This window comes from Salvelinus namaycush, chromosome 9, assembly GCF_016432855.1.
Source record: "Salvelinus namaycush isolate Seneca chromosome 9, SaNama_1.0, whole genome shotgun sequence".
NCBI lineage: Eukaryota > Metazoa > Chordata > Actinopteri > Salmoniformes > Salmonidae > Salvelinus > Salvelinus namaycush.
In genome coordinates, this window is record NC_052315.1 from 38,994,872 (window position 1) to 39,066,257 (window position 71,386).

Consider the following 71,386-nt stretch of genomic DNA (forward strand, 5'->3'; position numbering starts at 1 on the left):
AGTCCCCAATTGGTCACTATCTGAGATGTCTTTTACATTTATTACCTATACCAGATTGTAGAGTTCAGGTGATGGCGTGGGACTTGGTCTTGAAGTGGTGGAGGAGGCCGGCTGAACCTGGTCTGTTGGAACTGGTGGTGGTTCTGGCAGCACTGCGATGGTAACATCCCCATCGTATCCTAAACAGACAACTCAGGACCACAAACAGTCCTGTAAAGCCCCCTCTTCTCCCAGAGAACACATCATCAGCCAGAGATCAAGCAACACTTTCACTTCTATGAACAAACACAGTGAGGAAAGGTCGGGGGCAGGGAATTCTTCATTAAGGAGTTGATCCCCGAACTCTATTAGCAACGGTTCTTCTCCTTAACTCTGTGATCATTCGACAGTGTCAGTGTGTCTCACCCTCCAAGTGCGATATGCCCCCAGGTCTAGTGAATCACCTTCTCCTTTAATTCACCTGCAATGCATAAAATCTTGGACATACAGGTTTGTTTAACAAACAGTTTCTCATTTGTTCTATCTGATTATATATTTAACTTCTATGCCTATTTTTTAGCTAGAATTTTTAATTTTAAATTAGTTTATTATCCAATAGGCCCCATCCTATCCTAGACCACAATGTACCCCTCCCCCGTTTGATACCTGGCTCTGCCCAGGTATCAACCTTACCTATTCTAAATAATGACTTAGTAAAATATTCTTATGTTCTACATTATTATGTAGGAGCGCCCCTTTCATTTTCCACATGTCCATTTCTCCCTTTTGTCTCCATTCAGTAACTGTTATCTACCCATTCTGTTATCTCTGTCCTGGCGCCCCCTTCCAAAACTCCCTTCTCTGCTCTCAAACCTTCAAGGTCTCAGCAGTGCGGGGAGGGCCACTCTGTCTGCCCTTTCCCTTATCTGTCTGTAGCTTGGTCCCAAACATTAACTAAGTGTCTCACTGTTTTGACTTTATCTAAAATCATGGATTTAAAATTAACAACATGTCTTATAGTGTCAATCTCTAAAGTCCTTACATAACCTTAATAAACCTATCTCTATCTTCTAATGGCCAAAACAAATGCTAACCATATAAATTCCTTTCTTTACTAATAAGCTCTCTATCACTTTTATTTCCATGCCCTATAGGCTTAAAATATCTCCTGTTCAAACCAATTCAATAACAGCCCATTCAAAACCGTCATAGCCAATGTTTAAAAACAGAATCCTGACTCCTCTGTGGTTAAAACTACAATTATGGTCAAGAGTTATAAACTCTATTATATCAATTTACCTCAAAACTAGTATTCCCAAATGACCACAATTTCATTATTCTCACTACATCCCCCCGTGATTGATCAAGTCACAGGAAAATGCAACGAAAAGAGGTCAAAAAGGTTACACCTACATTCGTGTTCCATACCATATCTAGACATACCAAAAGAACCCTTTATCTTAACAAAGTCCCTTGTCTAAATAAAACTCAGAAAGTAAAACACCTAATATTATCTTGTCTCTCGGAACACGGAAAACCCCTTAACCTAAAACGTTTACCACAAAAACAAAACCTAATAATTATGATAATACCCTTAAATCATTCGTTTTAAATTTCCCCGATGTTTCATGTACTAACCATACAACTGTGATAAACGTACACTGTCCCTTTAAAAACTCTCATGCCAGCCATACCAGGTTGCGAGTCGTTCTTTGTTCCCCATAATGAAAACAGATCACGTTTAGAATACGTTTACTTATTGTTCGAATTCTCTGGTGTTACCTAAACCAAAAACCAATAACTTTCAGCAACTTTTGAAAAGTATCTCAAAGCTATAATGTACACATTTTCCCTCTAAATGACACAACCAATTTTCTCTAGCATAATTTAATACGGCCACACCCGGTGGGGAAAGTACAAATTTTATCCCGTTCCTTTTATAATACTCAATGCTAAATTCAAAGTTGTGGTTAAATATATGGATTTGCCAATCATTATCAAATGTTAAATATACAGGTTTAGTACTTTTATCAAATAGATTAGTATAGTTCAAATAAAGATATGCGTTTACTAGCGCTCAACCTGTGTTCAGAACGCAGCAACTAGCCAATATAATACCAAAAATGACTGTCTTATTCATGCCTCTAGGCAAAACATCTAGTTACTCCAACTAAGTTTAGCAGCAAAACTATCGTATAAGTAAAATCAACTTCTCAACTCTTTCCATTCCAAAGTGTAAACTTACCATATACTTCGCTAAATTTATATCGCATGTCAGCCAATCCATAACAATAATATCATTAGTCTGTAAATTTAACCTAAATAAGTTATTAAATGTATTCTCTCTACTCCGAATTGGTTCTAAGTTTTTTCTGTCACCAGCATTCAAACAGGCTCCCGTTTGCTGGGAGACCGTTGAGTGCTGCAATACTGCCATCTTCTGTCCATTCTCTGTACAGCTCTCCACCCCCAACTATTCTAGTGTGAAGGAATATCACAAATAATGGGCCAGATATCCCTAATCTCGCCCAGGGAGGGAGATATCCCTCTAACTGGGAGAGGTTCCTTTTTCAGGGGAGGCGAAGTTTGATGCCGCATCACCTGAGTCAGGAGTGTCTTAATTTGGAATCGAATTTAGGCCGCTCAAATCGGCTCTGACTTCTGTAAGGAATTGGAGCTAGAGTGCAATGTGTGAGGTGGTGCCAAGGTGCGCCTGATTTACCTTTGACCTGAACTGAGTGTGAAGTAACCTCCTTCACTTCGTACAGTTCAGTCCACCTGGGTTCCAGCCACTTTCTCTTGTGGACTTTCACCCCCACCCAGTCACCATTTTACATTCAGTGGTGGCGTGCCTCCTGGCAGCTCCCCCTCTCGGACCTTGTGAATCTGTTTGGAGAGAGCTGCAGAAAGTTCCGTCAGTTTTTTCACATAATCAGTCATACCTATCTGGTGTACATCAAGAGCGGGCATATGACCTCCCTCTCTTGGTGGTCCTTTCCTTCTTAAACAAATGACTTTTATTCTTTTCTACCTCCCTGTCTCTAGCTTCCTGCACTGCCTCTCTCAGTCCGCCTTCCATCGTACTCAGTTGGACCCTGCTTGGCGGCCCCCCTCCTAGATAACCTGCCTGTGTCCATTTTAACTTCAACCCTTCCCAAACCTTCTTTATTGACTTCCACTGTTCTTTTCCCCCTGACCTGTCTTGTAGCTTTTGATCTAGAAAATCGTTAAATTTAAGCTTGGGAGTATTTGGGGTCGTCATATTGTCATGTATTTTATATTTTAACTTTTATCTCTACATTTTAAATCATCTGATTAAATTTCATCACTATATTTAGACTATCTGAATATACTTAGCCCGTCACTGGTAAATACCCGTGATGAATTCTTGGAGACACGTACTCTGTCTTATCTCAGAGTTCCTCCCTCGTACACTCGGAATTTCGTAAATGTGTGTAGTTTTTAACAGCGTTATGGAACGTGCAACCAACCAATGTCCGCTCTTTCTATTCTCTCAAATATGTTAAAACATTTCACTCTTTACTTAATATTCACACCTATCAACACATTTAAACATTAACCATGCAACTTTCACACAGACAGTCCTGTATTTTCCTCACAAAATATGATTCACACCCAAATAATAGATGACTCACATAACAACAGTCACATTTACGCATTACACATTACTGCTATTCCTACCCATCAAAGGGACCGATCGCTGGCGGACTATAGAATAGGACACTGTTTTTTTTCAAAATATGATTCACACACAAATAGTCCTGTATAACAACAGTCACATTTATGTTTTACACATTACTGCTATTCCTACCCATCAAAGGGACCGATCGCTGGCGGACTATAGAATAGGACACTGTTTTTTTTCAAAATATGATTCACACACAAATAGTCCTGTATAACAACAGTCACATTTATGTTTTACACATTACTGCTATTCCTACCCATCAAAGGGACCGATCGCTGGCGGACTATAGAATAGGACACTTTTCAACCCCTTACCGATTTCTAATCGGACCGGTCTCTGACGGACTTGGAGTGAAATAAAACTTCTCTACCCCTTACCGATTTCTAATCGGACCGGTCTCTGCCGGACTTGGAGTAGAGTTCACTTTTTTCTGTATCCCTTACCGATATCTGATCGGACCGGTCGCTGCCGGACTTGGAATATTCTATTAATTCTATCCCTTACCGATTTCTAATCGGACCGGTCACTGACGGACTTGGAATAGCTATCCCTACCGACCTTAGTCGGACCGGTCGCTGCCGGACTATAGAATAGATTTAAGTACACATATGTTTACTTCACTGTCATTCTCATGTCATCTATGCAAATAAATTTGAACAAAAATTCTTACCCATACTCGGATTACTGATCGAAATTTGGATAGACTATACGACAATATGCAAAGTTTGATTTAACAGGTCTTGCTTACCTTGTTTATGGTCGACCAGGAGATCAGTTTCCCGAGTTGAGCAGAACTGTCGTCCTCCCCCCCAAAAGATTTCACCTGTCCTCCGTGAACCGTCCTTTCACCAACTCGCCCTCTCCCACCCAAATCAACCACTCTGGACCGGGTCTCTAGACAACCATCCTCTGCTTACCAAGTTTCTGTTGATAATTGGATATGGAGAAGGGTGAGCCGGTCAAGGATCGATTCAGACAAGGTGATAAATTGTATGACAAGCGACAGTTTAATTATGAGTAAAGATATCTGGTACAAGCGTATACGGTCTCGTTCCTTCGGCTCATAGAGAACCTCCAGAAAAAGCCCAGATAACAGAATGCATAGACATTTTATACAACACAGAAAGTAGGTTGAGTCTGGAAGTTCTGGTCCTTTGGTTGGTTCTGGACAGGTTGTTGTCTTCTCAGATTGGTCCTGATGAGCTGGGCGTCATCCTTCTGAGTCTTATAGCAAAAGTTCTTTGTTACCAAATGTTCAGCTAAAACAGGAGATTTTGTGTGTGCGTAGTCAGCCCCCTGTCCTTGGGTATGCGTGTGTGTGTCTTATTATCTCGTGAAATGCAGACCCAAGCACTCTTTTGATCAAGGCCTTTCCTGCCTTATCAGTGTTTATGAAAGGTCTGTGCCAGCCATCTGTCTTTGGGTGTGTGTGTGGTTCTCTGTATCTGTTTATGAGTGTGTGAGAAACCCTGCTTAGAAAGAAGTTAGTTATAACAATGTAATAGCAATATGCTTGTGTTATTTAAATGGTATTTATTACACTAACCACACGCTTAATCTTAAATTAAGACCAAACACCAAATATTTGTTTCCATTCATTTTTACTACATAGCCCATTTATGCTGTGGTAACTGGAAACCCTGATCCGGGTACAAATTAACGTAAAGGCTGCGTAAACTTTGTTTTGCGGCATTGCGCGAACGTTTACAGGAGTCTTTTTTTTAATTATTATTTTTTAAACCTTTTCCTCCCCAATTTCGTGATATCCAATTGTTAGTAGTTACTATTTTGTCTCATCGCTACAACTCCCGTACGGGCTCGGGAGAGACGAAGGTCGGAAGCCATGCGTCCCCCGAAACACAACCCAACCAAGCCGCACTGCTTCTTAACACAGCGAGCATCCAACCCGGAAGCCAGCCGCACCAATGTGTCGGAGTCAGGCGATGCAACGATGATCCAATGACACCTTTGTAAGGTAACTGTAATATCCATATGTGTAAACATACTGAATTGTAATTGGATGCATTTTACCGCCGTATCATACTGCGCTATGATTGGGTAAGACCACCCAGGTGTTGAGGTCATCTTCGGTTGATCAATGTATGAGACATGCCAGTTATAGCTAGCTAATAAAGAGCTACGTTTAGAAATATCCTGTCGTACTGCATTTTATTATTTTGTACAAAGCGTGCAAGACAGTAACTATACCCTGCTAATGTATGTTAAGCTACTTTTATGTATTGCAGTTTGTTTTAACTTTACTGTAGGTTATTGTTTAGCTGTCTGCTGTGATCTACATAATATATTAGAGTAGAGTAAAGCATTGGCTAACTGTTAGCCACAACACCAGCAGCTGTGTCTAGCCAAAAAGTAAACTAAAAGCTAAGTTAGCCAACTAGCTAGCGTTTTATGAGTATGTGCACGTAAGGACAACCGCAGCATAGGATGGCAACCGTGTGACTAGGCTAATTAATGCCGTGATTAAGCACCTTCTGTTTACACTTTGTTTTGAGTTCACCTTCTAGGCAACTATGTTAACGTAGTTATGTGTTTCAGCACTGAAAGTCACCAGTGTGCTGTCCAATTGTCCCTAGCCTTTGGGACCATGGCTTATCCATTAAGGAGTGAAGTGGTCAGGCTGTATAAAAATGTAAGCATAACTTTGTCCCTTTCAATTTCTTCTTCGCGTGACCTTTTGTCTAAAGTATAACAGGACGTCCAGAAATCAAATGACCACTACTTTAAGATTAAGATAACTTTATTGGTAAATTGCACACAAGGTCCAATCATAATTTAACATCACCTTTTAACTGAACCCCTCCGAAAGAAACGCACACATACAGACTGGGCGCCAGGGGGAGCTGTGTTGTGGGAGGTGGGGGCAAGTGCCTTGCTCAAGGGTACATCGTCAGGCATTTGATACCAGCTCACTTCCTGCCAGATTTTCAGTCGGACCTGGGATTCGAACCGGCAACCTTCCGGTTGCTGGCTCACCTCTCTCACCGCTAGGCTACCTGCCCTAACGCACTTTTTTTTTGTTTTAAATATACGTTTCTACCACCTTCTCTGGCCATTCGTAAGTGCATGTAACTTTTGGTCAATGGGTAATTGTCACTGTTCTACTCCTCCAACAGCTCCTCTACCTTGGACGGGAGTATCCCAAAGGCGCTGGCTACTTTAGGGATAGACTGAAGTCTGCATTTTTGAATAACAAAGATGTGAAAGACCCAAAGATGATCAAACAAATGATAGCCCGAGGGGAGTTTGTCATCAAGGAGTTGGAAGCACTTTACTACCTGAGGAAGTACAGAGCCATGAAAAAGCGGTACTACGAACCTGAGGAATGACTGGCCACACTTGACACCACTGCCTTGAAATGTGACAATAACAAAGTTATGGTGCCCTCTATGAAGAGGTTTTATTAAGAAGGGTCTAAGAAGCCACCTGACCAGTCCATCAAACACCAGAATGATTGAAGGCCATATTAAGGTTGAATAGAAGCCATGACAGTGTATTCACTGTACAACAGTATATGCTGTTTAATATGCTTTCCTTGTACCAAGCATACTTGAAACAGTATACTGGCTTTTGTAGTCTTGTATTTTCCTTTTTATACAATATTTTTACACAGATCAACTTTGCCAAAACCACCATAAAACCACCTCTAAGAATATTTATTTGAAACTGCTGGAAAAATATTTTGGGGATCTGAAAAAACCTTCAATGTGGAATGAGAATACTAAAACATAGCAGCGATCCTGAGTTGCTTCATTCAAGTAGAATAACTTCATGTGGGTGGACAATTCTGAGGTTTTAATAAAAAAACTAAAAAAAACATTTTAACTCTTATCTGGTGAATGTTATTGTAGGATGTCAATCTTCAGAATATAAAATTAAACTTAACAGTCTTAAAGTCTTGTAAACACCTTAACACATGAGAGGTTGTCGCGTTGTACGTCCGGTGAGGTCCAGGTCATGTTCCGTGGTCACTTGGGCTCAGTCACCACTGCACTCGGACATGTCAATTCGGCAGATAGGGCATGTGGAGTTTTCCTGCCAACAGCAAACAACCAGGTGTATTTTTTCCTAATAGATTTCATGTTATCTTATAGTTTACCATTTACCTTGTACAAACTCAAGGTTCAATAGTTAATGACATTTTAAATGGTGAGAACACCAACTGTTGTGTAACTGCATTGTAACAGTGCTGTCTAAATATGTTGTGTGTGTGTGTTGGGGCCGGCTTATTTTGCACCACAGAAAAAGTGTACCTTTAACCAGCGGTCGATGCATTGCATATGGTAGTTATGGAGGCATGGGAGCATCCTCAGCAGTTCCCCCTCTGTATAGTCCGAGAAACAGATCTGACACCTGTACACAGAGGAAAACATTATCACTGGAGAACACTAAGAGAACACAGTAGTAGTAGTGTTGTCACTAAACCAGAATTTTGACTTCGATACTGTCTCTTTAAACCCATTAATGACATTTATGACAGCACAAGCTCCCACAGTCAGTTGAGTTAGGCGAGGAAGAGATGTGACAGACGAAGGGGGGCAGTATCTATAGACGTGACAGAGACGATTAAAGGTGCACTATGCAGATATTGTTCTGCCATTTCCTGGTTGCTAAAATTAAAATCATTCACCTAATTACAGTTTATATGACAAAGCAAGCATAGTGTAGACAGTGTACCATCTAAACCGCTGTGAAATATACTGTATGTAATATATAGTGCCTTCAGAAAATATTCAGACCCCTTAACTTTTTCCACATTTTGTTACGTTACAGCCTTATTCTAAAATGTATTAAATTGTTTTATTTCTTCGTCAATCTACACACAAGGCTACAGGAAGGCCAAAAAGATCACCAAGGACATCAACCACATCCTGTTCACCCCGCTATGATACAGAAGGCGAGGTCAGTGCAGGTGCATCAAAGCTGGGACTGAGAAGCTGTTTCAGTCTCTATCTCAAGGCCATCAGACTGTTAAATGGCCATCACTAGCCGGCTACCACCCGGTTACTCAACCCTGCACCTTACAGGCTGCTGCCCTATATACATAAAACATTGAATCACTGGCCACTTTAAAAATGGAACACTAGTCACTTTAATAATGTTTACACACGGCTTTACTCATCTTATAATGTATACTGTATTTTATTCCACTGTATTTTAGTCAATGCTACTCCAACATCGTCCTAATATTATATCTGCACAGCTATTTCCAGGTCTCTACAGAGATGTTCAATCAGGGTCAAGTCCAGCTCTGGCTGGGCCGCTCAAGGACATTCAGAGACTTGTCCCAAAGCCACTCCTGCGTTGTCTTGGCTGTGTGCTTGGGGTAGTTGTCCTGTTGGAAGGTGAACCTTCACCCTGGTCTGAGGTCCTGAGCGCTCCGGAGCAGGTTTTCATCAAGGATCTCTGTACTTTGCTCTGTTCATCTTTCCCTCAATCCTGACTAGTCTCCTAGTCCCTGCCACTGAAAAACATCCCCACAGCATGATGCTGCCACCACCATGCTTCACCGTAGGGATGGTGCCAGGTTTCCTCCAGATGTGATGCTTGGCATTCAGGCGCTCCAAGCGGGATGACACTCCAAGCAGGCTGTCATGTGCCTTTTACTGAGGAGTGGCTTCCGTCTGGGAACTCTACCATAAAGGCCTGATTGGTGGAGTGCTGCAGAGATGGTTGTCCTTTTGAAAGGTTCTCCCATCTCCATAGAGGAACTCTGGAGCTCTGTCAGAGTGACCATCGGGTTCTTGGTCACCTCCTTGACCAAGGCCCTTCTCCCCTGATTGGCCAGGCGGCCAGTACTGGGAAGAGTCTTGGTGGTTCCAGACTTCTTCCATTTAAGAATGATGGAGGCCACTGTGTTCTTGGACCTTCAATGCTGCAGAAATGTTTTGGTATCCTTCCCCAGATCTGTGCCTCGACACAATCCTGCCTCGGAGCTCTACGGACAATTTCTTCGACCTCATGGCTTGGTTTTTGCTCTGACATGCCCTGTCAATTGTGGGACCTTACATAGACAGGTGTGCGTCTTTCCAAATCATGTCCAATCAATTGTTTTTCGCACAGGTGGACTCAAAAATCAAGGATGATCAATGGAAACAAGATGCACCTGAGCTCAATTTCGAGTCTCATAGCAAAGGGTGTGAATACTTACGGAAATAAGGCGTCTGTTTATTTTTAATACATTTGCAAAAATTTTAAAAAATATATATTTTTGCTTTGTCATTATGGGGTATTGTGTGTAGAATGACGAGAAAGGATTTATTTAATCAATTTTAGAATTAGGCTGTAATGTAACAATGTGGGAAAAGTAAAGGGGTCTGAATACTTTCCAAATGCACTGTATACACACACATTTTGCATGTGTTATTGCAGTGGCAGAGAAATGCTTGTTTCTAGCGCCACGCGACCAATAAAATTGTCATTTGTATTCCTATTAACTTCCAGTTTAGTGAGAGCGGCTTTATCGCAATGCTAAGTCATACCGGCCAACTTACTGCCTGCTTGAACGGCAATAACTCAGATAAACATGAAATGACCCTGGGAATCGATACAGAGCTCAGATGCACAAAAGCAATATAACATTCAAAATGGGTGAATCTTTAACTTCTGTGCAGCATGAGTGGGGAGCTAACTTCCAGTGCTCTAGCAATAAGTGGAGCAGGCAAAAGGCATGAACTTTGCGCTCGTTGTTCATGTAGTAATGAAAAGTACTGAAGTATATAGTGCTACACTAATCTGAAGCGTGCTGATATTCTGAGCAAGTAAATTGATGTATTTTAATTAGAACTGGTGAACTGCACTGCTTCATCTTTATTGGAAACTATGATGAGTTTAATCAATGTGTCACTGCTTAGGCTGGAACAATATCCTGTGCTCAGACAGCCCCATCTTACATTATGGAAAAGGTACTCGTTTGTGACTTACTGTGTCTTTCCTGCACTATGTGCTGGGTCGTAGGTTTTCGTAGGCAGCCTCTCAATCTCTCTTTCACTCAGGGTTTTCTTGGCCACAACAGCACCCTGGCCCTCCTCAAAGGCCAGTAGAGCCTGAGAGATCAAAACAGAGCATACACACATGAACCAAAACCCACATTATTAAGACAATAATGGGGTTACTAGGGATGCAAGACATAAATCAATGCAAGAAAAATGCTGGAAAACCTATGTAAGAGTTTGACTGCAAAACAGAAGGTGTGATGCCTACATGGGGAGGACAAAAGCTTAGTTTGTTTCACAAATGGACCCAGGCAGGTTGTACCTCATAGTCGTCTCCCTGACTGTCATCAAAGAGGGAAGAGACCGCATGACGGGGGTTTCTGCGACGAGGAGTGCGAGATCGGCCTCTTCCTCTGCGCCTTCCCATCAACTCTGAATGATTCAACACACACTTAACACACATACACACCACAGCAACAAAACTGTTTTCTAACTAAGTAGTGCATCAAGCATACCAGTAAATTTCACACTACTGTGGTTGTTGTTCAGTAACATACCTTCCTCTAATCCCGCGACGAGAGGCGAAAACGCTGCGTAGTTCACTGCTGAGGGCCAGGGTGACATCCAGTTCATCCCTAAATGAGGATCATACTGGAGGGGGACAGAACAATAATCAGACCAGTTCACACAGCAGCGCAATTCAAAATAATAACAGTGGAATCCCCATTCAGTGTCACATTGAGTGTGTACGTGCTTTTGAACATAATACTCACTGGGTAGTTGTGGTGGGGTCTGTTGGGCGGCATGGCTTCCTGCTGTCTCCTTTGTTCCTGCTGCAGTTGCTCCTCTCGGTCAAACTGTTCCTACAGAGAAAAAAAATCCATCATCACACAGGCTAATCAGGAGACTGAAGCTTTTATGGTTTTATGTGAAAGTCATTAATTCAGTTCCAAACCTGAATGTACTGATTAAGATTGAATTAGCCTGAAGTAGAGAACCCAACAGTGTGTTGTCAACCAGTGTTGACTTAAAGCAAGCTTGTTTTAAAAAGATGAGTTATCCCTACCTGAAGACTGCGCGCAAATGCCTCATCTTCCTTCAACTGCACCGCGCGAACCACAGCCTCTACAATGACATCATCATCGTTGTCACTGATGACCACCTCGTCATATTTGGGCGGCATTGCTTCGGCTGTTGAGAGAAGAGTAGTCAGAGGGTCCAGAGACACACCAAGGATAAGCTTATGGTTCTGCTGTTGTCTGTGAATTCTGTTTGAGTCAGGTTGGTCAATGTGTAGTGAGTCACTTAAAAGTGACCTAGAATCTACTCTGCAGTTAACTTTTAGGTAGGTCTACATAGTCTATATCGGACCCGTAACATTTCGAAGTAGCGTCCTATTAAAGAGCTAAACTTATTTTCGCCTTAGTATGTGTGTCATCTTCTTACCCGTAGAGAAAGGAACCTCCCAGCCAGCAACATGACTCTCTTTCTCTGTGCCTGGCAGGAATGACACGGAGTCTGTGGTGAGGTTTGTTGGAGCTCGGGCAAATGTGGAGGCCTTGGAGGTGGACTTGGTAGAGGCTGCTCTTTTACAGGTCCTCTTCCTGCCTCTGTTGTAACTAGGGAGCCCAGGTTCCACTGTGGATTCTGCCACAGGAGCCTGAGACGATGCGTTTCTGCAAAATCCTTCCCCGGCTGTCATTTCCTGCGAGGCAGGGGGCGCACCAAGGGAGGATGAGGGTGGTGATGATGAATAAGAACATGGCATAGAGGAAGGGAGAGGAGGTTCCAGCCAGGTAACCAGAGAAGAGTCTGTTGTCATGAGAGATGAAGCAGCAACAAAACCACTGGTTGCCCACGAGGTGCCTGGTTTGGCTTCACCTCTCATGCTGGTGGCTGGCATTGACAGCTTTTTGCGTTTTGACATCTGATGAGAGGTGGGGGACATGATGAGAGATTTGTCCTCTCGACTGGGAGGTGGGCTGAGAGAAACCTGCAAAAAAAGGGCAAGGTCAGGCTGTGGCGACATTCAGCGACTCAACTTTACATTTCTGTTGCAAGACTTGAGATGTCACACTTGGATTTTATAGTAAATTGTTGCCTTCAGAATGTATTCAACTTACCGATCCAAAGTTTTCAAACCTATTGTACCGCCGTCTCCTTCTGAGGCACTGAGGGCTGCACAAGCAAAATGAGAACATTTTTAGGAATATAGCTCTACAGTCTTGCTTCGTAAGGTACACAGACAGAAACGGGAGCTGGATCTTTATTGCACCGATGGTAGTAAGTGTTCCTAGTAAATACAGGACCATAATATGCTCAGCAGAAGTGTACCTGGGCGTCTCAAGGATGACGACAGGTGGCTCGTTGAGGGTGCCAAAGTCATTAAGATCACCAAAGAGCAGGTCTTGCTCATCCAGTAGGCATGCCTGATTCAGGGGTCCCATGGTGTCTAGTTCCTCCAAGTCCTGAAGTGGACTGCTGGGCTCCAAGTTCTCCAGTGTACTGTCCATGTCTATGAAGATGTAGCTACTAGCTTGTGTATGGTCCACACACTGTCAAAGCTGCAATGTGCAAACCAACACACATTCACACCATTTTATGTTGTAAATGACAAAGTTAGAGCAGTCTACTTGTTCATAATCAAGCAGTCTTAACGAGGTTTGCTACTGTATATCATTAATCCTAAATTGCATAAGGTGCCTCTGGAGAAGTTACTAGCTGGGTAGTCCAGTTAATCACTTAATTGGTATATACAGCCTGAAACTAATGGCTGCAAAAGTGTGTAATTGTTCCTTACAAGCCAGAATGTTAAAAAATAAATTAAAAAAAACATTTAAACTTACTCTACCGATTGTTTGTGTAGTTTGTACTTCAGCTGCTCATATTTGAGATAAAATATTCACAGGAAAGTATTGTTAGGTGTATGGTTTGGTTCCAAGGTAAAAAAGGTTTAAAAAAAAAAAATGTATACTGAATATTTGGCTCCCTCGTCAATCGCTATTGAACCAAGTATGCCATGACAATTGAATATTCTGAATTAGGGGAGGGAGAACAATCCACACCTTTTTATTGCATGCTTGGTTCAATAGCTATCGAAGAGAGAAAAAAAAAGAATGGTTCTCTAAAAAGTTGGGTAAACAATACTTTCCTTTGGATATCTTGTCTCAATTTTAAGCAGCTGAAGGACAAACCGCATAGACAACAGGTATAGTACATTTAAATGTAATTTGAGTCAACATGCTGGCTTGTAAGGAACATTTATACAATTTTGCAGGCATTAGTTTCAAGCAACATTGCCTTTGGAAAGTATTTACACCCCTCTACTTTTCCCACATTTTTTTATGTTTTATTTTGAGATTTTATAAACGATACAAAACATACACACGAAAACATCACACCTGCCCAGACCCACTAGCCCCCATCCCTATCTCCATATCACTTTCTGCCACATGGCCTCAAACTGCACAGTTGTTTGTCTCCATCGCCCAGATAATAAAGCTTTTGATCTTTCCATTGCGTGAACGACAGATTGGCTGATTTCCAGTTTTTGAGAATACTTTAAAAAAAAATAATAATAATTGATGAGAAGAGTATTATTCAACCCCTCGGGTAACACACTGCAACCTCATATGTCATGCCTTAAAATATACAAACAGACGAATTAAAAACAAACTTATATTGTAATATATATATATTTTTTTACATTCCCAGAAGGCATGAATTATTGAGTCAATAGTAGTTTTACACTTCAGACGACTGCCATTGTGCTGTACAACTTGCAAATTGTCTCTTGTATAATACATTCTATACAAACTAATCTTTTTAGTTATGTTCCAACATTCCCTCTATTTGGTGCCAATACCAGTTATTTTTTAATCTTGATTCCAATAGTTTTTTTTTTTTTAAAGAGATGATCAGTATTATAGGATCTCTGCAAGGTTTTATAGCTTACCTTTAATATGAATATCATTTTCTGACTCAAATAGGATTCTCTCAAGATTGCTCGGATGGCCAAAAGATTTAAAATCAACATTGAGTTAAAAATTACAACTTACTTAAAGGCTGAATTTTAAATGGATTAAATTGAGATTGTCACTGGCCTAGACACACAATAACCCATAATGTCAAAGTGGAATTATGTTTTTAGAAATGGTAACGAATTAATAAAAAATTAAAAGCTGAAATGTCTTGAGTCTAAGTATTCAACACCTTTGTTATGGCAAGCCTAAATAAGTTCACGAGTAAACATTTGCTTAACAAGTCACATAATAAGATGCAATGATAGTGTTTAAAACCTCTACAGGACCGGTGTCCTCCCCCGCGGGACAGTTGAGCTAACGTACGCTAATGTGATTAGCATGACTTAAGTAACAAGAACATTTCCCAGGACATAGACATGTCTTATATGGGCAGAAAGCTTAAATTCTTGTTAATCTAACTGCACTGTACAATTTAGAGTAGCTATTACAGTGAAAGATTACCATCCTATTGTTTGAGGAGAGTGCACAGTTATGTACTTAAATGTATCTATAAATCAATTAGGCACATTTGGGCAGACTTGATACAACATTTTGAACAGTAATGCAATGGTTCATTGGAGCAGTCAAAAACTTTGCACATACACTGCTGCCATCTAGCGGCCAAAATCTAAATTGTGCATAGACTCAAGTCATATAATGGCCTTTCTCTTGCATTTCAAAGATGAAAAAAATAAAACGCATGTTTTTTTCTTTGTATTATCTTTTACTAGATATGTGTTATTCTCCTACATGAATTTCACATTTCCACATACTTAAGTGTTTCCTTTCAAATGGTATCAAGAATATGCATATCCTTGCTAGCTTTGGGTATGTCATTTTGGACGAAAATTGAAAAAAAGGGTCTGATCCTTGAGGTTTTTAACATGATATATATATACATACATACATACATACATTTGAAGTCGGAAGTTTACATACACTTAGGTTGGAGTCATTAACTTCTCTAGGATAGGGGGCAGCATTTTCATGTTTGGATGAAACGCATACCCAAATTCAACTGCCAGCTACTCATCCCCAGAAGATAAGATATGCATATTATTAGTAGATTTCGATAGAAAACACTCTGAAGTTTCTAAAACTGTTTGAATCATGTCTGTGAGTATAACAGAACTTATTTAGCAGGCGAAACCCCCGAGGACAAACCATTCAGATTTAATTTTTTGGGGGGGTCACTCTTTTCAATGGATATTCATTGGGAATACAGATTTCTAATTGACCTTCTTGCAGTTCCTACCGCTTCCACTGGATGTCAACAGTCTTTAGAAATTGGTTGAGGGTTTTTCCTTTGTGTAATGAAGAAGTACGGCCATCTTGATTGAGGGTCACTCAAAGTGTCCTGTTTGTTAGAGGCGCATGACCAGAAGGCTAGCTACAGTTTGTTTTAATCCTGTATTGAACACAGATCATCCCGTCTTCAATTTGATCGATTATTTACGTAAAAAAATACCTAAAGTTGTATTACAAAAGTAGTTTGAAATGTTTTGGCAAAGTTTACAGGTAACTTTTGAGATATTTTGTAGTCACGTTTCACAAGTTGGAACTGGTGTTTTTCTGGACCAAACGCGCCAAATAAATGGACATTTTGGATATATATCGACGGAATTAATCGAACAAAAGGACCATTTGTGATGTTTATGGGACATATTGGAGTGCCAACAAACAGAAGCCCGTCAAAGGCATGAATTATATATTTTATTTCTGCGTTTTGTGTCGCGCCTGCAGGGTTGAAATATGCTTCTCTCTCTTTGTTTACTATGGTGCTAACTCAGATAATAGCATCGTTTGCTTTCGCCGAAAAGCCTATTTGAATTCTGACATGTTGGTGGGATTCACAACCAGTGTAGCTTTAATTTGGTATCTTTCATGTGTGATTTAATGAAAGTTAGATTTTTATAGTAATTTATTTGAATTTGTCACTGCATTTCCTCTGGCTTTTGGCCAAGTGAGACACTCTTTGGCTGGAAAAATGGCTGTGTTTTTCTGTGGCTATGTACTGACCTAACATAATCGCAAGGTGTGCTTTCGCCGTAAATCCTTTTTGAAATCAGACATGTTGGCTTATTTAAAAGCATAATTGAGAAATAATTCATCTATAATTCATCTAAGTTGACATACATTTTGGCCTTCCCACAGCCACCTTTAAGACTCCATAATGTTTCATCTGTAGATGCTATACCGCTTGCTCTGTAATGAGTAGTATTTTTATTTTATTTTTTTAAATGTAAATAAATGAATATTGAAAAATATAAACAATTTTTTGGAGGATTTGGCTATTTTTGTTTTATACGTTGTTGAATATAATATACTCTACAAGCATATTTAAGGTCTAGAGTGGATCTATGCTAGATTGAAAGTTATGGCCCAATTTGTAGAGAGAAAATGGAATACTAGGCAATGTAACCAATCACAGCCTTCCTTTTACTTGTATCACTGCACATCCTGCAAATGGGTTACCACATTTACTGTTGGTAATGCTGACAAATTGGATCATAACTCTAAAAGTAGCCGACAGCCCACTCTGGAACGTCGATATGTCCATTTAATATATTATGTTCAACAATACATTGAAACATTTGCCAAATCAAATTGTGTGTTTTCAATATTCATGTTTTATATTCTTCAATATTCATAAATTAATGTAAAAAAAGTTACTGAAATCTAAATACTACGTATTACAGAGCAAGCCGTAAAGCTTCATATGACACCAATGTTTGCTGTGTAGCACCTACAGATTAAACAATATGAAGTCTTAAAGGAGGCCTGGGTAAGGCCAAAATTGAATAAATATGCCAACTTTGATAAATTATGCTTTTAGATTAAAACATTTAAATATACAGTTCCTTCAGAAAGTATTCACACCTCTTGACTTTTTCCACATTTTGTTGTTACAGCCTGAAATAAAAATGCATTAAATCAAGATTTTGTTGTCACTGGCATACTCCAGAATGTCAAAGTGTTATGTTTTTTCTCCATTTTTACAAATTAATTAAAAATGAAAAGCTGAAATGTCTTCAGTCAATAAGTATTCAACCCCTTTGTTAGGGCAAGCCTAAATAAGTTAGAGTAAAAATGTGCTTAACAAATTATATAAGTTGCATGGACTCACTGTGTACAGATCATTGTATGTGTGGGGGTAAAGAGATGAGGTAGTCACTCAAAAATCACATTAATTTAATGACTACCTCATCTCTGTACCCCACACATGCAATTATCTGTAAGATCCCTCAGTCGAGCAGTGAATTTCAAACACAAAGACCAGGGATGGTTTTGAAATGCCTCGCAAAGGGCACCTATTGGTAGATGGGTAAAAAAAAAAGCAGACATTGAATATCCCTTTGAGCATGGTGAAGTTATTAATTATAGATCAATATTGTAGTTATTCCACAATACTAACCTAAATGACAAAGTTAAAAGGAAGCCTGTACAGAAAAACATGTATCCTGTTTGCAATAAGGCACTAAAGTAAAACTGAAAAAAATGTGGGAAAGAAAGTAACTTTATGTCCTGAATACAAAGCGTTAAGTTTGAGGTAAATCCAACACATCACTGAGTACCACCCTTCATATTTTCAAGCATGGTGGTGGCTTCATCATGTTATGTGTATGCTTGTCATCAGCAAGGACTAGGGAGTTTTTTTTAGGATAAAAACAAACAGAATAGAACTAAGCACAGGCAAAATCCTAGAGGAAAACCTGGTTCAGTCTGCATTCCAACAGACACTGGGAGACAAATGCACCTTTCAGCAGGACAATAACCTAAAAACACAAGGTCAAATATACACTGGAGTTGCTTAGAAAAGGTGTGCAAAGCTCTTAGACTTACCCAGAAAAACACTGCCAAAGGTGATTCTAACATGTATTGACTAAGGGGGTTGAATACTTATCTAATTAAGCTATATTAGTGTTATTTTTCTATGTATTTTATTATACAAATGTTACAATTTTTCTTCCACTTTGACATTGCAGAGTACTTTGTGTAGATCCTTGGACAACATTTTTTTGTCCAAGATTTTAATCCCACCTTGTAACACATTGAGAAACTCTAGGGGTGTGAATACTTTAAAGTCACTGTACTGTATATACCAATTAATTGTGTATTACAGCCTGATTAGATCCGACTACTAGCTAGGCAGCTAGCTTAAACGATAACTAGGTTAGTTAGATAACTACCTGTATTTGACCAAAGAATTAGAATAGTTCTATAGGATCCCTTTTTATTTGACTCTGAAATTACTATTTTGACGGCATAAGGATATGACTCATTCGCTTCATGATTTAAATAGTGGGAACGTAACGTCTTAACGTTACATAAGCATATTGATGAGTGTACCTAGCTAGATATTCCCTATTTGAGGTGTGAACCTGTAAACATTAGCTAATTTACTGGCAAGTATGTACTGCACTCTGTTGGTATGCGTTGGCTAGCTAACTGTGCCTGTGGCTACCCGGTGGTATGCTAGCTAACGACTGTTGACTGATCTAATATAAATACAACAAAACTAATACTTTCACATAGATCACACCTTACTTCGTGATTACGATTCAATTGGTCCTTGTTCTCGAGAACCCTCTTGTTAATCCATCTCACAAAATACAACGACTAAACATTCTAGCCAGTTAGCTAGCCAGCTGCTAGTTTCCTTTCTCTTCCAGCGCCAAAACCACAACATTCTGTTTTATTTCCGTTTGTGACGTGTAATGTCCTGTGCTCACTTCCGACATCACTTCATAAAAAATTAACTTACAAGAAGTGGTTTTGAAGAGACCATAATATCAAAGATAATGACAACTCTGTGGTAATATCAGAGTATACATGTTTGAAAACTGTGGTTAAATTCTCCCGTACTCAATATGTAAATTAAAATACCAGTAACCGCCATCACTTGCAAATACGATGTAGATTTATTTAATTCATCATTTTGTATTTACATTATCATTAACGCCATTATCAAGGTACATAAATAAATATAAAAAATCAATTAACCCAACTTATCAGGACCAATAATGAGTCACTGCACACAAAAAAAAACACAGAGACAACCACATATCCATAATTTCAACAACAACAAAATATATATATATATACACACACTATACACTCAAAAACGAGTCCACCTAGCTGAATATACTAGGAATAGAAAAGGGAAACTGATAGGAACTAAATGGAAGCTAGGGGACTCAGGGACAGCAATAAAAAAAAGTCCATCTTTAGGATGTCCCCTGCAACAAGGCAAACCACTCAGTCAAGGGCCCGGTTTCCTGATAGCCATGGAACTTGGTTTAGGAGTGTTTTAATGATGCCTCATTCTTACAACGGCCGAAGATGTAACGTCCGTTTCTCAAAACAACATGCAGAATGAACGTTCACTAAAAGCGTTGTTAGACCATGTGTTGACACTGATAGGATCGAAACAAAAGCAGCGCTGCTCTCAAATCAATTTTCTCCTTTCAAATCTTACTCCAAAATCCTGATGATGGATCAGCTCCTAGAGAGATATTACCACCTGTGGCTGGCTGCAAATATTGAGGCAACTTATAATGCTTACCCAATAATGCACAAAATCACATATTGAGCACATCATTGCGCACATGTTGTTACACATCGAAATATTTTGAGGCAAAAATTACAGATACAGACAATAATAGGCAAAATAGAATTCAATTGATTGAACATGACATTGATTTCAATATGATTGAAATATATAGACCCATGTAGCCTATTTATCTTTTAATGCAGTCATCTCAGTTTTAATTTGAAGCATATTTTTATCCTTCACTTGTTTGTAACAATTGCAAAGACTTTAGCAACTTTGTATTTGTAGTCAACTTTGTTCTGAAGTTATCGGCAGTCACAATCAGAGAGATGAACATCTTGATTCTATGTTTAGCAGAGATTTTCTGTAAATAAAGTGACACAAAAGGTCAAAAACATAACGATGCACTTAGCTGTTCTACGAGTGGTGAGGCAGTCGGTAAATAATGAGCGTTTTCAAGTGCAACTTCAGTAACGATGGTTTTGGGAAACAGCTCAGAGATTTAACAATGCTCCTACGAAGATTCTAACGATGAATTTAGCCTTAAGATGCTTTTGGGAAACAGGCCCAGGAGCATAAATATGCAGCGGGAAGTCACATTTATTTGCATGGTGTTAGGCTGAGGTTACTGTCCGCTCTTGAGAGACTCCACCAGCCTAAGGAGTAAGAAGAAACAGAAAATTATACAGTTTTGTTGTTGTATATTGAAAGACTCCTCAGCTTGTCATTCATATTTTTTGTTCCTAATGCAAACCATGTTATTAATTTAATGATAAGTTAAAACTGTCATCATCTTAACAGCTGAAAGACACACACAGACACGCACACAAAAACGGCCTTATTCGTAACTAAACAGCCTCATTCATTTGGTTCCTATTCCATTACCATTCCATGGCCTCGTCCAACCCTGTTCCCTTGGTGGCGGAGGTCTTGAAGATCTGCCACTTTCTGTCTTTGAGTGCTGGCAGGCCCAGGGAATTGGCGACCTCAGTGGGAGTCATGGCCTGCTCCATGTCTTGCTTGTTGGCAAACACCACCAGTATAGCCTTCTTCAGCTCCTCCTCCTGCAGAGAGAATACAGACAGAGCCCTCTATATCTGGAAACCTAGTCTGTGACTGCACATGCTGTTTAGCTCACAATTCCATCAAAATATAGCAAGTACATGGATAAAAAGAGCTAGTGTGAGCCATGGGACCAGTAAACATATTCAAGTATGAACGGCTTTTATACAAGCTACTAAAGCCACATTACTCATACCTCAAGCATAGCCACCAGTTCAGACTTGGAGATTCCCATCCTGTCCCTGTCACTGCTGTCCACTACATAGATAACAGCATCAGTGTTGGAGTAGTAGCAGCGCCAGTAAGGCCTGAAACAGAGAGAGATGCAAGAAGAAACATTAGGGTAACCAATACATTTGTTGGTTGACTCTTGACAAACTGACTGCTGATGGTTGCAATATTCAGATATGTGTGAGACATATGCTACAATAAATAAGTTGAAGTCAGGAATGTCTCAATACCTAATACTGGTCTGCCCTCCAAGATCCCACACCTGGAACTTCAGATTCTTGTATGTCACTGTTTCCACGTTGAAACCAATGGCTGAAAAAGAAGAGAATGGTAAGTCAACAAATTTCTAGTACTGTAGGTTAATCATAACTGTTTGCATGTCATTCTCTGCATGAGCCATTTCAGTGACCAATTTATCTGTTGCAAGACATACCATTGTATGGGCATGCAGGAGTTAGGCCATCAATGTGAGTGTTCCTCAGCACTGAGAAGTTCAGTATTTTCACTCACTGGGAATAGTGGTGACGACCTCCCCAACTTGAAGTCTGTAAAGGATTGTGGTTTTCCCAGCTCCATCCAACCCCAGGATCAGTATCCTCATTTCCCTGGTGCCAAACAGGCCAGAAAAAAGACTGGAGAAGAACCCACCTAGATTTAACAAGGCAGGAGGGATAAAGAAGATTAAAGTGGTAATACTTTACTCATATCATTTGTCAAACTATACAGATAACTTCAAAGGACAAACACTAATGTCAACTGTCAGGTCTGCTAAATGCATCACATTGTGAAAGGAATTCTACTAAAGACATAATAGCACTGTCTGGTATGCATTCACTTTCACGTGTCAGAAAGTTATTATTTTCTTGAATATGTAATACGAGATGCCTGCAGAGCGAGGGTCAAACCAGTAATTCAGGTAGATAGCTGGGTGTTTCTCTTATATATTTTAAGTATAAATTGTACACCATTATTGGCGTGCCATTTAATATAGACCATATGGAAAATTCTCTAAAATCAGATTTTTATATGAATAAAGACTTGCTAAAGTGGCAAGAATCTGCCTTTTGACATGTCCCTCGTCATGTTTTTCAGACTTCTAGGAAGATCACTAACCCCAGCCTTTCACCATTATTGCAAAGCCCTAGTTATGTTGTTGCCATTTTCTTTTGTGGTGGAAAACGGAGCCCGTCGAGCATCACGTTAACCCTGTTGTCCATAGATAGATTAGCTAAAAATATTTTAACAGTTTCAATTTGTGTGAAGCTTGCATTCAATTGCCCCTCCCTGTTGCACACAAGCTTACATGAAAACCTCAACCCTGTTATGGTCAACACTGTTACTTCAAAGGCACTTCATAGTCTTTTTTTACATTTAAATAAATAAATAAATTGCAAGTAAAACAAAAAAGACCAAATGCCAATAAAGTGCCTTTAAAGTAAAAGGGTTGAGGTTTTCATCTTAAATCACGCATAAATCCCCTCGTGACAGGGGGAATATAAGCGTGTTGTGTGCAACAGGGAGGGGCAATTGAATGCAAGCTTCAGCAGATTGAAATTGTTAAAACATTTCTATTCAATCTATCTATGGGCAAGAGGGTTAACGTGTTGCTCGACTGCTCAGTTTTCCACCAAAAAAAACAACAGAAAATGGCAACAAAATAACTAGGGCTTTGCAATGATGGTTAAAATGTTAGGAAAGATTGGGGTTAAGTGGGTTCAAATATTCCTATAAATCTGAAAAACATGAAAACATTTTTCCCATCTTAACCCTTTGAGATGGGAAAACATATTTTTTTATTAAGTTGAAAATTTGCTTTTTATGATAGAATGTTAGGTGAAATTAATAGTTTTCTTGGACAAAGTTACACTACCCAAAATGTACTCTACTAGTGGAACGACCCAGCTAGGAGAGCAACATGTCGACATCTGTATTTTAGACATTGACTGGATAGCAAACGTCCGTCTGGCATACCTCAAAGAATAACCAAATAATCATAATTTATTCATAGGAAATCGTACATTTACCATAACAGCCTACCTAGCTAGCTAATGCTAACACTAAGGCATACAACCAAATATTAAGATAAAACGTTGGCAGATGATGGTCAGACATTAATCAGTGGCTAAACATTGATTTCATGTACAATTTTTTCGATAACTCTAGAAGCAAACTGTAAAGTAGCAACGAATCTTACCCATTTTTGACTAATAACAGTCCCTGCTATCAATCAGTATGCAAAGCTTTTTGTAGGAAAATATGTATTGTATATTGAGTGGCGTCTCTTCTTCTTTCTTTTGGGTTTGTTTACATTGACAGCGCAGTTATTAGGACATTATCGCCACCTATTTTCAGGGATGTACTGGTGATTTGATGGTCTACTCTTTTACATTACAATCATACATTATACGGTACAGTCCCAACATTGTAAATATGAAAAAAGTACACATTAATGTTTGGAGAAAATAACTTATAGCACAAATTGAAGACCACACCGGCAGAGTGGATCAAAGTTTTGATATGGCTGCCTGCATTGACACATCGTGAAATACTCCTGTCTGTATTAAAAATAACTCCTACTCATAATAGTTTCAATAAAAAACATGACATATTATTTAGTGCGAATTGTTTTATAGTCACATAGAATATTGAGTACAATCACACTTCAAAAAGCAGATAAATATATAGGTTAATATACAATAACAGATAAATTGGCTAACAAATATACAAATAAGCAACATGTTAATGAATAAATACAGCATACAATATACAAACAAAAGCTTTAAAAACCTATCTCTGGCTTTCATTTCCAGTGTCTAACTGTCAGTGGGTACTTAAGAACAAATACTTAAGAACTACTTAAGTAGTTTGAGGTATCTGTACTTTACTATTTATATTTTTGACAACTTTTACTTTAAAACAATCCTAAAGAAAGTAATGTACTTTTTACTCCATACATTTTCCCTGACACCCAAAAACACTCGTTACATTTTGAATGCTTAGCAGGACAGTAAAATTGTCTAAATCTAGCGGACTCACTAAATACATGCTTTGTTTGTAAATTATGTCTGAGTGTTGGCGTGGCTATCCGTAAATTAAAAAAAGAAAATTGTGCTGTCTGTTTTGCTTAATATACGGAATGTGAAATTATTTATACTTTTACTTTTGATACTTAAGTATATTTAGCAATTTCATTTACTTTTGATACTAAGTATATCTAACACCAAATACTTTTACTCAAGTAGGATTTCACTGGGTGACTTTCACTTGAGTCATTTTCTATTTAGGTATCTTTACTTTTACTCAAGTATGACAATTGGGTACTTTTTTCACAACTGCCCACATGCTAGAAGTTGCACTGGACTAGAGTATCTACAGTGCCTTGAAAAAGTATTCATTCCCCTTGCCATTTTTCCTATTTTTTTGCATACAACCTGTAATTTAAATGTTTTTTTATTTGGATTTCATGTCATAGGCATACACAAAATAGTTCAAAGCTAAATGAAAAAAATAACTTGTTTAAAAAAAATTCTAAAAAACAAAAAATGGAAAAGTGGTGCGTGCATATGTATTCACCCCCTTTGCGATGAAGCCCCTAAATAAGATCTGGTGCAACCAATTACATTCAGAAGTCACATAATTAGTTAAATAAAGTCCACCTGTGTGCAATCTAAGTGTCACATGATCTGTCACGTGATCTCAGTATACATACACCTGTTCTGAAAGGCTCCAGAGTCTGCAACACCACTAAGCAAGGAGCACCACCAAGCAAGCAGCACCATGAAGACCAAGGAGCTCTCCAAACAGGTCAGGGACAAAGTTGTGGAGAAGTACAGATCAGGGTTGGGTTATATAAAAATAATGAACATCCACGGAGCACCATTAAATCCATTATTATAAATTGGAAAGAATATGGCACCACAACAAACCTGCCAAGAGAGGGCCGCCCACCAAAACTCACAGACCAGGCAAGGAGGGCATTAATCAGAGGCAACAAAGAGACCAAAGATAACCCTGAAGGAGCTGCAAAGCTCCACAGCGGAGATTGGAGTATCTGTCCATAGGACCACTTTAAGCCATATACTCCACAGAGTTGGGCTTTACAGAAGAGTAGCCAGAAAAAAAGCCATTGCTAAAAAAAATAATAATAATAAGCAAACACGTTTGGTGTTCGCCAAAAGGCATGTGGGAGACTCCCCAAACATATGAAAGAAGGTACTCCGGTCAGATGAGACTAAAATGTAGCTTTTTGGCCATCAAGGAAAACGCTATGTCTGACACAAACCCAACACCTCTCATCACCCCGAGAATACCATCCCCACAGTGAAGCATGGTGGTGGCAGCATCATGCTATGGGGATGTTTTTCATCAGCAGGGACTGGGAAACTGGTCAGAATTGAAGGAATGATGGATGGCGCTAAATACAGGGAAATTCTTAAGGGAAACCTGTTTCAATCTTTCAGAGATTTAAGACTGGGACGGAGGTTCACTTCCAGCAGGACAATGATCCTAAGCATACTGCTAAAGCAACACTCGAGTGGTTTAAGGTGAAAAGTTTAAATTGGAATGGCCTAGTCAAAGTCCAAACCTCAATCCAATTGAGAATCTGTGGTATGACTTAAAGATTGCTGTACACCAGTGGAACCCATCCAACTTAAAGGAAAGGGAGCAGTTTTTTCTTGGAGAATGGGCAAAAGTCCCAGGGACTAGATGTGCCAAGCTTATAGAGGCTTGCAGCTGTAATTGCTGCAAAAGGTGGCTCTACAAAGTATTGACTTGGGGGGGTGAATAGTTATGCATGCTAAAGTTACGTTTTTTTGTCTTATTTCTTGTTTGTTTCACAATAAAACATATTTTGCATCTTCAAAGTGGTAGGCATGTTGTGTAAATAAAATGATACAACCCCCCCCAAAAATCAAATTAAATTCCAGGTTGTAAGGCAACAAAACAGGAAAAATGCCAAGGGGGGTGAATACTTTCGCAAGCCACTGTATAATGGGATTTGGTTTGTTTGGTTGATGTGAGGACTGTTAATGTTTGCTGTACTAATGATTCTTATGTGCCGCTTGAAACACAATTCTGGAGAAATTGGTTTACAAACAGCAAAATAATTTTTTAAGTGCAAACTGTATTTTAAAAAAAATCCAATCTGGTTTTTGGGCCCACCACAGCATAGAGACAGCCTTAAAGTGGTAACACAGAAGCCAAACAGCTCTCTGTCCAACTCTTGTATTTAAGTGCTGCATTTGACACTGTTGGTCCTAAATTGGTTTAGGACCTATTGAACCTTTCGAGAGTTTGTCACCCTTGGTGAACATAACTCAAAGAAAATATGTATCACAGGTGGCGTTCCACATGGTTCAATTTTGGGTCCGGTATTGTTCAGTTTATATGTTACCCCTTGGCAGAGTTATCAGAAAGCACAGCATTGATTTTCACTGCTATGCAGACGATACACAACTTTACTTTTCTGTGTCACCAGAGGGTTTTAGTTCCACTGATAAATTATTAGACTGTATTAGTGATTGTAATACTTGGATGGGTCAAAATGTCCTCCAGCTAAAGACCGAGGTACTTATTGTTATAGCCAAAGCACAATGAGAGAATCTGAGAATATGGCCCCACATTTTAATTAATGGGCAATAAAGATTGCCAAGGTGCAGCCGTTTCTCTCTCAGGCTGGTACAGAAAGACTCATCCATGCTTCTATAAGAAGTAGGCTTGACTACTGTAATGCTCACCTGTCTGGTCTACCCAAGAAAGCCATTGGTCAACTGAAAAACATACAGAATGCTGCAGCACAGGTACTGACCAAGTCCAGTTGGAGAGCACACATTACACCCATTTTAAGGTCTCTGCACTGGCTGCTTGTGAGTTTTAGAATTCATTTTAAGATTCTTATATTGGTTTTTAAATCAATTCCCAATTGTGCACCACAATACATGTCAGACATGCTTTTAAGTTATGTACCCAGTAGGTCCCTCAGGTCTACTGTCACTGGCCTTCAAAGCCTAGGACCAAGAGGCATGGAGAGGCAGCCTTTAGTTATTATGCCCCCAGAATACCCTGCCAGAGAACCTGAGGGGGGCCCAAACTGTGGACAAATTTAAAAGAGATCTTAAAACACACCTTTTTAGCTTTGCTTTTCCTCAGGGTGCTTTTTAGTCATTCAGTTGTTATTCTTTAGTTTTTATCCTCTTATGTTTTTTGTGTAGTAAATATTTGTTTTTATTTTGATTGTTCATTTTTTCCTGTGAAGCACATTGTGTTGCATTCCATGTCTTGAATGTGCTGTATAAATAAAGCTTGATTTGATTTGACTGGGTAATGTCATCATTTCATCCACGCTGGTATGAGGTGAAGTCTCCCCTGTCCCCTCTCTGTCTGTCATGGCCCATTATGCTGCTACTCGCCCGTGGGCAGGGGCCCATTTCATAATGGAGGATTTGTGGGACTTTTACAGATTCTGAACTGATATTCTCATATTAATTACATGTTTCTGTTGCATATTGTATATGAATAGCTATTCTTGGAAGATGTTAAAATACTGTTACTTTGAGGATCTGACGCTGTAAAATGAATTGTCAATTTCTCTCTGAACTATGGAAGAAACATTTATCTTTTCAAATGGAAGGGTCATATTCCTGCCCTTATAGCCCAGGGTTGGATTTCTACTAAGCTAACATATTGAATTGTTTTAAGATGGTCATACCAAGGATCATTTAGACATTAGATTTAGAATTTTAAGACCCCTGTAGGTACGGTTTGTAAATGTGATATTTCAGTTTTTAATACATTTGCTAACATTTCTAAAAAGCTGTTTTTACTTTGTCATTATGGGGCATTGTGTGTCAATTAATGAGAAAAAAAACAATTTAATAAGTTTTTAAGGACAATAACCTAAAACACAAGGCCAAATATACACTGCAGTTGCTTACCAAGACTACATTGAATGTACCAGAGTGGCGTAGTTACAGTTTTGACTCAAATTGGCTGGGAAATCTATGGCAAGACTTGAAAATGGCTGTCTACCAATGATCAACAACCAACTTGACAGAGCTTGAAGAAATTTAAAAAAGAATGTGCAAATATTGTACAATCCATATGTGCAAAGCTCTTACAGACTTACTCAGAAAGACTCACAGCTGTAATCGCGGTCAGAGGTGATTAACATGTATTGACTCAGGGGTCTGAATACCTATGTAAATTAGATATTTTTGTATTTAATTTAATACATTTGCAAAAACGTTGAAAAACATGTTTTCATTTTGTCATTATTGGGTATAGTGTATAAATAGGTGAGAAAAATATTGAATCCATTTTGAATTCAGGCTGTAACACAACAAAATGTGGAATAAGTCAAGGGGTATGAATACTTTCTTCAGGCACTGTACATGGAAAAAGTGTCAGGATCATGCTGTGGGGATGTTTTTCAGCGGCAGGGACTGGGAGACTAGTCAGGATCAAGGGAAAGATGAACGCCGCAAAGTACAGAGAGATCCTTGATGAAAAGCTGCTCCAGAATGCTCAGGACCTCAGACTGGAGCGAAGGTTCAACAGGACAACGACCCTAAGCACACAGCCAAGACAACAGTAGTGGCTTCGGGACAAGACTCTGAAAGTCCTTGTGTGGCTCAGCCAGAGCCCGGACTTGAACCCGATCAAACATCTCTGGAGAGACCTGAAAATAGCTGTGCAACAACGCTCCCCATCCAACCTGACAGAGCTTGAGAGGATCTGCAGAGAAGAATGGGAGAAACTCCCCAAATACAAGTGTGCCAAGCTTGTAGCGTCGTACCCAAGAAGACTTGAGGCTGTAATCGCTGCCAAAGGTGCTTCAAAGTACTGCGCAAAGGGTCTGAATATTTATGTAAATGTGATCCGTTTAATTTTTTATAAATTATCAAATAAATTGTAAAACCTGTTTTTGCTTTGTCATTATGGGGTATTGTGTGTAGATTTGATTAAATTGTTTTTCCATCATTTTAGAATAAGGCTGTAACGTAACAAAATGTGGAAAGTCAAGGGGTCTGAATACTTTCCGAATGCACCGTACATTTCCCTTGACTGAGTGATGCTAAATGTAAAACAATGGCTCAACTTAACCCTCTCCCCTACCGTGATTAGATTTTTCAAACAATAATTTACTTCCATACTTTTTTAGCAGTACTTTACAGCATTTTTATTGTTTGAAAGTGAAAACAGCTTTCACAGAGACATTTTAAAAGTTATAACTTTTATAAGCATCCAGTTCTCTCACTTATGGTGCTTATTTTTCTTTTATTACAATATACTGTAATTGCTACCAAGATTGAAAAGACAGTATGAGGTCATTGGAATAACTTTGAGTCAAATCACAAAAACTTTTAAGGCTTACATCATTAGCCTTTTCTGTCAAAAGAAAGACAACACAGACAAATTTCCAAATATCATTCAAAACAAGTGAGCAGTGTCACAGATTGAAATCTCTCACTGGTTTAGTTGAACAAACCATTAAGTTTAGAGATAGTGTAAAAAGAGATTAATCTCGAGCCAATAAGGTGAAAACATGCTGAAAAGTCTGTTCTCCAAGTAACTTGAAAGCTCTTGATCAGTCCTTGGCTTCCAATCAGTCTATAACATCAGTCTACATCCCCATCCCACAGTGGTTGATGTGTCCAGTGTGCACCACTGTAGCGCTGTTCATCACCACTGCTGCCCTCTGGCTCTCAAAGGCCTCTCTCTCTCTCCCCAGGACCATCCTGTCCTGTTCCAACAGCATCCTCTCTCTTGCCAAGTTGGCTCTCTCGCTCTCCAGCCACTGCCGCTCTCTGTCCACTGCCGCTCTATCCCCCTCTATCGCTGCCCTCTCCCTCTCCACCATCTCCCACTCTCTCTCCAGTGTCACTCCCTTGTGAGCAGCAGTGGCACCAGCTGGCCCCCTACCCAACCTCTCCTCTCTCAGGGCCCTCTCACACTCCGCTGTGGCCCGGTGGCACTCTTCTGTGGCGGGGTCCGCATACATCTCTTGGTCGTACTCCAGTGTGGTGTCGCCCCTGTCCAGCAACGGGCGTCCTCTACTTTGAATGGGCTGCAAAGGGGAAGGCTTTGGGTCGTCGCCATCCGTTATAGGGGTCAGGACAGGTCCGCTGGCAGCGAGGCGGCCCTCCATGGCCTCGTTCATGAGGTAGAACCATGGCCAGGAAGCAGCATTGTCTGCCATGCTCTCCATGCCCACAGGAGGGTACTTCAGGTCCTGTTCAGAGAACAACAGGGGACAAACTATAGAACACAAACACAGAGCAGACTACAGTGTTTGAGCAATGCATGTGCATTAGGAAGGATTGGTCCTTCACTAAAGACATTCAGATTTGTATCCACTTACAGTTTGGTTTATTTCATGTTGCACACATTAACAGCAAACACTTGATCGTTTACCTTATATCTCCTCTTTAAGTTGTCCCACTTCTTGGCCACCTGGTAAGTTGACACCTTTCCCAGGAGACCCAACTCTTTTAAAATGGCCCTGCACACAAACATGATCAATGAGTTTTGATAATGCATATCTGACTTCATTGCTTTGTCGTTGACATTTATTTTCATACTAAATCCTACTAACTTCCATGCAGTCTTGGCAGCATTTCGCCTCCCAGTGAAGAGAACCTCATTGGCAGCCCGCAACTTGATCAGCCTCCTCGTATCCTGCTCTGTCACTGTCATCAAAACAAAAATAAAGTGGATATTTGTTTACCTCATATCTTGTCAACATTCATACATTTTTAACTCCTGAAGTTTTACATTTTAAAAGTCTATTTTATCCTCCTTAAAAAGTACATTCTGAGACATGAAGAATGAAGGAATGGTACTGACTTTTATAGGAGAATTCCAAAGGTGTGGGGCACTCCTCTCCACTGGCATCGATGAACGTAACCGTTCCATCCACATCTGTGTCCCCTGGTCCCATTGCCTCTTCCAGCTCCGAAATCCCACTACTCTCTGGCATGGGACACGGGTCTCTCTCTGTAGGCATCGGTGAGGATACAAACAAGTAGTCTTCCTCGCTCATCCATACAGGCGTTATTTTGGGGGCTCTCCCGGCCAGTCGGCCCTCGAAGGCATCGTTCATAAGTTGGAACCAAGGCCAGGAGGCAGGGCTGCTCTGGTTCTCCATGCCACGTGGCGGGTACTTCAAGTCCTAAAGGACAAAAGAAGATCTAAACTTATTGGGAGATAAAACTTAGAGACTTACCCATCCTCCGGTACTCATCCTCCGGTACCACAAATAAGCATGGATGTTTACATACATGCGAAAGTAAACACACAGGCTCTGACAAACAAGGTGAGATTGTACACTAGTTACATTACCTTGAATTTTGTCTTCAGGTTGTCCCACTTTTTAGAGACCTGATCAGCAGACAACTTGCCTGCGAGGCCCATCTCTTTTACTATTGCCCTGCAGAGAAATAAGGGATTTACAAAATAAACCGAGTACATTGACTGGAAATAGCAGATTTTTATTTAGCCAAATACTTTCTTCCAACACAAGCCAACTCACCTCCATGCAGGCTTGGCAGTATTTCTCTTTCCTGTGAAAAGAGCCTCATTAGATGCACGCAGCTCTATCAATCTCTTGGTGTCCTCCTCGGTCACTGTAATGCAAGCAAGTATAACAACTAGTGTTATTCTTCACAAATACCTGTTATCGAAGTAACTTGTTCAAATCAAAGTTAATCAGTCGCGTACACAGTTTAGCAGATGTTATAGTGGGTGCAGCGAAATGCTTATGATAATAACTCCTAACAATGTAGTAAAATGTAAATCAAGTACACAAATAATAATACATATCAAAAACAAGAACATTTCCGAATTAATCCAATTAACAACCCAAATAGCACTGTAACCCAAATGCAATCTATACGCATACACACACACACACACACACACACACACACACACACACACACACACACCGGATGAATTTACACAGTAGATATTAGTGAGCCTTGTCAAGATTCCAGTATACACATAAATACGCGGTGTTTAAACTGTAACTAAAATGCAATAGAATGAGCTTTTGAGAATACAGTATTTAAATACACAGAACAAAACCCCCATGGCAAAATGGATAATATTACAGGAAATTTGCATCAGGACCAGAGACCAGAATATACACTGAGAATACCAAATATTAGGAAAACTTTCCTAATTTTGAGTCACGCTCTGAATGGCACACACATACAATCCATGTCTCAATTGTCTCAAGGCATAAAAATCTTCCATTAACCGTCTCCTCCCTTCATCTACACTGATTGAAGTGGATTTAACAAGTGACATCAATAAGGGATCATAGCTTTCACCTGGTCAGTCTGTCATGGAAAGAGCAGGTGTGCTTAATGTTTTGTATACTCAGTGTAAATGTATAAAGTACCAGCTTTCATTTTTTTTTTTTTTTACTATTTTCTACATTGTAGAATAATAGTGAAGGCATCAAAACTATGAAATAACACATATGGAATCATGTAGTAACCAAACAAAAGTGCTATATTTGAGATTCTTCAAAGTAGCCACCCTTTCCCTTGACAGCTTTGCAGTCTTGGCATTCTCTCAACCAGCTTCACCTGGAATGCTTTTCCAACAGTCTAGAAGCAGTTCACCAATAATCTGGGCACTTGTTGCCTGCTTGTCCTTCACTCTGCGGTCCAACTCATCCCAAACCATCTCAATTGGGTTGAGGTCGGGTGATTGTGGAAGTCAGGTCAACTGATGCAGCGCTCCATCTTGGTCAAATAGCCCTTACACAGTTGGGTCATTGTCCTGTTGAAAAACAAATGATAGTCCCACTAAGTGCAAACCAAATGGGATGGCGTAATGCTGCAGAATGCTGTGGTAGCCATGCTGGTTAAGTGTGCCTTGAATTCTAAAGAAATCACTGAGTGTCACTAGCAAAGCACCCCCACACCTTCTCCTCCATGCTTAACGGTGGGAACCCCACATGCGGAGATCATCCGTTCACCTACTCTGCAAAAATCTCAAATTTGGACTCATCAGACCAAAGGACAGACTTCCACCGGTCTAATGTCCATTGCTCATGTTTCTTGGCCCAAGCAAGTCTCTTCTTATTAGTGTCCTTTTTAGTAATGGGTTCTTTGCAGCAATTTGAACATGAAGGCCTGATTCATGCAGTCTCCTCTGAACAGTTGATGTTGAGATGTGTCAGTTACTTGAACTCTGAAGCATTTATTTGGGCTGCAATTTCTGAGGCTGGTAACTCTAATGAACTCATCCTCTGCAGCAGAGGTAACTCTGGGTCTTCCTTTCCTGTGGCATTTCTCATGAGAGCCAGTTTCATCATAGCGCTTGATGGTTTTTGCGACTGCACTTGAAGCAACACTGAAAGTTCTTGACATATTCCGCATTGACTGACCTTCATGTCTTAAAGTAAAAAATATTTAACCTTTATTTAACCAGGTAGGCTAGTTGAGAACAAGTTCTCATTTACAACTGCGACCTGGCCAAAATAAAGCATAGCAATTCGACACATACAACACAGAGTTACACATGGAATAAACAAAACATACAGTCAATAATACAGTAGAAAAATAAGTCTATATACAATGTGAGCAAATGAGCTGAGATAAGGGAGGTAAAGGCAAAAAAAGGCCATGGTGGCGAGGTAAATACAATATAGCAAGTAAAACACTGGAATGGTAGATTTGCAATGGAAGAATGGGCAAAGTAGAAATAATGGGGTGCAAAGGAGCAAAATAAATAAATAAATAAATACAGTAGGGGAAGAGGTAGTTGTTTGGGCTAAACTATAGATGGGCTATGTACAGGTGCAGTAATCTGTGAGCTGATCAGACAGCTGGTGCTTCAAGCTAGTGAGGGAGATAAGTGTTTCCAGTTTCAGAGATTTTTGTAGTTCGTTCCAGTCATTGGCAGCAGAGAACTGGAATGAGAGGCAGCCAAAGGAGGAATTGGTTTTGGGGGTGACCAGAGAGATATACCTGCTGGAGCGCGTGCTAAAGGTGGGTGTTGCAATGGTGACCAGCGAGCTGAGATAAGGAGGGACTTTACCTAGCAGGGTCTTGTAGATGACCTGGAGCCAGTGGGTTTGGCGACGAATATGAAGCAAGGGCCAGCCAACGAGAGCGTACAGGTCGCAGTAGTGGGTAGTATATGGGGCTTTGGTGACAAAATGGATGGCACTGTGATAGACTGCATCCAATTTGTTGAGTAGAGTGTTGGAGGCTATTTTATAGATGACATCACCGAAGTCGAGGATCGGTAGGATGGTCAGTTTTACGAGGGTATGTTTGGCAGCATGAGTGAAGGATGCTTTGTTGCGATATAGGAAGCCGATTCTAGATTTAATTTTGGATTGGAGATGCGTAAAGTCTGGAAGGAGAAAGTTTACAGTCTAACCAGACACCTAGGTATTTGTAGTTGTCCACGTATTCTAAGTCAGAGCCGTCCAGAGTAGTGATGCTGGACGGGCGAGCAGGTGCGGGCAGTGATCGGTTGAATAGCATGCATTTAGTTTTACTTGCGTTTAAGAGCAGTTGGAGGCCACGGAAGGAGAGTTGTATGGCATTGAAGCTCGTCTGGAGGTTAGTTAACACAGTGTCCAAAGAGGGACCAGAAGTATACAGAATGGTGTCGTCTGCGTAGAGGTCTATCAGAGAATCACCAGCAGCAAGAGCAACATCATTGATGTATACAGAGAAGAGAGTCGGCCCGAGGATTGAACCCTGTGGCACCCCCATAGAGCCTGCCAGAGGTCCAGACAACAGGCCCTCTGATTTGACACACTGAACTCTATCAGAGAAGTAGTTGGTAAACCAGGCGAGGCAATCATTTGAGAAACCAAGGCTGTCGAGTCTGCCAATAAGAATGTGGTGATTGACAGAGTCAAAAGCCTTGGCCAGGTTGATGAATATGGCTGCGCAGTAATGTCTCTTATCGATGGCGGTTATGATGTCGTTTAGGACCTTGAGCGTGGCTGAGGTGCACCAATGCCAAACTCTGAAACCAGATTGCATAGCGGAGAAGGTACGGTGGGATTCGAAATGGTCTGTATTCTGTTTGTTAACTTGGCTTTCGAAGACCTTTGAAATATATAGATAAAGATAGATATAGGTCTGTAGCAGTTTGGGTCTAGAGTGTCACCCCCTTTGAAGAGGGGGATGACCGCGGCAGATTTCTAATCTTTGGGAATCTCAGACGATAAGAAAGAGAGGTTGAACAGGCTAGTAATAGGGGTTGCAACAATATCGGGCAGATAATTTTAGAAAGAGAGGGTCCAGATTGTCTAGCCTGGCTGATTTGTAGGGGGTCGAGATTTTGCAGCTCTTTCAGAACATCAGCTATCTGGATTTGGGTGAAGGAGAAATGGTGGGGGCTTTGGCGGGTTGCTGTGGAGGGTGCCGGGCAGTTGACCGGGGTAGGGGTAGCCAGGTGGAAAGCATGGCCAGCCGTAGAGAAATGCTTATTGAAATACTCAATTATAGTGGATTTACCGGTGGTGACAGTGTTTCCTAGCCTCAGAGCAGTGGGCAGCTGGGAGGAGGTGCTCTTATTCTCCATGGACTTTACAGTGTCCCAGAATTTTTTTGAGTTAGTACTGCAGGATGCAGATTTCTGTTTGAAAAAGCTAGCCTTAGCTTTCCTAACTGCCTGTGTATATTGGTTCCTAACTTCCCTGAAAAGTTGCATATCACGGGGGCTATTCAATGCTAATGCAGAACGCCACAGGATGTTTTTGTGCTGGTCAAGGGCAGACAGGTCTGGAGTGAACCAAGGACTATATCTATTCCTAGTTTAAAAAAAAATTGAATGGGGCATGCTTATTTAAGATGGTGAGGAAGGCACTTTTAAAGAATAACCAGGCATCCTCTACTGACGGGATGAGGTCAATGTCATTCCAGGATACCCCGGCCAGGTCGATTAGAAAGGCCTGCTCGCAGAAGTGTTTTAGGGAGCGTTTGACAGTGATGAGGGGTGGTCGTTTGGTCGCAGACCCATTATGGATGCAGGCAATGAGGCAGTGATCGCTGAGATCTTGATTGAAAACAGCAGAGGTGTATTTGGAGGGCGAGTTAGTTAGGATGACATCTATGAGGGTGCCCGTGTTTACGGATTTGAAGTTGTACCTGGTAGGTTCATTGATAATGTGTGTGAGATTGAGGGCATCAAGCTTAGATTGTAGGATGGCCGGGGTGTTAAGCATGTCCCAGTTTAGGTCACCTAGTAGCACGAGCTCAGAAGATAGATGGGGGGCAATCAATTCACATATGGTATCGAGGGCACAGCTGGGGGCAGAGGGAGGTCTATAGCAAGCGGCAACAGTGAGAGACTTGTTTCTGGAAAGGTGAATTTTTAGAAGTAGAAGCTCGAATTGTTTGGGTACAGACTTGGATAGTAATACAGAACTCTGCAGGCTATCTTTGCAGTAGATTGCAACACCGCCCCCTTTGGCAGTTCTATCTTGGCGGAAAATGTTATAGTTAGCGATGGAGATTGCAGTGTTTTTCCTAAGCCAGGATTCAGACACGGCTAAGACATCCGGGTTGGCAGAGTGTGCTAAAGCAGTGAGTAAAACAAACTTAGGGAGTAGGCTTCTAATGTTAACATGCATGAAACCAAGGCTTTTACGGTTACAGAAGTCAACAAATGAGAGCACCTGGGGAGTGGGAGTGGGTCTAGGCACTGCAGGACCTGGATTAACTTCTACATCACTAGAGGAACAGAGGAGAAGTAGGATAAGGGTACGGCTAAATGCTATACGAACTGGCCGTCTAGCACGTTCGGAACAGAGAGCAAAAGGAGCAGGTTTCTGGGCTCGATAGCATAGATTCAAGGCATAGTGTACAGACAAAGGTAAGGTAGGATGTGAGTACATTGGAGGTAAACTTAGGCATTGAGTAATGATGAGAGATATAGTCTCTAGAGACGTTTAAACCAGGTGATGTCATTGCATATGTAGGAGGTGGAACAACATGGTTGGTTAAGGCATATTGAGCAGGGCTAGAGGCGCTACAGTGAAATAAGACAGTAATCACTAACCAGGACAGTAATGGACGAGGCATATTGATATTAGAGAGAGGCATGCGTAGCCAAGTGAACATATGGGTCCAGTGAGTGGTTGGGCTGACTGGGGACACGGCGATTCAGACAGTTAGCAGGTCAATGCTAACAAGCTAACAGTTAGTAGGCCGGGGCTAAACAAGCTAACAGCAGACCGGGGCTGGCAAGCTAGCAGTTAGCAGACCGGGTTAGCAAGCAAGCAGTTAGCAGACCGGGGCAGGCAAGCTAGCAGTTAGCAAACCAGGGCAGGCAAGCTAGCAGTTAGCAGACCGGGGCTAGCAAGTTAGCCTTTGGGGGACGTCGCGATGGGGGTAAGTCTGTTTTTGCCTCTTCGTGCGGTGACATCGATAGACCAGTCGTGGAATTAGTAGGGTTCCAGGTAGCGCCAGGTAGCTAGCAGGCCTAGCAGGTTAGAATGGGCCTTCAGCGGGCGTCGCGCCTGAGGGGCCTGTTGGAGTCCTCGGGCAGATTATGTCGGTATTCCAGTCGTAGAGGATCGGCGGGGTTCTGTGCCCCGTACCGGAAGTAGACGGGGTCCGGATATTGTAGCCCAGGAGTGGGCTTCGGTGGTAGCACAGGAGCCCTGGCCAGGCTAGCTTCAGGCTAATTGGTGCTTGCTCCGGGATGGAAACGCTAGCCAGGAGTGATCACCCGGGATTGCGTTTAGCTAGTTGCAAAGATCCAGATGAAAATGTTCAGAGTTTGCGGTAGTAAACTAACGGACTGTCGTTAGTTTATATAAACATTGAGTTGTTATTTTACCTGAAATGCACAAGGTCCTCTACTCCGACAATTAATCCACACATAAAACGGCCAACCGAATCGTTTCTAGTCATCTCTGCTCCTTCCAGGCTTTTTCATCTTTGAACTTATATGGTGATCGGCATCTAAACTTTCATAGTATTACCACGACAACCGGCAAAACAGTTCGTCTTTCAATCACCCACGGGGGTATAACCAATGAGGAGATGGCACGTGGGTACCTGCTGTGTGGATTAATTGTCAGAGTAGATGACCTTGTGCATTTCAGGTAAAATAACAACTCAATGTTTATGTCCCAGGACAAATTAGCTAGCAACAGCAATCTAGCTAAATAGGACAAATTAGCTAGCAAGTGCAAGCTAACTAGCTAAATTGCCATACATGTTTAATGCTTTTCGACCTATCCTCAAATTAATGTCATTGGTTCAGAGTTTGTTTTGATATTTTAACCTGCGTGTCGTGATCGCGTTTGGTGTAGGGGGACAAAATAAATTTATGCACGATGGCGCACACGCTTGGGTTCCGTGTTAGGGTCACAAGATGGTGAACGTAACTAAATAACTCAAACATGCACTTTAAAAACTGTCTGGGTCAACCAATACCAGCCTAAGTGGGAAATCATATTGATTTTGTACAGTCATATTGTATTTTGAGCAAATCATCCCTTTAAAAAAGGCAAAACATCACTTACGCTTATATGAGAATTCCGTGGTCCTGTGATACTCCCCTATGGCGGCCCCTGGGAACATGGCTGCACCGTTCCTATCCTCCGTTTCTACAAGCTCATCCATTTCTGACTCTGTCAAGAACTCCGACATCCCCCCCCTCCCTGGTGTGCGACGAGCCCTCTTCCTTGGTGGTGGAGAGGGCTCAAACTCCTCATCACCCTCCTCTACTACTGGCGTCAGGATGGGGGCGCAGCCGGCGAAACGCCCCTCGACAGCATCATTCATGCGGTAGAACCAGGGCCAGGAATTTGGGTTGCTCTCCATGCCGCGGGCTGGACATTTCAACTCCTGCGCCAAAAGAGGAACAACACAGTGGACAGAGCAGTGTGGAGTGGAATTTGCGAGGAGATTTGTGCAGGACGTGATGCGAGATACATTGTGAATCAATAATAACTTCAAGAGATTAGGAGAAAGTTCACTAATACAAGTTACATACACAAATGCACTAGTTGAGTACTGCCATCACTCTCTCACACTACCTTATATCGCCTCTTGAGATTATCCCACTTTTTGGCTAGCTGGTCAGTAGTCACCTTTCCCTGAAGACCCAACACATTCAAAATAGCTCTGCAGGAAAACATGGAGACAAACAACAATGGTTAACTTGAGACAATAATTTGCAAAACAATTCTCAGTTAAGACACTAAACGAAATCTGAAATTATCAAATAGGTGTAAGCAATAGGGTAATAGCTCCATTTTGCCTTCTGATAGGTAAAAATGTCTTCCTAGCTAGCCTGTCCAGTCCCTTTAGACATATGTAAGTGTGAAAGAGCTAGGGGTGGATTAGGGACAGACAATAACAGAATTTGCTGGGCAATAATATGGTCTGCATCTGTCCATCCCAGACATATTCACCTCCAGGCTGGCTTCGCAGTATGTTTTCTGCCTGTGAAGAGGGCCTCATTCACAGCACGCAGCTTTATCATTCTCTCCGTCTCCTGCTCTGTCACTGTTGAGCAAAAAACTATGTCAGTAATATGAATGATTACTTTGTATCAAGTAACACTATTTTTGCAGCAAGCTTGCTAACAATCAATAACTACAATTACTAAAGACCTAGACTCTAGACAGACCTCCTGGACAAATAAAGGTTGAATAAATCATTAACTGTCAACCTATCAACACAATCACAGAGTATGCTCAGCTCACTTACTTTTATATGAGCATTCTGACATTCTTCGCCAGCCCATAGTAGTAGGGGCCCCAGTCTGAGTTGCATCAGTGTTAACTGTTGCATTGTTTTCCAAATTCCCTGTCCCTGCACTGTCCTCCATCTCCGTTTTGATCAAGAACTCCAAAATGTCAGCACCCTCGGTCCCCTGTTCTCTCTCGTTGGTTAATGGCGAGGGAGCACCTGGATCCTCACCACACAAAGATTCCACCGCCAAAACGTGGGCGCTGTTGAAGAGGCGTCCTTCCATGGCCTCATCCATAAGTTGGAACCATGGCCAGGAGGCTATGCTAGTAGAAACAGTGTCCTTGCCAAGAAAAGGGTATTTTAAATCCTAAAGGAAAAAGACAAATACAGAAGTGGGACTATGACTGGGATGCAGAGGAGGCTGGTAGGAGGAGCTATAAGAGGACAGGATCATTGTAATTGGCTGGAATGGAATTCATGGAACGGTATCAAACATATGGAAACCACACATTTGACTCTGTTCCATTAATTCCATTCCAGCCATTACAATCAGCATGTCCTCCTATAGCTCTTCCCACCAGCCTCCTCTGCTGGGATGAAGCTTTTTTGTTTTGACGACATGATCAGTAAATATTTACAATATCAGTAAACACCCAACTTCATTATTCCAAGTGCACACACACTTTACCTTGTATCTAGTCTTCAGATTTTCCCACTTTTTGGCAATCTGGTCAGCTGTCAGCTTTCCCTCAAGACCTAATCCCTTTAGAATTGCACTGCACAGTTAAAGATAGAAAACAGTTACAACCCTGATTGTGGTATACTGGTGTATACAATTTCATACATATGACAACCCTCACATACTTCCAGGCAACCTTGGCAGCATTTCTTTTTCCTGTGAAAAGAGCCTCATTGGAGGAACGCAGTTCTATTAACCTCTTGACGTCCTCTTCAGTCACTGTAAACAAAACACATTGGATTGTAATCACCTAATAGTCCATAGCTTGCTGCAACTAGATACACTACATGGCAAAAAGTAAGTGGACACCTGAAAGTCAAACATCTCATTCCAAAATCATGGGCATTAATATGGAGCTGGTCCCCCTTTGCTGCTATAACAGCCTCCACTCTTCTGGGAAGGCGTTCCATTAGATGTTGTTACATTGCTACGGGGACTTGCTTCCATTCAGCCACAAGAGCATTAGTAAAGTTGGGCACCGATGTTGGGCGATTAGGCCTGGCTCACAGTCGGCGTTCCAATTCATCCCAAGGGTGTTCGATGGGGTTGAGGTCAGGACTCTTTGCAGACCAGTCAAGTTCTTCCACACCGATTTTGACAAAGCATTTCTGTATGGACCTTGCTTGTGCACGGGGGCATTGTCATGCTGAAACAGGAAAGGACCTTCCCCAAACTGTTGCCACAAATTTCAAAGCACAAAATCGTCAAGAATGTAATTTATGCTGTAGCGTTAAGATTTCCCTTCACCGGAACTATGGGGCCTAGCCGGAACCATAAAAAAAACAGCCCCAGACCATTATTCCTCCTCCCCCAAACTTTACAGTTGGCACTATGCATTTGGGCAGGTAGGTTCTATTGGCATCTGCAAACCCAGCTTCGTCCGTTGGTCTGCCTGATGGTGAAGCGTGATTCATCAATCCAGAGAACGCATTTCCACTACTCCAAGCTAATGGCGGAAAGCTTTACACCACTCCAGCCGATGCTTGGCATTGCATATGGTGATCTTAGGCTTGTGTGTGTGGCTGCTTGGCCATGGAAACCCATTTCATGAAGCTCCCAATGAACAGCTCTAGTTCTTGTGCAAACGTTGCTTCAAGAGGCAGTTTGGAAATCGGTAGTGAGTGTTGCAATAGAGGGCAAACGATTTTTACGCACTACAGCACTCGGCGGCCCCGTTGTGTGACCTACCACTTTGCGGCTGAGCCACTTCACAATAACAGCACTTACAGTTGACTGGGGCAGAAATTTGACAAAATGACTTGTTGGAGAGGTGGTATCCTATGACGGTGCCACGTTGAAAGTCATTCTACTGCCAATGTTTGTCTATGGAGATTGTATGGCTGTGTGCTCGATTTTAAACACCTGTCAGCAACGGGTGTGGATGAAATAGCCAAATCCACTAATTTGAAGGGGTGTCCACGTACTTTTGGCCATGTTGTGTATCGCTACAACGGAAGCAGAGGGGATAAAAACAACCCATTCAATAAATGACTTCACTAGCACAACAGCCTGCAGTTGCATGCGACAATTTACCTTATGGTAGGTAACTAAATGAGACGAAAGAAATTAGCTAATAACATTTACTACTTACTTTTATACAAGTTATCTGTGACATTAGGCGTTGGGTCCATCGTTGACTCCATTTGCACCAGCTAGAGAATAGAACGTACAGGAAGGAAGCGTGCTCATGCACACAAGCTTTCCATCCAGGAGGATAAAAATAGCTTAGTAGGCAGTGGTAGTTAGTTATCCAGCATCCACCAGCTCCTTAAGTTTGATAGTTGGTATTTTTCCTCTTCAGGAAATGGTTATTTCTCAAATGTATGGGGCAATTTGCCAAAAAAGAATGTAGGATTTGCCAGCCCTTGATTAGTTGTTTAGCTAGCTAGCAGCTAACGTTTGGTATCAAGTAGCTAGTTACGACAACCCAACCACCTAGGAGGATAAGTCAAAACAAATTTCCTATTTTCAACACCCAGTAAATTCGTCTGTTTTAAATATTTCGAGTTGGTACCAAAGTGAAAGGGTTACTCAGAAAACACTCAAATTTATCAAAAGTTGTTGTGCAGTTTTTCTTCTGTATTCCTATCTGGTTAGGGTTGTGCACGATCCAAGAAGGGTGCACCCTATTACGATCCGGGGGAGGAGTGTCATGTATTTCAACGAATATGATTGGTTTTTTCCTGTGGCGTAACCCTGTAGCATGGGGTACAACAACGGCATCAGGAACCAAACGTTTGTTCCCACTTCCACAACCGTGAGGTCGACACATCGCTTCATCGTTGTTTGAGAACAAGCTAGCTTTTTCAACAACAACAAATCTAGCATATTCCGAGGATAAGAAAATCTTTTCAGTTTGTGTTAACGGAAACATTTTCTGTACTAATTGTCAATGCGGTTTACAATACTTCTTTCAACTCAATCTTAAAATATAGCTAACGACTAACAGTAGCTAGCCACCTGAAAGACGTTAAGGACCACGCTAGTAGACAATGGACCTGATGAGACAGCTCAGAGCTTCTGCTCTTTTCTGTCCATAAGAAACAATTGGATTGGTGGAAGAGGCAGGGCAGGCCAGGAGCAAGGAAGGAGGGTGTGGTCAAGCAAGGCATCCCCCGAGGCTAGATGCCCTAAGGTTTTAATCAGAACGGGCGTAGATTAGTTTCGCCCATTTCTTTCCCCGGCATGAAAAAATGGAGAGTAAAAATAAAAAAGATAAAAACTTCATTAAAAGTATAGCTCACAACTGTGCAGGGGGAGAGGGGTGGGGGCGCTAAGGAGTGCATTCACATATCTACACATTTTCATACACACACGATTGATTGTATTTTTGTATTTTTATTTTATTTTTTGTATTTTTTCTCTTCTAGGTCAGTTTCAGCATTATGGACATGGGTGTATCTGTGGTCCATTTGGCCTGTCCCACGGCTTCCTTCAATGATGGGTTGTGAGTGGATCTGTTGATGAACTTCTGACCAATGATTGACTGTCTGTTGTTGATTGATGTCAGTCCAGATATGCTGTTAGCGTAGTGATTGCTGATGTATCTTGGTAGTCTGTAAGCCATTTTTATTGCCATGTTTTGGACTATTTGTAGCCGATTCATCTGCTGCGGTGAAGCTGTTATCCAGGCTGGTAGGGCGTATTCAAAGAGGGATCGGATGTAGCTGATGTAGACTTTCAGCACTGTCTGGGGTGAGGCTCCATATTTTCTTCCGCACAGCGTTTTTAGGTGGTTTAGTCTTTTTCGCCCCTCTCTCTCTATGTTCGCTATATGGATTGTCCAGTGCATGTTCTTCTGGAAGGTGACTCCAAGGAATTTTGCTTCTTTTTCTACTTTTATTGTTTCACCGTAGAGTTTGAGATCTATGGGTTTCCTGGTCTTTTTGCTGGTGCTTCTTGTGAAGAGGACACATTGGGTCTTTTGTGGGTTCAATTTTATTCGCCACATGTTAGACCACGTCTCGATCATTTCAATAGACTTCTGGAGTTTTTTTGCAGCGAGTTGAGGACATTTGGAGCTGGACCAGTAGCAGAGGTCATCGGCAAACTGTGAGACTTGACCTATGGTGGGTGGAGGGTAGTAAATATCTGATATGTAGAGTAGAAAAAGTAGCGGGCTTAGAACTGCCCCCTGTGGGACACCTGCTTCAGGGGTGAATGGTGAGGATATTGCTGTGGAGACCTTCACTTTAATTGTACGGTTGTGGAGAAAGCTAGTGATGATGTTTCTGATGGAGAGCGGTAGTTTGAGATTGGAGTCTGCAAGCCAGTAACATAGTCCATTGTGCCACATCTTGTCAAATGCTTTCTCTATATCAAAGAAAACCGCCAGGGTAAGTTCTTTTTTTCTTGAAGTTCCCGAAGGATGTCCTCTGACAGTCTTAGAATGTTATCGGTGGTTGATCTTGTTTTCCTGAAGCCAGCTTGGTGGATTCCAAGGAGGCCCATTTCCTTAGTGTGGCTGCTTAGTCTTTGGGTGAGTACTCTCTCAAACAGCTTCCCGACATGACTGAGGAGGCTGATTGGTCTATAACTTGTGACGTTGTATGGGTCTTTGCCAGGTTTGTGGATCATTGTGACAACTGCAGATTTCCAAGGTAGGGGAAAGTAGCCTTCCATGAGACATGCTGTGAAGAGGTTAGAAAGGAGGTGCAGGTATTCATCAGGTGCTTGTTTGATGAGTGTGCTGTCAATGTTGTCTTCCCCTGGTGCTTTGTTTTTTGTTTTTCAGGTGAGTCTTGATTTCTTCAATGCTAACAGAGCGGGTGAGGGGATGGTCTACTGGTGTCGGATTTGGAGTGTACACTGTTTTCTGTATTTCTCTGTCGACGATGGTTTTCCAGTCTTTGTCAAAGAGAGGATCGTCGGGACAAGAATGAACATTTTGTAGGTGGTTTCGTTAGACGGTCCGTCCTACGCCCCCTGTTAATATAGGGACACGAAACATTTAGCCCTTGCTATCGGATGTCGGTGAAAAAACAATATGTAGTCTAGGCAGCCGGTCAGGAGTATCAGTATCGTCTGAACTTGGTGTGCATTCGAGGTAATCCACTTGTGGACCGGCTCGTACATAAAGTACCCTCCATCCAGGCTGCAAAAACCCAATTTGCCTCCTTAACTAGCTTTATGGCGAGTAAACGGGAAAAATATATACAGTTTAAAAAATAAATGATTTCTTACAGTTTAAGATGTATCACCGCGTTCGGCCAAGGGTGTGTAACTAACTACATCCCAGGGCTGATGGCTTTGAGTGAGATTTCCTGCTCGGGGGAAGATGATAACATGTGAATTTCAAACCATTCAAATGTACTCTGTTGGGTATTTCAACAACTATGAAAATATAGGTGGTTTTGGCTAAAGTGTTTACCTGTCAGGTAACCTTTCCTTTAACTTCCACGACTAGGTCCTCAACATCAAATTTGGACACCTGCAAAAGAACTTGTAGTCAAACAATTTTCACTCAATCATTCCATGATAAATGTTCTTGCTTGGAATTAGACTGAATTTAAGTAATTCAAAGCATACATAAATTTACTCTACTTAGTACACTACACACCTCAGGAAAAACCCTGTCCATACTTTTTGGCAGTGTTGTGGATGATGTGACGGCCATGCATGGACATAGATGTTTGTATTTTCCTTTAACCTTCTTGAGTGATGGAATTCAAAACACCTTTTAACAGGTGCATTATCAATGCTCACACCATTGTCCTGTGGTATGTTGTTCTCCTTCAAGCCCCATCTATCTTTGGTAGATAATTTCAGCTGTGCTGCACTTTGGCCCTCTGGTGGTAGTGCACATATCAAGGAACCTGTGCACTCTCTGTTAGTGTCATAAATCATATGCACTGTGATTGGGTTAATCTTTTCTCTTCCTGCAATGACAACATATAGGCTTATCAGTTTGAAGACTCACTTCTTTTGAGTGCATGGCTACTATATAAAACAAGGGAAAATAAACTAAATGCCAAGATACCAAACTTTGGAAACAATCTCTATATACATTACCGTTCAAACGTTTGGGGTCACTTAGAAATGTCCTTGTTTTATAAAGAAAAGCGGAAAAAAAGTGTCCATTTAAAATAACATCAAATTGATCAGAAATACAGTGCAGACATTGTTAATGTTGTAAATGACTATTGTAGCTGGAAACGGCTGATTTTTAATGGAATATCTACATAGACTACAGAGGCCCATTATCAGCAACCATCACACGTGTATGAGCTAATCCAAGTTTATAATTTTTAAAGGCTAATTGATCATTATGTCGTATCCCAGGAGGTCTACCCCGGGGGATGATAATAGAGGGGAGGTATGTGAGGCGACGTTGGCTGGGAATACGGAGCTGGGCACCCCGACACGGACAGCTCCAAGTGGAGGTAATTAGGGGGAAGTGCCAACCAGCGGTGGAGGCCAAATAAAAGGAGCACTGTGGCGCATCGCGAAAATGAACGGGGAGAGACCGACACCGAGCAAAAGTAGAGAAGGACCGAGCCAAACTTAAGTGATTTTCTTTGTTATGTTTATTTTCATTAAGTTCATTATGTTTATTTTCATTTCATTTATTAAGTTGTTTTTGCGGACTAAAACCTCCCTATTTCTGTGTCAATCTCTGCACACTAAGAAATTATAACTAGATAAATGATTTACTGCAGAACCGAGGTAAAGACAGTTTCAAGTTCGATATTCGACGGATATTCGCGCTTTCAAACCACTTGAGCCACAGACTCCAAATAAGTGTCATGGTGTTGGAAAAATTGCGCGCAACATTGCACAGGTCTTATTTTACTGATTTAGTCATTCATTTGCTTTCCAACGCTAATAAACATGTGGAAATGTGAGCAGCGTCTTGTATGCCTAGTTGAATTAGTTACGGAGCGTGAACAAAGTACAAACTTTTTTTACATTCAAATTTCAATAGCTCCTTGGTCATGTGACATACTTACTTCAAATAAGGTTCAGAATGTCCACTGACTACTCTTCTATATTGCACACCCTTTCGTTTGTCAATTTTCAACTCACAAGATTTTACATGAATTTTTCCAAATGTAAAGTTTCAATAGCTCCTAGGTCGTGTGACCTAGTGACTTCAAACAAGGTTCAGAATGTCCACTCAGTGGGCCTACACATTGCACACCCTTTAGTTTGTCCATTTTCATCTCACGTTTTTGCATGAATTTTACCAAATGTAAAATTTCAATAGCTCCTTGGTCATGTGACCTAATTACTTAAAACAAGGTTCAGTATGTCCACTGACTAGCCTTCTATATTGCACACCCTTTAGTTTGTCTACTTTTATCTCACATGAATTTATCCAAATTTAGAATTTCAATAGCTCCTAGGTCGTGTGACCAAGTGACTTCAAACAAGGTTCAGAATGTCCACTCAGTGGGCCTACACATTGCACGCCCTTTAGTTTGTCCATGTTCATCTCACATGGTTTTCCATTAATTTTTCAAAATGTTGAATTTCAATAGCTCCTTGGTCATGTAACCTAGTGACTTCAAACAAGGTTCAGAATGTCCACTGACTATACTTTCATATTGCTCACTGATGTTTGTCTACTTTCATCTCATGCTATTAGACTGAAATATGTAAGCTTTGCAGGCCTTCATTTTACATGGGTGTTTAAAAAAAACTTTTAAGTCAACAAATGTTCCATCCTTGCAATAACTATCTTTCACATGGACACTGAAAAGATACGCAAATGGCTGTGGAATGAATCAAGGACAGGAGAGGTGTTCAGAGGTGCTTAAAGGAAGGCGCACAGGTAGGCCTCATGAAAAACACGGTTTCATATGCTCTTTTTAATCACAGTAATAGGCAGTGATTTGTCAGTCACAGTGAGCTTGAACGTGAAATAATCATTTTTTATCATCACTTTCATATACTGTACATTAAGACAAATTCTTCTACGTTGAGAATTAGAACGCAGTTTACATAACCTGATAATGACTTGATATTTGAGTGCATTCACAACAAGCCACCTGCAGACAGTTTACAAAATGCAATAGTGCATTTGAGGGTTTGTTTTTCTGATGAAAATAGTTATTTGATGCATGGCCTACTATTTCTAACTGGGGAAATAAATTCCTATGTCTTTTGTGAGTAAAATCCTTTTTCCAAAATTGATTTAGGTACATTTTTGTGAAGAGGTATGAGGGTTGTGATATGGGTCATTTAATAGGAAAATCATTTAAGGGATCAATACATTTCTATATTGCTTCCCCAGTATCTGCATGAACCATCAGGCCAAGTGTTTTTGGTTGACCCTGCTGGACAGAAAGGAGGAGGAATCGGAACACGCTGCATTCAAATTCAGGTCTTAGTTATTCCATTGTACTGGATCTAATACATATTAGCATTTTACATACATTCATAAGTGTAATACTGTTTTATGACATACTGTGAAATACTCTCTTGGCTGCTGGCTCTGTCACTTTCAGACATGTGCAGAGCAGACTTGAACCACAGGGGTTCTCTGTAAAGAGAGTAATCCAAAAGGCACAGACACACCCCTTGACTTTCAATTGGCACCGTTGACCTGTATGTACTCTCTCCTGATTGGCTCTGTGGTGCACAGTCTGGCAGTCTGACTAAAGTGCCAGAGGTATGAGGAGAGACATCCTCCTTTGTATTTATGGGAACAAATATTTCCTAACACTTTGGATCCTATTCGTGGACAGTTAGAAGACACAATGCATCAATGCAAAAACAATGTATTACTAATTGCTGTCCATGAATAACCTCAACCTTGTGGGTCTATGGGTGTTTGGGCCAATAAAGTGCCAACTCAATTCTACCACTGACTAGTCTCTCATGCCCCTATGAACGGGGACACAGGGCAATAGTTTTTAATCTAAACCAGCCCTTTTTTACTAGAGTACACTAACGCCTAATTGGGGCTCTTTTCTTGACACATAGTAGCACTTTACCAGATAACAAGTCAAGAAGAACAAAAAGTAGATTGTTGTAAGGGTGTATTACATCCTGTGCTGGCCCCATTGTCATATCCATTCTGAGTGTTAAAATCATAGCTGGAAAATGCCTTTATGTACGTGTACGTGTTTTCCGCCAAGACAGAACTGCCAAAGGGGGTGGAGTTGCAATCTACTGCAGAGACAGCCTGCAGATTTCTGTCAAAGTCCCTCTTTGCCATGCAAATGAACTGAATCCCCAAAAAACATTTCCACTGCATTTCAGCCATGCCACAAAAGGACCAGCTGACATCATGTCAGTGATTCTCTCGTTAACACAGGCGTGAGTGTTGACGAGGACAAGGCTGGAGATCACTCTGTCATGCTGATTGAGTTCGAATAACAGACTGGAAGCTTCAAAAGGAGGGTGGTGCTTGGAATCATTGTTCTTCCTCTGTCATCCATTGGTTACCTGCAAGGAAACACGTGCCGTCATAATTGCTTTGCACAAAAAGGGCTTCATAGGCAAGGATATTGCTGCCAGTAAGATTGCACCTAAATCAACCATTTATCGGATCATCAAGAACTTCAAGGAGAGCGGTTCAATTGTTGTGAAGAAGGCTTCAGGGCGCCCAAGAAAGTCCAGCAAGCGCCAGGACCGTCTCCTAAAGTTGATTCAGCTGCGGGATCGGGGCACCACCAGTACAGAGCTTGCTCTGGAATGGCAACAGGCAGGTATGAGTGCATCTGCACGCACAGTGAGGCAAAGACTTTTGGAGGATGGCCTGGTGTCAAGAAGGGCAGCAAAGAAGCCACTTCTCTCCAGGAAAAACATTAGGGACAGACTGATATTCTGCAAAAGGTACAGGGATTGGACTGCTGAGGACCGGGGTACTGTCATTTTCTCTGATGAATCCCCTTTCCGATTGTTTGGGGCATCTGGAAAAAAGCTTGTCTGGAGAAGACAAGGTGAGTGCTACCATCAGTCCTGTGTCATGCCAACAGTAAAGCATCCTGAGACCATTCATGTGTGGGGTTGCTTCTCAGCCAAGGGAGTGGGCTCACTCACAATTTTGCCTAAGAACACAGCCATGAATAAAGAATGGTACCAACACATCCTCCGAGAGCAACTACTCCCAACCATCCAGGAACAGTTTGGTGACGAACAATGCCTTTTCCAGCATGATGGAGCACCTTGCCATAAGGCAAAAGTGATAACTAAGTGGCTCGGGGAACAAAACAAACTAAAGGGTGTGCAATGTAGAAGGGTAGTCAGTGGACATTCTGAACCTTATTTGAAGTAACATGACCAAGGAGCTATTGAAATTCTACATTTTGAAAAATTATTTTAAAAACTTGTGAGATGAAAATGGACAAACTAAAGGGTGTGCAATGTGTAGGGCCACTGAGTGGACATTCTGAACCTTGTTTGAAGTTGCTAGGTCACATGACCAAGGAGCTATTGAAATTCTACATTTTGAAAAATGTGTGTAAAACCATGTGAGATAAAAATGGACAAACTAAGGGATGTGCAATGTGTAGGCCTACTGAGTGGACATACTGAACCTTGTTTGAAGTCACCAGATCACATGACCAAGGAGCTATTGAAATTCTACATTTGGAAAGATTAGTGTAAAACCATGTGAGATAAAAAGGGACAAACTAAAGGGTGTGCAATGTGTGTCTATGCCATCGGGTTAGCTACAACCAGTTTTGAAAGTGTTTGGAGTAATGGCTAAAGAGCTATTGAAATTTGAAAAATGTGATTTGTCACTATGTTGACGGTCCCTAACGGCTGTTGGTGGACGTAAGGAAAACTACAGGCGAATATCCGTCGAATATCCAACCTGAAACTGTTTTTACCTCGGTTACTGCAGAGTAGGGCTAGCCATGATCTAACTAGTAACTTAGGTTGGTAGTTGATTTTAAGGTACAGTTATGATAATGGGGATTTGTAATTAAGATTGAGATTGGACTAAAATGTGGGTAATTGGATGCTTAGATGTAACCATAGACTGTCTTAATTTTGCATAGGGTCAATTAAACATGAAAAGAAAGCTATCGGACTTATTTTTAAAGAAGCACAAACAGGCAGATCAGGTGCAAACAGACCCCAGCCCTTGCATCACCACCGGACCCCAGAGCAGCTCCCTAACCTGAGGCTAGTCAGTGTGGTCAGACTTTGCAAGGACCCAGTCTACCACCACCAGGTCAGACCATCAACCAGGCAGTCAGTCACATGCCCAGTTCAGAATTTAAGTTTAGCTTCAGTTTGTAATAAATTATTGTCAGATTAAGTCTCACTTTAAAGTGTTGGTTGTTGATTCATGTGTGTTCTTGTTTTGATGGCTGTGGCATTTTTATTGTGATAATACACTAATGGTTCTTGTGTTATTTTAATGTAATAGATGTATCAAGGGATGATACAGAGACCTCTGGCTCTGAGCCAGACAGTGAGCCAGAGCTGCCAGGAGATTTCATTGAGCCCCTCCCAACTGCATCAAGCACCAGATATGCTGTTCCTAAAGGACCCAATGGTAGGCCAGACCTATACTTTAAACTACACATTTTAGTTAGCAGCTGTTAGTATCTAATCTTGTGGATCCTTTAATTATACATTTCCATAGAGATATGACATTATTTAACATGTATTTCAGACATTTCAAGATCCAGAGAAGAGGGTCCTGTACAGCCGTGTTTGAAAACATTTCCCAGAACTCAGCATGGTACTAGGAAAAGGGCTTTCAACAGCTCCTGGTATAAGGACAATTCATGGCTTGAATATTCTAAGTCAACATTCAACTTATTGTTTCGCCTGTAGGCATTTTTCTCTGCCCAATACACCTGAATCTGCCTTCGCATCAGTCAGGTTTTTGTAACTGGAAAAAGGCGCTGTTTAAAGATTCTGGGTTTAAGCTCCATTCGAAGGCAGAGCATCATATCAATGCTCCGTATGCTTGGAATCAGCATAAAAGGGCTATTGACAGCAACTCAATGTTAGATGTCATAAATGAGGACCGGAAAAAGAAAGTGGAGGAAAACTGTACTTACATTAAAACAATTGCAGATGTGCTCCTATTAACTGCCACCCAAAATATAGCTCAGAGAGGTCATCGAGAGTCTAATGACTCTCACAATGGTAATTTTTTGACAATCTTAGAAGAAATAGCAACACATGACCCTCTCATAGAGAAAAGGATGAATGCATGTGGCAATGCTAAGTACATAAGCCACCAAATCCAGAACAAAGTTCTTGAGGGCTGAGCTGAGATGGTACAAAGTGAAATAATAAGAGAAGTAAAAGAAAGTAATATTTTTAGTGTAATTTCAGATTAAACCAAATTTTTTAAGAAAAAATAAAACATTTATTTAGTTGTGAGGTACTATTACAACGGGGCCGTCCACAAAAGCATTTTACACTTTCAGTCACCTGAAAGCTTAGATTCAGCAGGTCTCACAAAAATGATAATTGATTGCCTTGAAAAACATGGTCTAGACTACTATTATAGACTACTATAATCTTGTGGGGCGCATCCGTCATGAACGGAAAGCATTCTGGTGTGTCTGCACGGATTAAAAACAGTGCAAGTTTAGCATTTTATGTGCACTGTAATGTACATTGTTTGAATTTGGTTGTTGTCGATGCTGTAAAATCAGTGCCTGAGGCAGTTCACTGTTTTTCTCTCCTGCAGAAGCTTTATAACTTTGTATCTGGCTCGTACATTCATCTCAAGTGGCTTGCAGTTCAGAAAGAGCTGTATCCACAGCAGCAGCCCAGGGAACTACAGAGACTTGCAGATGTAAAGTGGGCATGCAGATGCATGGCATGCCATAATCAGAGGGACAGGCTTCCAGCAGTTCTGAGAGTGCTACAGGATATCAATCAAATTTATTTATAAAGCCCTTCTTACATCAGCTGATGTCACAAAGTGCTGTACAGAAACCCAGCCTAAAGCCCCAAATGGCAAGCAATACAGGTGTAGAAGCACGGTGGCTAGGAAAAACTCCCCAGAAAGGCCAGAACCTAGGAAGAAACCTAGAGAGGAACCAGGCTATGAGGGGTGGCCAGTGCTCTTCTGGCTGTGCCAGGGGGAGATTATAACAGATCATGGCCAAGATGTTCAAATATTCATAGACAACCAGCAGGGTCAAATAATAATAATCACAGTGGTTGTCGAGGGTGCAACAGGTCAGCACCTCAGGAGTAAATGTCAGTTGGCTTTTCATAGCCGATCATTCAGAGTATCTCTACCGCTCCTGCTGTCTTTAGAGAGTTGAAAACAGCAGGTCTGGGACAGGTAGCACGCCCGGTGAACAGGTCAGGGTTCCATAGCCGCAGGCAGAACAGTTGAAACTGGAGCAGCAGCACGGCCAGGTGGACTGGGGACAGCAAGGAGTCATCATGTCAGGTATTCCTGAGGCATGGTCCTAGGGCTCAGGTCCTCCGAGAGAAAGAAAGAGAGAGAGAATTAGAGAGCATACTTAAATTCACACAGGACACCGAATAAGACAGGAGAAATGCTCCAGATATAACAGACTGATCCTAGCCCCCCGACACAAACTACTGTAGCATAAATACTGGAGGCTGAGACAGGAGACATATCACACTTGAAAATAGTGGTGATAGATCAGTGGAGGCAAGAGGCCTTCTTTCTCAGATAGATTTACATTTCATAGGGCTTTTGGTTACCTTTTGTAAAGTGCTTAGTGATGCCAAATGTCTTTCTGACATGCTCCAATCAATCTCTCTTGACCTAGCAAGGGCTGTGGATCTAGTAGGTGCCCTAACGGACACATTAAGGACTACAAAAGTGAGGGTTACTTTGGAGAACTATGGAAAAAGGTTGAAGAGATTGCAGAGCACTGTAAAAAATAAGTGTACAAACAGTGTGTAAAAGACAGCCTAAAACAAGCTTAAGATTTCACGACTCATTGATGATGAGCACTGTAGGACAGAAAAATTGTGACCAAAGTGATGGTGAGAGCTTCCAAAGAGCTATCTTTTATCAGGTGCTTGACAGTCTCACAGCTGAGCTGCAGAGGCATTTTTTTCAAAGAAGAATTGCGAGATAATGCAAGAGGTCCAGTCTCTTAACCCAAAGAGTACAACATACATGAATGAGGAGCCTCTGTTTGCCTTTGCTCCGACCTTTGAGTCAGATTTAGAGGACCTCAAACATGAGGTTCATCAAACCAAGCGGCTTCTTGATAGGAGAGAGAAAAGTGGAAGGGACAGACCGTCTACTCTCCTTGACTTTGTTGTGTTTCTAGAACCTTATAAAGAGGTGTTCCAAGAGCTATTTCGACGTAAGATTTCTGTTGTTACACCAGTCAGCAGTGCTTCTTGCGAGAGAAGCTTCTCAGCTTTAAAACTGATTAAAACCCACCTTAGAACAACATTGGTTGATGACAGGTTGTCACCTCGAAATTCTCTGTTGAGTTAAGGAGGGCACGCTCCCTCAACATGGATGAGTTTGTGAAACATTTTGCCAGTTCTCACCAGAACCTCAGAATTATGCAGTTTTAAATCTACCTATGATAATTTGGCACTTAGGTGGTCCCTCTGGTCGTGATTAAAACCTGCACTGTGTACTAGCTAGTACACTGACATTCTAATATGATAAATCCAAAGGGTATCATGTCACACAGATTTAATTTGGTCTTGATTTGGCCAATTCCAAAAGTTTTCTTTGCTATTAGTTAACATAATATATATGAGAATAAATATGTTACTGTAAGTTTGTAATATTGATGGGCACCAAAATTATTTATATTTTTTAAGTCCATTTCTGTTTGGTACCTGGTATGTCAAATTGCAGTGTTTTTTTGTTAATTTACTTTTTTGTAAATAAACTATGCAATTTATGTAACACACAAATGCTATCTTATCTCCTTGGTGCTTGAGCTTTATTTTCTGAAAATATTTTGGATGTTCAACACTTATAGACCCAGATTATATATTCATGAAAACAGAGTGACCCAAGTCTCTCCAGTATGTGAGTACAGTGTGTGTGTGCGAGAGAGAAAGAAATTGAGCTGCAGTTCCGAGGTAGACACACGGACTATTCATAGTATGTTAAAGAATTCTAGTGAAGTAACCCTTTTGGACCACACTGGACCACACTATCTGCCACATTGAAGAACTCCGGGTTCAGTGAATTATCACTTCTACCTCTATTATCACTTCTACCACTTCTACCTCCAACAATCATAGGATTCATTCATGCTCCTTAGATGCCAGGTTAGGGTTATACACACATTTTCTGTCGTGGTCTATGGACCCCCTGAAGTAACCTTGGCCACCCCATGTATAAAACTCTAGTTCCGTCACTGATGCCATTGCGAACAGAGAAGGTCACTTGACCTAGGTTGGGATGAGAGTGGAGAGAGGAAAGGAAAGGTGGAGAACTGAAGGAGAGGTGTCGTACCCAGTGTATTCCTGGGTGATATTAGTTTGGGATTGGGACAGAGCTTGGACAGTGTTTTTACTCATGTTTAAAAAAATATCATCTCTATATTTCTGTACATGCTGTTTTTTTCATTATTCTTCCCCCTTGACAACGTATAGAGGATTGATCCACTGATGTTACCTGCATGATCAGAGGACAGGCAGACAGGTCCTCATGCATGTTGACTGGCAGCAGATGTTTTTATAGCATAAGTCTACTGCAGAACTACGTGTATATGGTACCACCCATTGTGGAATAGTTTCTGTACAGTAGATACTGTAGCTAATACCTCACGAGAGAAAGAGTTACATGCAAGGCAGGTCTCAGTTAACCCACAGAGCAGTGGCGACCCGTCATTTCGACCACACTTTTCTAGCAAAAATAAATACATGTTTTGCATGTTATTTTGGCATTGTCACATATACATGTCACACATCAGTTTGCAAACAATGTAAAACAAACAAACAAGAAAATACAGAGAGTAGGGGTTGGTAATGTTCTCTAGTTACTCTGTAATTGGCTCATTGTTCTGTCACTCATGGAGACACTATGTCACCGCCAAATATAAGGGTAGAGATCAAAAATTCAATCCCCTTGGGTGCTGCCATAGAGTTACATTAGACGTGCCCATCCAAGAAGGCTCAAGGTCATTGGCCACAGATAAAATGACATCAAATCACGTTATATCTACAGCAGCTTTGATTGGACTGATCATGTCAACGTCATACTTTCAAAATCTTAGCTAGCAAGGCAGCAGTCATGACTCAAGTTGACAATCTACTGGCAAATCCTTTGTAATCCTTGTCATATGAAGATAAATAATGAAGAGAAATTACAGAGGTGCTCATCGGCCATAAACATTACACAACAAGTTGGAAATCGCAAATTCAACAAAGAATGGTTTGGAAGGAATCAGTGGCTATATTGCAAGCATTGTAAAGCAATCACTAGCCTGCTATTCAGTGTATTTGTATTTATTATGGATCCCCATTAGCTGCTGCCAAAGCAGCAGCTACTCTTCCTGTGGTCCAGAAAAATTAAGGCAGTTTATACAATTTTAAAGCATTACGATACATTCACAGATTTCACAACACACTGTGTGCCCTCAGGCCCTTCCTCCACCACTACCACATATCTACAGTACTAAATCCATGTGTATGTATAGTGCGTATGTTATCGTGTGTGTGTGTGTGTGTGTGTGTGTGTGTGTGTGTGTGTGTGTGTATGCGTGTGTGTGTATGCAAGTGTCTGTGCCAATGTTTGTGTTGCTTCACAGTCCCCGCTGTTCCATAAGATGTTTTTTAATCTGTTTTTTAAATCTAATTTTACTGCTTGCGTCAGTTACTTGATGTGGAATAGAGTTCCGTGTAGTCATGGCTCTATGTAGTACTGTGTTCCTCCCATAGTCTGTTCTGGACTTGGGGACTGTGAAGAGACCGCTTGTGGCATGTCTTGCGGGGTATGCATGGGTGTCCGAGCTGTGCGCCAGTATTTAAAACAGACAGCTCGGTGCATTCAACATGTCAATACCTCTCATAAATACAAGCAGTGATGAAGTCAATCTCTCCTCCACTTTCAGCCAGGAGAGATTGACATGCATATTATTAATATTAGCTCTCTGTGTACATCCAAGGGCCAGCCGTGCTGCCCTGTTCTGAGGCAATTGCAATTGCAAGTCCTTTTTTGTGGCACCTGACCACACGACTGAACAGTAGTCCAGGTGCGACAAAACTAGGACCTGTAGGACCTGCCTTGTTGATAGTGTTGTTAAGAAGGCAGAGCATCGCTTTATTATAGACATATTTCTCCCCATCTTATCTACTACTGCATCAATATATTTTGACCATGACAGTTTACAATCTAATGTTACTCCAAGCAGTTTAGTCATCTCAACTTGCTCAATTTCCACAAGATTTATTACAAATTTAGTTGAGGTTTAGGATTTAGTGAGTGTTTTGTTCCAAATACAATGCTTTTAGAAATATTTAGGGCTAACTTATTCCTTGCCACCCACTCTGAAACTAACTGCAGCTCTTTGTTAAGTGTTGCAGTCATTTCAGTCGCTGTAGTAGCTGACGTGTATAGTGTTGAGTCATCCGCATACATAGAAACTGGCTTTACTCAAAGTCAGTGGCATGTCGTTAGTAAAAATTGAAAAAGGGCCCTAAACAGCTACCCTGGGGAATTCCTGATTCTAACTGGATTATATTTGATAGGCTTCAATTAAAGAACACCCTCTGTGTTCTGTTAGACAAGTAACTCTTTATCCACATTAGAGCAGAGTGTGTAAAGCCATAACACAAGTTTTTCCAGCAGCAGACTATGATCAATAATGTCAAAAGCTGCACTGAAGTCTAACAAGACAGCCTCCACAATCATTTGTTGTGGGTGTGAAGTCCCATTTCTCAGTTTAAGGGTCTCTTTTCCAAGCTTAAAATGATAAGCATTCAACATTGGCCATGCTGTCAATCCAGCATGATTTGTGCCGCGCTCAAAACAACTTAACTCAGAATGGGAAATCTGACTTCAGTGAGTTCAAGACAACTGGGAACTCACGAAAAAATGAGCTCCAACTGGGAAAATACGCTTTGAATGGTCATCCAACTCGGAATTGTAAGTTGGAAACTCGGGTCTCTTTCTAGAGCTACGACCTGAATATCACTGACGTCATCATGATTCGACCCTGTTTTTTTCATAGTTCCCAGTTGTCTTAAACACCACATCCTGAGAATGCCAGACTTTGATGACGAAGTTTGATGACAAAATTTGCCCATGAAGGACCCGCCGCGCCACCTTCCTGTTCAAGTGAGCACAGCACAACAAGGTGAGTCTGTAATATGCCAGAGAGAAATGTTTACTATATCTAAGAAAGTAATACTAAGTGTATGTTGTGTAGTAAGCTGTTAGTAGCCCTTTAGTAGCCCATGTGCCTCACCCTAATAATTTGGTATATTTTCTCTCTCTTAATTTTGCCTACTGTTCTGACTTGGTGGTGCACATGTAGCCTATAGCCTGTTTTAGAGAAATGTAATAATCAAATATTTTAAGAGTTTTCATTGTCTGCTTATATGCCCCCTTTATTTATCCGATGGTTCTGACTTGGTGTACAGGGAGAATACTGTAAGAATGGCCCGTGTTCTGAATTCTGTCGCTATACATTTCAAAAGTGCTGAACAAATAGTTATATTGACTACATCCGTCGTAGCTCGCTCATTAATGTCTTAATCAAAATTACGGATTGCCTCTTATCCGCTTGTCGTCCCCTTAGGCCATAATTTGTACATCTCAATTGTCAGTAGAAACCACATTTGTTAAAGTAAGTCAACCATATCAGCTATGTTTTTTTAAAGGCATTAAATGAGGCTGAATAAATTGTTTCGATGCCAGACAAGGCTCCGCTGATATCCAGGAGTACCAATGGTAAGGTGTTGGAGCTGCTATTGGGACTCTGCCTTTGGGACAGCTTTATGTAGGCCCTAACAGTGCGTGGGCACCGTTTGTCACTGTTATAGTGCAATTAATGTATTTGTGTTGTATAGTGGGTTTGCTGGCATGTATCTAAAAATATTATTTTTTTGTTTGCCCCACCAAGATTTACATGCTAAAATCACCACTACCACAGAGGTCTCATTTAACCCACAGTTTTACTCCTTGATGTTTAAACCACATTCTAACCTGACAGGGCAATATGATCCTGTTGATAGACTCTTTTTGGGGGAGAGTTTCAGCCTAGCTTTGAACTGGTCAAAACTTGATCTATTTAAGTCATTAAGACCATGGAAGATGTAATGAGCACAGGCCTCTTGCTTAAGAGCAGGGAATGATGTGTCTGAATACAAAGCCAAATATGCATATGTTTTTCATCGTGTAACTTAGATACAACCAAGTAACATTCCGTTTTGGATCACCATTCCGTGGATCTTTTCTTCATTCATATTTTTTTTTCAGCACTTGAATTAAATGATGTAAATAATAATCCAATCGTCTTGTCTCACATCATCATTACATCTGTCACTCTTGCTCTTACCATAAGGTCATGTTAAATTGCTACTTTTCATAACCTATTGCACATACAAAAGTGGGATTTCATGTTATTCGCTTATTCGTTAGTCGACTACTCATAAAAAAAAATATTTACACCACCCTATTTTTTTGTCCATTATTTTAATGTAGTACGAGAAACAGCTTGACCTGCGAACATTTGGGGTCTAAGATGTTAAAGTGGTGCAAATAAAGTGGCATTGAAAAGTCTGACATGGAATACATACCCTGATCTGTGTAAGAGGCGATATAGTGAGGAATTGTCAGTTGTAACCTCAGCCGAATGGGTTTTCAGCCCTCTATCAAAATATTTCAAGTCATATGAGCTTAAAATGGGTTAATTAACAACCTTCTGGGTCTAATATGTTAAGAAAAGTGGCATTGATGAGTCTGACATGGAATATCATGCCTAAACCGTGAAAAATGAATGTACTCCAACCTACCCCCAATTCAGTAGTGGTCTTCAGGGGGTGCCCAGCTGCATGTTTCTGTCCTCCATTACATCCATCTCATTAGATCAGAACAGGATGGACCAACAGTGATTGATATCTCTGGTTTGGTTTACATCCTAAAATATAGTGTTCATTTTTTTCACAGCCCTTTATGTAATGAGAATAAGGACAGGTGTCACATGATGGTTAAACATGTTATGAGATATGACATAGTGGTTCCCAACTTTACTTATGACACATACTATACATCATGAGAAAAAGGCTGTTTAAAGCCATTCATCTTTGGATAAAAGTGTCCCATGTCAGTCTAGAAAGTTTTCATTGTAATCCATTAGGGAGTCATGATGACTGTTACCCTATAAATAAACCTGCTATTCAACATATTTGGCTTGCAGTATGTTTGGCTTGGAGTCTTGCATCGGCAGTTATCTGGCTGCTGTGGTGATGACAGTAATACTGGAGGTCCTTGGTAAACCCCAGGATGTAGACCACAGGCTATAGAGTAAGTATTTTGTCAGGACTTAGCTATTCAGATTTGCCAATGTTCCTCTTTCTGAGAATATGGAGACACCAACAAAAGGTTGGTTCAACCTCACAAAGCAATCGGTCTATGAAGGAACAATATATTTTTCTCATGCTATTTTGACTTTCAGGGATTCATCAGTCTTAGTCAAGGGTTTCATAAAATAGTTTTTATTTAATCAGGTAGTTTTTCATACAGTATATGAACTGTTTTCACACACGCACACATGTTTATATGGTTTATGAGGTCAATCAGTTTATAACATGGTTTATGGATACCTACCTTTCCCATGGTCCAATCAATGAAATGAAACGTTTATGTAGAAGACACATCTGACTTTAGATTTGTTCATATTGAAGTAACATACCTGTAAATACACACATTTGACTTGATATCATTCTCCTCACTCCTACTCTTGAGGAGGGCTGGATGGAGGGCAACCTCAACCTGAAAAACAAACACATATTGTCCACATACACGCTCATAAGTTGTTTGGCACAACATATTTACACAGCCGTTGTGCCAAATGCTTTAAATATCAGTTGTACACCCTGAGTGTGTACAGACAGGTCCATTAAGGGAAAAAAGTATTTAAGCTGTAATTTGAATAAACTTGATATTTGTAAAGTCATATACACTGAGTACACAACACATTATGAACAGCTCTTTCCCTGGCATATACTGCTGACCAGGTGAATCTAGGTGAAGCTATCCTCCCTTATTGAGGTCACTGGTTAAATCCACTTCAATCAGTGTAGATGAAGGGGAGAAGACAGGTTAAAGGATGATTTTTAAGCCTTGAGACATGGATTGTGTATGTGTGGCATTCAGAGGGTGAATTGGCAAGACAAAATATTTAAGTGCCTTCGAACGGGGTATGGTAGTAGGTGCCAGGCGCACCGGTTTGGGTCAAGAACTGCAATGCCGCTTGGTTTTTCCACACTCAACAGTTTCCTGTGTGTATCAAGAATGATCCACCACCCAAAGGACATCCAGCATCCCTGTGGAGCGCTTTTGACACCTAGTAGAGTCCATGCCCCAACTAATTTTAGCTCCTAGTGGAGCATAGAGCCCCAACAGCATTGAGGGTTAAGCCTACAGGGTCATGGAGACACGTGACGCATGCTGCCCTACCATGACAGAAAACTGTCTCTATTATTACACCCTAAACCCTCATCCCAGCAATGATCATGCCTTCATTTGGAGTACTTGTAGAAATGTGTGAATGCTATTCCTTTCTACTTAACCAAAAACTGTAAAAATGTTACTTCAAAAGACACTGTTTATCATGAACAATGCTTGGATTAACAAAATAACATGAACAGATCAAACATTGCAGTATGAACTGCAAAAGAAAGTAATTTCAATTCACAATTTATTATAGCATTTATTTGGGTAGAACGTATATTATTTGGGCAAAATATTACTAAGTTATGTTGACTTCACTTTCCATGTGAAATGTGTATCTAATGATTGTTAATAACATACCTGCATGGCTCCATGTGGGTTCAATCCCTTTTGTAGGGAAGTGAACCCAAGTGGCATTCACAAGAGGTGAATGGCCACACCTCTCCTAACTCTCCCTACACCGCCAGTAGTTATGGTGGTAACATAAATCATTCAGTAAACCAAAAGATATGCTGTCTTTTTATCAATGTGATCTAAATACACTTATAAAGTCACAAATATAGGCTATATTCTATTTAAACATACTCTTAGATAAGGTCAAATGATTTGTTATCCTTAAATGATGATTATTCTTTAAAAGACCTATATTGTCACTATATCTGTCAAATAACAAAATAATATTGTACTGCTACTGTGAAATTGTAATGGTCATAATGCCATTTACCTTCTTTTTTTTTCAATGGACTGCCAGCGTGGGAATTGGAACATCCACTGTTTACAGCTCTCATTTCTCGGTCAGAACTTGACCGTCTTGGAGACAGAAGTAAATATAATTAAGAAACATCATGAACACAGTCTGAATGGGTCTACAGCCATTACATCTGTAGAACACTGGAACAAGTCTGGAATACTAGAGCTAAGGTGGCTGACAGTTTTGCCATCGATTGGATAATAGAGGACATCGGCCACAAGCTTGACCCAAGACAGTTTGGATGCAAAAAGGGCAGGTCGACGACAGATGTCTTGGTCAGCCTCCTATACATTATGTAAAATCCACTGATGCAAGTAAGACCATTATATATGCACTATAATAACAGCAGATTTTGCTTAAGCCTTCATCAAAATGTATAATACAGTGGTAACAAAGTGCCTGATTCAGCTAAGAGTCAGAGCCCCTTTCCTCTGGGCTGTAGCTTCATCTCCAAAAGGAAGCAGAGAGTGAGGTACTAAGGCACCCTTTCACCATGGCAACATCTGACCTGTGGAGTGACTCAAGGTCCAATTCTTGAACCCCTTATCTTCCTGGCCCTCATCCACAGCGCACTTCAGAAGTTCGCTCACAGGTGGAAATATATTGATGACATGAACATTGCAGAGTGCATTAGAGTGGGGCAGCTTTCCAGCCTTCAACATGGTCTAGAAAAGTTGTGCTCATAGGTAGATGAGCACTCCACACAGCTCAACCCAAACAAGTGCAAAGCAATGCATGTTTGCTTTACAAATAACCCACCCCCTTTGGAACCCTTGTAACTAAATGGGACACTCTGCAAACATCTGATATTACACTGCTGAGATCCAGGATGACTTGAGCTGGACCAACGAGTGGAAAAGGGTAACCAGAAACTCTTTGTGGTTCTCTGTGGCTCAGTTGGTAGAACATGCCCATGGGGATCATGGGTTCCATTCCCAAACCTGGCCTAGTCACCATCTACACCACCAACTTTGGGCCTGTACTAGAACACAGTACCCCTGCATGGCACTACTATCTCACCTCGAACATGACTGGACAATTGGAGTGAATAAAGACACGCGCATGCTGGAATATCCTTGGACCATGATACAGCAGGTACACATCAGCACACTCGACCCTCAATCTCTGCCCAGTCTACCCATCATCTCCTCCAGTCTGGCAACAGGAACTTCCTTGTTGAGTTGACTGGTGGCACGGTACAGATTGAATGGCAGGAGCTAATGTGAGCCTTTGCAGGGATCGGGACACCTTTGGAAGCCTCCAATCAATGGACCAATTGCTATTAGCATAGACTGTTGTACTGACCAATAGAACATGTTGAAAGCATATATACCTGTTCTCTTGGTCGGTTCAACATTTTATCACAATCTATTGGTCAGTCTTTGCTAATAACAATCGATTGGTTCATCTTGCTACAACTGTTTTAACCAACCACGTTTTTATTAGCATATTCTTTATTGGTCCCTGAGGTCATTTTAAAAGCCTCATGACTTATTACCGTAAAAACCCTGAAAGCCAAAAGCCGAAAATGCGTTGGTTCTCCTTTTTGCAATAAAGCTTTATTTCTCTCTCCCCGTTTGCTCCCCAATTCATACACCTTGGTTGGAACGTGAAGTATTGGCAGTGATCCCTTCCTGTTGCAAGATTCGAGCACCCTTTAAAAGTAAATAATGAAATTACCAGAACATTTTGACAAGGTGTCAGTGGGTGGTATTATTCCAAGGTGATATAGAGGAACATTACATTGTACCAGGTATGTAAATATAGGCTGTTGCCTAGTGCTTACTGTAAATGACTATATTTACTAGCTTGGTACAGGGTAATTACATGGGTAGTAATAGCAGTATATGACAATTAGAGGAACGTCTAAAAATAGTGTAGGCTTTATTATCAGTATAGCATTACACGGGCACTCTGGCAGGTCGAACAGAACATACAAATAATTGCCAAATGCACTTTAACAAATGCACCTAGGGATCAGAGATTAATTTCTGCTAGTGTAAACATATTTAAATAGTATTGTATAGAGGTGCCTATCAAGTGGTGTGGATGACATGGTATACATACACACACTGCATTCGGAAAGTATTCATACCCCTTGACTATCCACATTTTGTTACGTTACAGCCTTATTCTAAAATTTATTAAATTGTTTTTCTCCCTCAATCTACACACAAACAATACCCCACCATGGACAAAGCAAAAACAGGTTTATAGAACTTTTTGCAAATGTATTTAAAAAATAAATATGAAATATCACATTTACATAAGACCCTTTCCTCAGTACTTTGTTGAAGCACCTTTAGCAGCGATTACAGCCTTGCGTCTTCTTGGGTATGACGCTTCAAGCTTGGCACAGCTGTATTTGGGGAGTTTCCCCCATTCTTCTCTGCAGATCCTCTCAAGCTCTCCAGAAATGTTTGATCAGGTTCAAGTCCGGGCTCTGGCTGGGCCACTCAAGGACATTAAGATAATTGTCCTGTAGCCAATCCCGCATTGTCTTGGCTTTGTGCTTAGGGTCATTGTCCTGTGAAGGTGAACCTTTTCCCCAGTCTGAGCGCTCTGGAGCAGGTTTCCATCAAGAATCTTTCTGTACTTTGCTCTGTTCATCTTTTCCTCAATCCTGACTAGTCTCCCAGTCCCTGCCGCTGAAAAACATCCCCACAGCATGATGCTGCCACCACCATGCTTCACCGTAGGGATTGTGCCAGGTTTCCTCCAGATGTAAAACTTGGCATTCAGGCCAAAGAGTTCAATCTTGGTTTCATCAGACCAGAGAATCATGTTTCTCATGGTCTGAGAGTCCTTTAGGCAAACTCCAAGCAAGCTGTCATGTGCCTTTTACTGAGGAGTGGCTTCCGTCTGGCCACTCTACCATAAAGGCCTGATTGGTGGAGTGCTGCAGAGATGGTTGTCCTCCCATCTCCAGAGAGGACCTCTGTCGGAGTGACCATCGTGTTCTTGGTCACCTCCCTGACCAAGGCCCTTCTCCGCCGATATCAGTTTGGTGGTTCCAAACTTCTTCCATTTAAGAATGATGGAGCCCACTGTGTTCTTGGGGACCTTCAATGCTGCAGACATTTGTTGGCACACTTCCCCAGATCTGTGCCTCGACACAATCCTGCCTCGGAGCTCTACGGACAATTATTTTTACCTCATGGCTTGGCTTTTGCTCTGACGTGCATTGTCAACTGTTGGACCTTATATAGACAGGTCTGTGCCTTTTCAATTGATTGGACATGATTTGTATTTACCACAGGTGGACTCCAAGTTGTAGAAACATCTCAAGGATGATCAATATAAACAGGATGCACCTGAGCTCAATTGCGAGTCTCATAGCAAAGGGTCTGAATACTTATGTAAATAAGGTATCTGTTTATGTTTAATAAATTAGCAAACATTATTAAAAACCTGTTTTTGCTTTGTCATTCGGGGGTATTGTGTGTAGATTGATGAGGATTTTTTAATCCATTTTATAATAAGGCTGTAAGGTAACAAAATGTGGAAAAAGCGAATGTGTCTGAATACTTTCCGAATGCACTGTATATACAGTACCAGTCAAAAGTTTGGACTTTTTTTATTTTCACTATTTCCTACATTGTAGAATAATAGTGAAGACATCAAAACTATGAAATCATGTTACCAAAAAAAGTGTTACACAAATCAAAATATATTTCATATTTGAGATTCTTCAAAGTAGCCACCCATTGACTTGATGACAGCTTTACACACTCTTGGCATTCTCTCAACCAGCTTCATGAGGTAGTCACCTAGAATGCATTTCAATTAAAACAGGAGTGCCATGTTAAAAGTTAATTTGTGGAATTTTTCCTTCTTAATGCATTTGAGCCAATCGGGTATGTTGTGACAAGGTAGGGGTGGTATACATAAGATAGCCCTAGTTGGTAAAAGACCAAGTCCATATTATGGCAAGAACAGCTCAAATAAGCAAAGAGAAACCACAGTCCATCATTACTTTACGACATGGTCAGTCAATGTGGAAAACTTCAAGAACTTTGAATGTTTCTTCAAGTGCAGTCGCAAAAACCATCAAGCGCTATGATGAAACTAGCTCTCATGAGGACTGCCACAGGAAAGAAAGATCCAGAGTTACCTCTGCTGCAGAGGATACGTTCGCGTTACCAGCCTCAGAAATCGGCAGTTGACTGCACCGCAGATTGCAGCCCAAAGAAATGCTTCACAGAGTTCACGTAAAAGACATCTCAACATCAACTGTTCATAGGAGACTACGTGAATCAGGCCTTCTTGGTCAAATTGCTAAAAAAAAAGCCACCCCTAAAAGGACACCAATAAGAAGAAGAGACTTGCTTGGGCCAAGAAACACGAGCAATGGACATTAGACCGGTGGAAATTTGTCCTCTGGTCTGAGGAGTCCAAATTTGAGATTTTCGGTTCCAACCACTGTGTCTTTGTGAGACGCAGAGTAGGTGAATGGATGATCGCTGCCTGTGTGGTTCCCACTGTGAAGCATAAAGGTGGTGTGATGGTGCTTTGCTGGTGACACTGTCGGTGATTTATTTAGAATTCAAGGCACACCTAACCAGCATGGCTACCACAGCATTCTGCAGCAATACGCCATCCCATCTAGTTTGCGCTTAGTGGGACTATAATTTGTTTTTCAACAGGACAATGAACCATAACACACCTCCAGGCTGAGTAAGGGCTATTTGACCAAGAAGAGTGCTGTATCAGATAATCTGGACTCCACAATCACCCGACCTCAATCCAGTTGAGATGGTTTGGGATGAGTTGGACCACAGAGTGAAGAAAAAGCAGCCAGCAAGTGCTCAGCATATGTGGGAACTCCTTCAAGACTATTGGAAAAGCATTCCAGGTGAAGCTGGTTGAGAGAATGCCAAGAGTGTGCAAAGCTGTCATCAAGGCAAAGGCTGGCTACTTTGAAGAAGCAAAAATATATTTTGATTTGTTTAGCACTTTTTTGGTTACTACATGATTCCATGTGTTATTTCAATGTTGATGTCTTCACTATATTCTACAATGTAGAAAATAAAAAAAATAAGAAAAACCCTTGAATGAGTAGGTGTGTCCAAACTTGACTGATATTTATACATACGCACTGCAAGCAAAAAAATGAAATGAGCGCAACATGAACATTGTAGCAGCTTCTCTTTCAGGGTGCAACCTCACACAGACGCACTCAATGCTCATTACAGCCAGCACCAATTGAATGACTTTGCACTCCCTGTGTGTGCAGGTTAACCTAAAATGATCACAAAATGATAGGGGACTGGTGACATAGAAACCTGTTTATGACTTGTGTGCACTCTCACACAACATCCTTCACCTATTCAACTTTTACTTATGGTTCATCTTTCACAGCTTATCAACAAGTCTCTCAAATATGGAAAGCAGTTTCTCTCTTTTTTCTACAGTGGATGAGTCCAGTTCCACATCAGTGGAGCCGTTGTTCCTGGAAATCTTGCTTTTCATTAGGGCTTCCTTTTCTTTCTGCAGCTCTGCCCTCTCTCTCTCGATTGACGCCCTATCCCTGTCCAGTATGGCTCGCTCCCGTTCCATTGCTGCTCGCTCCCTGTCCATCGCTGCTCTGTCCTTGTCTAGTGAAGCTCTGCCTCGTTCAACAGCCACCCTCTCTCTGTTCACCACATCCCTCTCTCTGTCCAGTATCAACCTCTCCCTGTCAAAGTCTGCCTGCTCCCTCTCTAACACTTCTCGCTCCTTCTCCAAATCTGCTATCTGCCTCTCTAGTTCAGCAGTCTCCCTCTCAATGTTCCTGCCAGGGTTTCTCACCAACATGGCTCTTCCGTCTTCAGCTATGGTCTCTACATCCTCAGCCATGGTCCTCCCGTACACACCCACTGGCATCTTGTCAGGCGCGGCCCTCTCATTCTGAGCTGCACCCCTGCCCTCCTCTCGCAGGGCCCTCTCGCACTCCACCGCTGCCCTCCGGATCTCCTCTGTAGCTGCATCTGTGTATGCCACCTGTCCATCTGCTACCGTGCTCGCAGCACCAACACTCTCCCCCAGCTGTGCCTTGGCCCAGAACTCAAAAATGTTTGTTCCCTCACCTCCCTCCGGCCTCATACATAGTCTCTTGTTGGCTATGGGAGAGGTAGTGGGAGAGGACGCAAATGAAACGTCCCCAACTTCCCCAAAATCAAACAGTGAAGGGTTTAGGATACGGGCAGACCCAGCTAGGCGGCCCTCGATGGCATCGTCCATGAGGTGAAACCAACGCCAGGACATTGGATTGACTTTCTCCATGCCAAGAGGAGGGTACTTAAAATCCTACACAGAAAAAGGGACAAGGGGTACAATCAGATTAATGCTTTATATTGGTATTGGGTTTGCTGGAGTTTGTTCCAGGCAGGCCTTATGACACACTTGATTCAACACATCATTGAGCACTTGATTAGTTGAACCGGGTTAGTACTTAACTGGAACAAAAGCCTGGAATCTGTTTTTAAGAGACTGAATTCAAACAAAAGAGAATACATGTTGCACTAGGACCAAGGATTGGATTCATAATCATTACCTTATATTTCTTTTTAAGGTTTTCCCACTTCTTTTTCAATTGCCCGGTTGTAAGCTTTCCTTCGAGACCCAACTCTACTAACATTGCTCTGCGGAATCAAAGTGATACAAGTCAGATACTACAGATAGGGTTTCATCTTCATAACCAGCTCTTAATACAATGACCTTCGCGTAGGGCTTTTTCAAATAACATTGTTAGTAAAAGCACATCAGTGAGTCAGTGAATCAACATTGATGAATCAATTAAATGAATCAAATGTTTCCCATAGACATCAATTACAGTCAACAAATGGCATGTGACGGTTCATTTTGAGGTACAGATAAAAGTCAAAACAAATTGTGCTGGATTATCAAACCAACAAACAGAACATTCACTAGTAGTGCATCATTGTATCACTCTCACTCACCTCCAGGCAGGCATGGCAGAGTTTCTCTTCCCAGTGAAGATGGCGTCATTCGTTGCACGCAATTTTATCAATCTGGATATGTCATTTTCCGACACTTATTGGGGGAAAACACAACAATGTTAATCCATCAGCACACGCATAACTTTGACAGACCCCAACTCAGCGACGTCGCAAAATAATATGGTTAACATTATGGCATTAACAATATTAACATTATATTTGAAAACGACATTCAATTTTAACAATACCAAACACTTACTTTTATAGTTATATTCTGCACCAAAAGGTCTTTTATCCATCGCATCCATCATTAACAAATACAAGGGTACTAAATTGAAGGGTACTCGAAACAAAGCCCGTATCTTGTAGTGCACTAGCTAGCAAGAGCAAATATGGCGGCGTCCCTCGATCCCTCGTCCTCCTTCGTGAAGAGCTCTATTTATATAATCCACATTTAAATGAAACAATATACGGCGTTTCTTACTATGAATGATTTACTGGTTTGTGATTACAGACCGATGTGTAATCAAATAAAAAGTCTGGATAAATTCGACTCAGAAACTAGCCTATTTGATAAGTGTGGAGGAGGGTTTTTCACAACGTTAGTAGAGAAGAAGGCTGCGCCGAGAAATAGACAAATTCAATTGGTTGTGCGCGATACTTCCTTTTAGAATGCTCAGTAGTGTACGTCCCAAAGGGTAGGCCACTAAAAACAATAAGGCCACAAACAATTACTAAACCTACAGTACCACACAATCTTTGGTTATGCCATTCAACATATTCTATTGCCAACTACCCTGAACTGTCATTTTACGATTAAAGTGTGAAACCCACAGAAAAAAGTTAAATCAATTGTGGCCTATGAACAACCCAATAATACAATTTTTGTATTTTACATTATATAATGCACACTGTAAAGTAAGCAATGTGCAATACAATTACAAAATTCAGTGTTAGATGTATACTATATCAAACATTCCAGTGTCTGATTGAGGATACACTGGCTGAACGCTTTGGAGATAAATGTGTGAATTTATTAAGTCAGTAAACTGTTTGCTTACTGCATTAGATCCCAAGTGTCATCTCTCATTCTCACCTATAAGAGAAGTCGACTTATGGTCTTCACCAAAGACAGTAAAACTGTAAGTGGCCTGGCTCACAGGACTGGAGCAATCTCCTGTTTCTGAAGCATGTGGCAGAAACAGGACATTTTGTAATGTTATGTATATTATATTATATGTATTATGTATTTTATTTGTTGTTTTGTTTCCTGTTTGGACCCCAGGAAGAGTAGCCGCTGCCAGGAGATCCGAATAAAAAAATGAGCCTCATGATAAGCCTCAGGATCTTGTCATAGTTTTTTTGTGCATTCAAATTGCCATCGATAAAATGTAATTGTGTTCTTTGTCCGTAGCTTATGCCTGCCCATACCATAACCCCACCGCCACCATGGGGCACTCTGTTCACAACATTGACATCAGCAAACCGCTCGCCGACACAACGCCATACATGTGGTCTGCGGTTGTGAGGCCGGTTGGACGTACTACCAAATGCTCTAAAACGACGTTGGAGGCTGATTATGGTAGAGAAATTAACATTACATTTTCTGGCAACAGCTCTGGTGGACATTAATGCAGTCAGCATGCCAATTGCATGCTCCCTCAAAACTTGAGACATCTGTGGCATTGTGTTGTGTGACAAAACTGCACGTATTAGGGTGGCCTTTTACTGTCCCCAGCACAA

At 41.1% G+C, this 71,386-nt stretch overlaps 5 protein-coding genes across 7 annotated transcripts; 1 reads left to right on the plus strand and 4 right to left on the minus strand.

Annotated features, from left to right (window-relative positions):
• Positions 1-5,610: 5,610 nt before the first annotated feature.
• On the plus strand, positions 5,611-7,032 carry LOC120053272 (LYR motif-containing protein 5B-like). The gene is made up of 2 exons (XM_039000412.1): positions 5,611-5,620; positions 6,767-7,032. The coding sequence occupies exons 1-2, from the start codon at positions 5,611-5,613 to the stop codon at positions 7,030-7,032; spliced, it is 276 nt and encodes a 91-aa protein (XP_038856340.1).
• On the minus strand, positions 6,426-19,344 carry si:ch211-59o9.10 (uncharacterized protein LOC561841 homolog). Of its 2 annotated transcripts, none has more exons than XM_039001408.1 (11): positions 19,209-19,344; positions 12,973-13,202; positions 12,762-12,816; positions 12,085-12,631; positions 11,705-11,829; positions 11,412-11,501; positions 11,196-11,289; positions 10,961-11,070; positions 10,628-10,749; positions 7,957-8,056; positions 6,426-7,738 (listed from the first exon to the last, which is right to left on the minus strand). In XM_039001408.1, exons 2-11 carry the CDS (start codon positions 13,149-13,151, stop codon positions 7,682-7,684), a joined length of 1,479 nt encoding a protein of 492 aa, XP_038857336.1. In that variant the 5' UTR covers positions 13,152-13,202; positions 19,209-19,344; the 3' UTR covers positions 6,426-7,681. The 2 variants fall into 2 exon arrangements, with proteins under 2 accessions (XP_038857336.1, XP_038857337.1); XM_039001409.1 differs by having other exon boundaries at positions 19,204-19,344.
• Positions 19,345-20,393: 1,049 nt separating this feature from the next.
• LOC120054043 (ADP-ribosylation factor-like protein 1) lies at positions 20,394-23,797 on the minus strand. Its single transcript, XM_039001410.1, has 6 exons — positions 23,702-23,797; positions 22,018-22,155; positions 21,738-21,819; positions 21,473-21,584; positions 21,100-21,278; positions 20,394-20,870 (listed from the first exon to the last, which is right to left on the minus strand). Exons 1-6 carry the CDS (start codon positions 23,703-23,705, stop codon positions 20,840-20,842), a joined length of 546 nt encoding a protein of 181 aa, XP_038857338.1. The 5' UTR covers positions 23,706-23,797; the 3' UTR covers positions 20,394-20,839.
• A 5,847-nt stretch (positions 23,798-29,644) lies between these two features.
• Positions 29,645-43,054, minus strand: LOC120054045. 2 transcript variants are annotated; one of them, XM_039001411.1, is made up of 13 exons: positions 42,530-43,054; positions 41,064-41,157; positions 40,888-40,975; positions 40,215-40,566; positions 39,917-40,010; positions 39,539-39,626; positions 39,023-39,347; positions 32,039-32,132; positions 31,849-31,936; positions 31,354-31,678; positions 31,103-31,196; positions 30,922-31,009; positions 29,645-30,739 (listed from the first exon to the last, which is right to left on the minus strand). In XM_039001411.1, exons 1-13 carry the CDS (start codon positions 42,579-42,581, stop codon positions 30,131-30,133), a joined length of 2,391 nt encoding a protein of 796 aa, XP_038857339.1. In that variant the 5' UTR covers positions 42,582-43,054; the 3' UTR covers positions 29,645-30,130. The 2 variants fall into 2 exon arrangements, with proteins under 2 accessions (XP_038857339.1, XP_038857340.1); XM_039001412.1 differs by lacking the exon at positions 41,064-41,157 and having other exon boundaries at positions 29,646-30,739.
• A 24,656-nt stretch (positions 43,055-67,710) lies between these two features.
• On the minus strand, positions 67,711-70,235 carry LOC120053496. Its single transcript, XM_039000624.1, has 4 exons — positions 69,903-70,235; positions 69,644-69,737; positions 69,238-69,325; positions 67,711-68,990 (listed from the first exon to the last, which is right to left on the minus strand). Exons 1-4 carry the CDS (start codon positions 69,952-69,954, stop codon positions 68,058-68,060), a joined length of 1,167 nt encoding a protein of 388 aa, XP_038856552.1. The 5' UTR covers positions 69,955-70,235; the 3' UTR covers positions 67,711-68,057.
• Positions 70,236-71,386: the final 1,151 nt, after the last annotated feature.

Excerpts from the sequence above, each read along its gene's own strand:
- LOC120053496 (XM_039000624.1), bottom strand. The coding sequence starts at position 69,954 with ATGATGGATGCGATGGATAAAAGACCTTTTGGTGCAGAATATAACTAT. Across the intron at positions 69,738-69,902 it reads TGCAGAATATAACTATAAAA|TGTCGGAAAATGACATATCC; the intron begins GTAAGTGTTTGG and ends TCCCCCAATAAG. Across the intron at positions 68,991-69,237 it reads ACCTTAAAAAGAAATATAAG|GATTTTAAGTACCCTCCTCT; the intron begins GTAATGATTATG and ends TTTTCTGTGTAG.
- LOC120054045 (XM_039001411.1), bottom strand. The coding sequence starts at position 42,581 with ATGGAGTCAACGATGGACCCAACGCCTAATGTCACAGATAACTTGTAT. Across the intron at positions 40,976-41,063 it reads GCTGCCAAGGTTGCCTGGAA|TGCAATTCTAAAGGGATTAG; the intron begins GTATGTGAGGGT and ends TTAACTGTGCAG. Across the intron at positions 31,010-31,102 it reads GCTGCCAAGACTGCATGGAA|GGCCATTTTAAAAGAGTTGG; the intron begins GTTAGTAGGATT and ends GTTTGTGTGCAG.
- LOC120054043 (XM_039001410.1), bottom strand. Across the intron at positions 21,585-21,737 it reads GGAGGGCAGACCAGTATTAG|GCCTTACTGGCGCTGCTACT; the intron begins GTATTGAGACAT and ends TCTCTGTTTCAG. Across the intron at positions 21,279-21,472 it reads AACTGGTGGCTATGCTTGAG|GAGGAGGAGCTGAAGAAGGC; the intron begins GTATGAGTAATG and ends TTCTCTCTGCAG.
- si:ch211-59o9.10 (XM_039001408.1), bottom strand. The coding sequence starts at position 13,151 with ATGGACAGTACACTGGAGAACTTGGAGCCCAGCAGTCCACTTCAGGAC. Across the intron at positions 11,071-11,195 it reads CGTCGCGGGATTAGAGGAAG|AGTTGATGGGAAGGCGCAGA; the intron begins GTATGTTACTGA and ends TGAATCATTCAG. Across the intron at positions 7,739-7,956 it reads GCATCGACCGCTGGTTAAAG|GAAAACTCCACATGCCCTAT; the intron begins GTACACTTTTTC and ends TGCTGTTGGCAG.